At 40.1% G+C, this 72089-nt stretch overlaps 2 protein-coding genes and 1 pseudogene across 14 annotated transcripts; 2 read left to right on the top strand and 1 right to left on the bottom strand.

The window, feature by feature from the left end:
* Positions 1–19325: 19325 nt before the first annotated feature.
* ELF7 (hydroxyproline-rich glycoprotein family protein) lies at positions 19326–45821 on the top strand. Of its 11 annotated transcripts, none has more exons than XM_086811596.1 (15): positions 19328–21287; positions 32649–32717; positions 32930–33037; positions 33241–33421; positions 33515–33594; positions 37053–37172; positions 38754–38859; positions 39112–39198; positions 39785–39853; positions 39934–40044; positions 40177–40344; positions 40430–40597; positions 40783–40849; positions 41083–41130; positions 45649–45821. In XM_086811596.1, the coding sequence occupies exons 1-12, from the start codon at positions 20095–20097 to the stop codon at positions 40571–40573; spliced, it is 2436 nt and encodes an 811-aa protein (XP_086667722.1). In that variant the 5' UTR covers positions 19328–20094; the 3' UTR covers positions 40574–40597; positions 40783–40849; positions 41083–41130; positions 45649–45821. The 11 variants fall into 11 exon arrangements, with proteins under 11 accessions (XP_086667730.1, XP_086667722.1, XP_086667721.1 ...); XM_086811595.1 differs by having other exon boundaries at positions 40798–40849; positions 45649–45820; XM_086811597.1 differs by lacking the exon at positions 45649–45821 and having other exon boundaries at positions 19335–19468; positions 19813–21287; positions 40798–40849; positions 41083–41323.
* Positions 45822–50676: 4855 nt separating this feature from the next.
* On the top strand, positions 50677–53279 carry LOC147630020 (uncharacterized). Of its 3 annotated transcripts, none has more exons than XM_086811593.1 (3): positions 50677–50773; positions 51272–52350; positions 52448–53279. In XM_086811593.1, exons 2-3 carry the CDS (start codon positions 51434–51436, stop codon positions 52833–52835), a joined length of 1305 nt encoding a protein of 434 aa, XP_086667719.1. In that variant the 5' UTR covers positions 50677–50773; positions 51272–51433; the 3' UTR covers positions 52836–53279. The 3 variants fall into 3 exon arrangements, with proteins under 3 accessions (XP_086667719.1, XP_086667717.1, XP_086667718.1); XM_086811591.1 differs by having other exon boundaries at positions 50697–50948; XM_086811592.1 differs by having other exon boundaries at positions 50771–51036.
* Positions 53280–59033: 5754 nt separating this feature from the next.
* LOC147630019 (adenosylhomocysteinase pseudogene) lies at positions 59034–59742 on the bottom strand (annotated as a pseudogene).
* Between the last annotated feature and the right edge of the window lie 12347 nt (positions 59743–72089).

Below are 72089 nucleotides of genomic sequence, written 5' to 3'. Positions count from 1 at the left end.
ATTGCTTAATCCACATCCAATCATATGTATTCCCATCGTCCTTCATCTATTCTCGTCCAATCACATTATATTACATCCCATCGTCCTTCATCTATTCTCATCCAATCACATTATATTACATCCCATCACATCTATCCTCATCACACTCGTCCATTCTCATCTACCCATATTCACATCACATCTATTCACATCACATCTCATCCATTCACATCTACCCCGATCCACATCACATCCATTCACATCACATCTCATCCATTCACATCTATCTCGATTCACATCACATCTCATCCATTCACATCTATCTCGATTCACATCACATCTCACATCTATCCCGATTCACATCTCATTCATTCACATCTACATCCCTTCACATCACATCACATCTCATCCACATCCATTTACATCTTATCACATCCACATCCACATCCATTTACATCACATCACATCTTATCACATCCACATCCACATTCATTTACATCACACCGCATCTTATCACATCCACATCCACATTCGTTTACATCACACCACATCTTATCACATCCACATCCACATCCATTTACATCACACCACGTCTTATCACATCCATATCCACATCCATTTACATCACATCACATCCTTTCACATATCCTCACATCTCATTCTCATCTCTTCATTCACATCCACATCCATTTACATCACCTCACATCCCATCCACATTCATTTACATCACACCACATCTTATCACTTCCACTCACATCTTATCACATCATATTCACATTCATCTAATTCACATCGCATTCACATCTATTCACATTGAGTATTATTTTCTATTTTTGATACCGATGGGACTTTTCTAAATTTTTACTAATTGCTTGGCGGCCTAGTTAAAGGTACTTTTTCTCAACGGATATTTTCATATTCTTTCTTAAATTTCTCAAGTGAAATATATTCAATATTCCTTTTTTGAGTAAAAGATTCATGGGATTTACAAAAATCAATTCTACCAATATTTTCCAATAAAATTAATAATGCTCAAAATTTCACTTTTGATAAATACTCATGATTTGAATTATCCTAAAAATTTCTCTTTTACTATTTAATTTCTTGGATCTCAAATATCATGGAAATTTCTTTTTTTGCATTTAAATGAATGAATTCCAAATGTCATGGGAATTCCTCTTTTATCATAAAATAAATTTATCTGAAATTCCTCTTTTCTTTAATAAAAATATCCATTATTTTAAATATGTCAAGAATTCCAATTTTACCATTTAAATGATTGAACTCCAAATGTCATGGGAATTCCTCTTTTATCATTTAAATTTTCTCATACATAAAATAAATTTATCTAAAATTTCTATTTAAATAAAAATATTCATTATTTTAATATACCAAAATTTATCTTTTTTCATTTAATTACATTGATCTCCATTATCATGGGAATTTCTCTTTTTGCATAAAATAAAATTACCATAAATTTCTCTTTTTTTTAATTAATTATTTATGCATAAACACTAAAAATTAGTTTTTCATGAATGTGATAAAAATGATTTCTTTTAGCATAGGATGAACAATCCTAAAATATGATAGGAATTCCTCTTTTCACATTATGCATAAAAATGAGCTATGTATTAATTTCTAAAAATTTTACCATAACTTCGCTGGCTATTACTGATAATTTTTAATATTTCTAGAAAGAATAAGACTTTGTAATATAATTATGATAGAATAACTATCCTTAGACTTAAATCCATTTTATGGAATTAAATCATAAGTTTACCATAATTTTATTAGCATAAAAACATAAAAAGCTATTTTCTTAACCTCTAGCTTAACAACCTTAGAGATTGATTTTGAATTAAGAATTTATCAACAATGAGAAGCATTCATTTGCTTAAGAATTAGTCATAGGAATGACTATTCTTTTGGGAGAAAGAGATATACATAAAAAGCATCTTAATTAAGCATAAGGATTAACTTTTTTTGTTATTAATCATTAAAACTCTTAGAGAAAGCTTGATTTGCATTAAAAACAACTAAATAGAAACTTCTCAAGCTTGAGAGGGGTTGAGAAGTGAAATCATTGAGAATATTAATGAAAACCATGAAATTACTTCTTACCTCTAGATTTGGCTTGCTTCTTTATCTTAGAAGGAAGCCCCCAACCAATCAATTGGTTTAGTATGTTGAGAAGAAAGCTCCAAGGATTGTTGAAGATAGAGAGAAGCTCCAATCTCTCCAAAAGTAGAGGATTTTTAAGGGATAATAGAAAATATCATTATTTTAATATAATACTGGCATGGTATAGTTCACATATTCTTTTACAAAAGACTAAGGATCTATTTATAGGTGAGAGAGGTCACTAACTGAGTCCAACTAAGTTCTAGAATTTTTCAGCTTCAGTTTGGCTGAATTTGGACAAGATTTAGACCAGTTTAGCTCCCATTTTGATCTAATTTGATCCAGGAGAGAGGAGAGATAAAAATATCCCAATATTTTTTAATTCAAAACTCATCCACGTGTGAATTAGGCACCTACCTCAAGAGTCCCCCTCTCCTTACCAAGGTGTCAAAAATGCATCATTATTCAAAAATATCTCATTTTTTTAGTAATATCTCATAGTTTTTAACTAATAAACCTTGTACTTATTCAACTCTTCATCTTATGTGAGCATTTACTCATTTTTGGGTATTTTCTTTTATTATTTGGATTTATCTCATCCCAACACTTGGATTAATCCGATTGGCCCATTGGAACCTTAATTGGACCATAATTCAAAAATTTCTGAAAATGTAGACCCTTAGGCTAAGGTCCTTTATACAGATTTTCAATTAATTCCAAATGCACATTTGAAAGTTCTTTTTGAATTTCTGTTTCAGGGGAATCCATTTAAGACACTAGGAGAATTTTTATATCCAAAGATATCTTAATTTAGGATTTTTCTCTCTCTAGACTTTTTCTCTCTCTAGGACAAAACGGGTAAAACAAGATCTTTCTTCTATTCAGAGAGGGAAATAATTACAAGATCAGAAGGGGAGGTTATTACACTTTTACACCTCAAAAGCTGGAGGGAGGAATCTTACATCCTACCCCACTTAAAAAACACGAGATGTCCTCATCTCGTAGGTGGAGTATAATCTCTTTCATCTTCTTCCTCTTCAATCACTTCCAGCGCTACTGCCTTGGAAGTGGACGGCCCATTTGGTGGAGTATAATCTCTTTCATCTTCTTCCTCTTCAATCACTTCCAGCATTACTGCCTTGGAAGTGGACGGCTAATTTGGGAACATCTCCCTTTGACTTCCCCTATTCTGAGACGGAGATTCTGAGACGGAGGTCTTGCATTACTTTGGATTGAAACTGAGGGTGGGTTAGAGGGTTAGCTGTTTCTACTATCTTCAGCCTTGCAAGAGCCATTTTACTCTTCTCATTGTACCCGATGACATCGAAGTATTCTTCCATTTCTTTGATCCACTTCTCCACAACCTCGCCCAGGTTTTTCCCTTCACCCTTGAAAGGTCCAGGCTGCGATCTATGAAGAGTTTTACGAACATCCAGGTCGAGCTCTTCCTCATCGAGTTGGGGATTAACATTCCTACCACTATGACCTCAATCCACGATCCTACCAATATAAAAATTCTTGTTAAGTCCCTTTTTCCCAAATTAACCAAGATGCTCAGGTGGAAAGATCACTTTATTTATAATTCAATTTCGATTTTAGATCCAACTGAATCTGGGGTTCCTTATAGTCTGGTCAACCCATGCAGAATCCTGGAATAAAGATCCCTTCTAAAAGAAGAACACACAGAACTCATTATCAGAGATCAATTCATTCAGAACATATCATTCATATCCTTAACACAATAATGGTCCATCATACCGAAAATTTCATCTGAACATTCATCCACGAGAATTTCAGTTATGCAGGTTCTCAATTTGCAATCCCTGAATTGAATTCACTAGGTCAAAGATTAATAGCAACAATCTGTCACAGCACAATCCACTAATCTCATAATGATTTACTGAAGTCATAATCGTCATTCCAGTTACCAATATCATCTCACTAGGATTTGTCCCAATCATCCTCATTGTGGCTTTGTTCAACTTTTCTTCTTTCAACCAGAATTCAAGAATCATTATCTTTCAATCAGAATGCAAATCAACTCATCAATTCTCAACCAGAATTCTAAAATCATATCAACCAGCATTCGAATTCATAATCCGGATAGCATTTTTGCTTATAACTTCAAGGTCTTAGATTTACTCGTATATATTGTCAGTAAAGAGTTGTAGATATACCCATGGTATATACGGGTAGTAATGGTCCTTGGAGTTATAAGGTAAATACCATCATATCTAGGCCTCAAGCAAGTCAGAGATTCCATACAATTGCAGTACTTTCATCTGAAGACCCAATTTTCAATTTATGAATCTTCATTCTGAATATCAATTTGTATGAATTTCATCACACAATTACAATCTTTTATCAGTACTTCATAAATTTTTGACATTTATGGCTTCTCGGTTGTTCCACTTTAGCCAATTTGCTTTGATACCAACTGAAAGATCCCTGCCCCCTCCGTGCAACAAATTCGGCGGTGCTAGCAACGGAAGTAGTACTTCTTGTGCAAGGCAGAGCTTCTCACTCGGGGCCTCACCCATGAATATCCGGACAAGAGACTAATCCCAAAACCGAGAACCCAAAAAAACTTCCCTCGCCCTGATAGCATGAGCGATTTCTCCAGGGTATTTTTATTCTAACATAGTCAAGAGCCTTAACTAACCAAATTAATCCGACCGAACTCGTAAGTTGCATGGTCAGATCAAGGAAAAGACTTGCACTTGGATCATAGAGACCAATGCTTTTTTTCTCATCGTCGAGAGGCACAGCCGTTGATTCTTTTCCATAGAACAAGAACTATCCGGGATTTACTTCATCTATCGTACCATAACAGAATTGAGTCTCATTTTAGGGATCCATCAATCCAGCCTAACCTAGTCCCATGGGTTAGCCAACCGCCCAACCACTGTAGTGATAGGATCCATTTAGGAATTTGGTCATGTTTTGCCCCGGGTACCAGGGAAAAGAGTTCCTAGGCCCCCTAGCCACCGACGCTTCAAGCAAAGTTCAAGATAGTCACACCACTTATACACCCACCAATATGAAATTGCCTTTTTCACAGATTCAGCTGTCTTTAAAACAATCTTTTAATGAAACCATAGTATCACGGATCATAATCCTCCAAAATATCTAGCTTGAATTCTAATTTCCAATCATTCCTTCATCAGTGTACCTATGGCATCATTGGCAACCAGAATGCTCACCACCTGTTCACTCACGGGCCTTTTCAATAGTTCCTAGCTCATAGTACTCGGAAATATATTCACTTATAAAAATCCACATGGACTCTCCTTTGAAGATCAGCAAGATCAACCAACAGATCCATATAAAAGAGACATCGACTCATCCGTTGAGGACCAGCAAGTTCAATCAACCAGATCCATGCCCGAGTTCAGAAATCAACTCTGACACCTTGTTCCATTTTCTTCCTCGATGCAGGCGTAGGTATCTTCGGCGATCCATAGCCCGAGCACCGTATGGTCAGCACCCTCTAGGGTCCTTCGCAGGTCACCTAGGGCTTCACTCATAGGCTGCTTCCTTGGTCCCTCATCCACTGTACCTAAAGCTCACCATTTAAATCGAACCGAGGCTGATCAAGACCTCGGTCGACCTTGCTACATGAGACGTCCTCCGTTGACTCTCCGTCAGCAGCTATTGCAACTTTATTACTTAGGTTTCCACGACCTCATTCACAAGATGGTCAAAATGCTTCCTTAGCATTCTTGACATAAAACAGTCATTTAAAAACAGGTCGTCTAAATACAGTTTCTAATGAACTCTCATCTTTCCACATTGTTCCACATCATTTCTCGTTATTCCACATTCTTCTACATTAATTCACATTGCTTAATCCACATCCAATCATATGTATTCCCATCATCCTTCATTCATTCTCATCCAATCACATTATATTACATCCCATCACATCTATCCTCATCACATCTCATCCATTCTCATCTACCCATATCCACATCACATCACATCACATCCATTCACATCACATCTCATCCATTCACATCTACCCCGATCTACATCACATCCCATCACATCCATTCACATCACATCTCATCCATTCACATCTATCCCGATTCACATCACATCACATTCATTCACATCTATCCTGATTCACATCTCATTAATTCACATCTACATCCCTTTACATCACATCACATCTCATCCACATCCATTTACATCACATCACATCTTATCACATCCACATCCACATCCATTTACATCACATCACATCTTATCACATCCACATCCACATTCATTTACATCACATCACATCTTATCACATCCACATCCACATTCATTTACATCGCATCCACATCCACATCCATTTACATCACACCACATCTTATCACATCTACATCCACATCCATTTACATCACATCACATCTTATCACATCCATTTACATCACATCACATCCTTTCACATATCATCTTACTTCATTCACATCCACATCCATTTACATCACCTCACATCCCATTCACATTCATTTACATCACACCACATCTTATCACATCCACTCACATCTTATCACATCGCATTCACATCTTATTCACATCGCATTCACATCTATTCACATTTAGTAACATTTTTTATTTTTGATACCGATGGGACTTTTCTAAATTTCTACCAATTGCTTGGCCTAGTTAAAGGTACTTTTTCTCGACAGATGTTTTCATATTCTTTCTCAAATTTCTCAAGTGAAATATATTCAATATTCTTCTTTTGAGTAAAACATTCATGGGATTTACAAAAATCAATTCTACCCATATTTCCCAATAAAATTAATAATGCTCAAAATTCCACTTTTTATAAATACTCATAATTTGAATTATGCTAAAAATTCCTCTTTTACTATTAAATTTCTTGGATCTTAAATATCATGGGAATTTCTCTTTTTGCATTTAAATGATTGAATTCCAAATGTCATGGGAATTCCTCTTTTATCATAAAATAAATTTATCTAAAATTCCTCTTTTCTTTAATAAAAATATCCATTATTTCAAATATGTCAAGAATTCCACTTTTACCATTTAAATGATTGCATTCCAAATGTCATCGGAATTCCTCTTTTATCATTTAAATTTTCTCATACATAAAATAAATTTATCTAAAATTTCTCTTTAAATAAAAATATTCATTATTTTAGTATACCAAAATTTCTCTTTTTCCATTTAATTACATGGATATCCATTATCATGGAAATTTCTCTTTTTGCATAAAATAAAATTATCATAAATTTCTCTTTTCTTTAATTAATTATTTATGCATAAACACTAAAAATTAGTTTTCCATTAGCATAGAATGACCAATCCTAAAATATGGTAGGAAGTCCTCTTTTCACATTATGCATAAAAATGAGCTATGTATTAATTTCTAAAATTTTTGCCATAGCTTCGCTGCTATTACTGATAATTTTTAATATTTCTAGAAAGAATAAGACTTTGTAATACAATTATGATAGAATAACTATCCTTAGACTTAAATCCAATTTATGGAATTAAATCATAAGTTTACCATAATTTTATTAGCGTAAAAACATAAAAAGCCATTTTCTTAACCTCTAGCTTAACAACCTTAGAGATTGATTTTGAATTAAGAATTTATCAATGAGAAGCATTCATTTGCTTAAGAATTAGTCATAGGAATGACTATTCTTTTGGGAGAGAGAGATATACATAAAAAGCATCCTAATTAAGCATAAAGATTAACTTTTTTGTGATTAATTAAAACTCTTAGAGAAAGCTTGATTTGCATTAAAAACAACTAAATAGAAATTTCTCAAGCTTGAGAGGGGTTGAGAAGTGAAATCGTTGAGAATATTAATGAAAACCATGAAATTACTTCTTACCTCTAGATTTGGCTTGCTTCTTTATCTAATAAGAAAAGGAAGCCCCCAACTAATTAATTGGTTTAGTATGTTGAGAATTAAGCTCCAAGGATTGTTGAAGAGAGAGAGAAGCTCCAATCTCTCCAAAAGTAGAGGATTTTAAAGGATAATAGAAAATATCATTATTTTAATGTAATACTAGCATGGTATAGTTCACATATTCTTTTATAAAAGACTAAGGATCTATTTATAGGTGAGGAAGGTCACTGACTAAGTCCAACTAAGTTCTAGAAATTTTCAGCTTCAGTTTGGCTGAATTTGGACAAGATTTAGACCAGTTTAGCTGCCATTTTGATCCAATTTGATCCAGGAGAGAGGAGAGATAAAAATATCTCAATATTTTTTAATTAAAAACTCATCCACATGTGTGAATTAGGCGCCTACCTCAAGAGTCCCCCTCTCCTTACCAAGGTGTCAAAAATGCATCATTATTCCAAAATATCTCATTTTTTTTAGTAATATCTCATAGTTTTTAACTACTAAACCATGTGTAAAATTGTCAAAAATGCTAAGTTATAAAGCTGAGCGCTTGAGGCATGGCGGCTTGTTGTATCCACCATTAGAAATCTCTATGAATTTTATGGTTGGATTACCATTGATTGACTCACTAAGATGGTAAGATTTATTCCTACAAAAGAGAAACTCTCAGCTATGCAACTTACTCATTTGTTTGTTAAGAGGTTTAGCCTTTATTTCTTACTAGTTGATATTGTTAGTGATCAAGATCCTAAGTTCACTGGGCATTTCTGACATGAGGTATTCAATGATATAGACACTAAGTTGAGTATAAGTTCATCAGACCATCAGACCATCCTGAGTCTTATGGACATACAAAACATATAAGTTTATTTGACCATCCGGGTATAAAATGTGTGAATCAAGCCATGCAAGACATGACGCTACATGTATGTCCTCCATGCATGTTGTTAATTCATGGGATCGACCCCTACTAGGAAGTACCACCATACCTCATGAGGGTTGTTAGACCACCACCAAACACCAGACCCCAAAAACACAATAGGGCCATGTGCCCACTACTTGTAATATTGTAGATTACATTATTACTTAGCCTCTTGATTGTTACAGCTGAAGGTGGAACATATGAGCATCCGAGCTGATTATCCGAGCTGATTGTAAACAAAGGGAGAGATGGCTTGGGAGCAATAAGACATAGAGTTCACTAGCATTCTTGAGCAATTGGAATTCTTGTATGGAGCACATAGTGGTTCATTCAATATTTGCACATAGTAGTTCATTCAGTTTTGCTGATACATAGTACTTCATTCGATATTTGCATTTCATTCAATATTTGCATATAGTAGTTCATTCAGTTGTGCTACATCCCCACTCTACGGACTAGTAGATATTTTAACTCTACTAGCATAACACAGTTCAGTTGCATCCGCTTAACTGTGTGTTTGAAGAACACATAGTATTTCTCATTCAATATTTGCACATAGTAGTTCATTCAATATTTGCACATATTAGCTTGTTCAACTGCTACATCTGCTATAGACTAGTAGATATTTTAACTCTCTCAACATAACATAGTTCATCTGCATGTGCCTAACTTTGTGTTTAAACCAGTTAGCACTCTATTCTCTCCTCATCCCCCCCCCCCTATGGACTCTAACTTGGCATGTATATGTGCATATGTTGGACTCCATGTCCGATTGGTGATCTTGCATATCTACTTTAGGCATTGATGTATCCGTCTGTCATCTAACATCCACCTTGACCATCTTGTGTGTTGGTATAATCCATCAACATGTGTCTTTTAAGGGAGCTTGATTTTTGGGAAGAGCATCTTCTATTAGTAGAGTTTGCTTACAATAGTGCTAAGCATTTTGCTACCAAGATGAACCCTTTTATGATGATGTATGGTCATTTGAGAGCCTCGTTGGATGATTAGCGTAGAGAATGTCTAAGTTGGTGATGTGGGTTGACTTCTTGAAAAGGCAACAAAAGATGTAGTTTGCAAGTGAGAGCATAATAGATTAAGGGTAGACTGTATCATAAAAGAGGCCAAAGTAGAGGAAGATATGGCCCATCAAGTAGAGATGTATGCTACTACTACAGATGTTTTAAAAAAATTATTGTCCAATCTTCTTAAAGCATCAACAAGAAGCAAGGTCAATAGGGCGAGTTTGGAGAAGCCAGTTAATCCCATCGACCCCCCAGGAGTGGTGAATATGGTGCAGTTGCTAGCACAGCTTGAACAGGAAAAGCCACAAGTGATGCGGTGACACGGCTTGAATAAGAAAAGCCACAAGTGATAGCAGACAGTGAGTGACAAGGTCACAAAAGGTATAACTCATGTTTTGAAAAGAAGTTACCAAATGAGAAAGGAAATCAATTTCATGATAAGACCAAGCTAAAGTTTAGATAGAGGGTGCCACTAGGATGCTGTAGGAAGCCCAAGGCATGGCAACAAGAGCCAGTAGGCTAAGTAGACCCAAAGGAAGGCTACAAATGCATATAGTAGTAGAAGTGTTGATGACTAGTTCTGGAGTGATGCTATTAGCAAGGATAAGGGAAGAACCCAAGTAGCTAAAGTATATCGTAACCGAATCAGTGAAAAGTAGGGTGTTGAAAGTTGGATGGATCTAGAGGATATAGATAATAGCCCAGAATTATCAACACATATGGGGGACATAAAGGATGCCCCAAAAAATTCAAAGGATGCTGCATGAAGATGCACTAAGGGTGCATAAGAATTAGAAGGATATGGTGCCACTGCACAAAGATATAGGGAGGAAGAAGACAAGGCTAAAGTAGAGTATGATCTCTAGAATGATTTGAAGGATTTGAAGTTGAAACATAACCTTGAGCCAAATACTACTAGGCTTGGTCCCCCTAACTATTGGAAGCAGCTACTACTAGACCTAATAGGTTGACCTGAATAAGAAGTCTAGTACTACAAAGCTGATAAGATGACATATGTTAGAAGGCATAAGTGGAAACTATCTAAGAAATGAACAATTTGGTCTCTCAGGTCAAAGTTACCCGAGGATGGTGGAAGGCTAGTACTACAAAGCTGATAAGATGACATGTTAGAAGGCATAAGTGGAAACTATCTAAAAAATGAACAATTTGGTCTCTCAAGTCAAAGTTACCGAGGATGGGAGATACTCAGAGTGTTGTGGATGGTGGTTTTTGAGTGAACATCTCAGAATAGACAGTTAGGTAGTGGGAATAATGTCAAACAATGTCACGAATGGTGGATGACAGAACTATGGAGCCCCTCAAAATCACTGGAAAAATGGGCAGATGATGGTAGTGGGATGATGTAAGTTCCCTCTACTATGACATTTGTAGTACTAAGGATGAAATCTATGTTGTGCTCTTACCTAGTGCTATTAGAAAGGCTATGGTTGTGATGATATGGAAAAATCAAGCAGAATTGGAAAAAAATACAATCTAGCGGATAACACATATAACGAAAAGAAGAACATATCCTTAGGGAGAATCCAAATCTTGTGATGTTGTTTATGGTGGATGTAGGGAAGATAGCATCAATAAAATGCTCTCCCACATCACAAATGTAAAATGAATGGACTAAAATGGATAATCAACAAGGGGCAGACAATTTGACCAAGAGAGCTAGGAAGAATCGAGACCTACACGAGTCGGAAGAAGTAGAACAACCTTCCATTGAAGAGCTAAAAAAGTGGATAGAAAGTGAGTAAAGGAGCCATAATCCTGTCGAAGTACAAGAAAATGAGCTATGAGAAATCAACTTAGGTCCACAAGATGATTCGACGATTGTCTGAGAGTTAGTGCTCAACTGAAGGAGAAATTGAAAGAAAATTTGATCACACTGTTGATAGAATACAAGCATATCTTTGCTTGGGGCTACATAGACATGGAGGATATTGACCCAAGCTTCTACCATCATCGGATCAACCTAAAGGAGGATGTAGTTTTGATTCAATAGCTAAGGTGCAGAATGAACCTTAACTATGTTAAAAATAGCTGAAGGAGGAGATAGACAAACTCCTTCTTAAGGTTAGGTTCATCTACCCTATAGAGAAGGAAACATGGATATCACCCATAATAATAGTTTAAAAGAATAATTTGACGATCCAAGTGTGTGCGGAGGATTACAAAATCTTAATATAGTAGCAATTGCAGATCCTTTTCTACTTCCCTTCTTAGATTCATGGTTGGATGAGGTTATAAGCCATGAAATTTACTCGTTTGTGGATGGTTTCACAATAGCTATAATCAAGTCCAAATGGCACCAAAGTGTGAGGAAAAAATAGCCTTTATTATGGAATGGGGATTGTTTGCCTCAAATTTCATGACATTTGAATCAAAGAATGCATTTGCTACCTTCCAATGGATGGTCCAGCTGACATAATTTATAACGGCTTTTTGTGGATGATTTCATTGTATTTGGCAAGAGAGCAATGCAATGCTCCATTTACGATTATGCCTATAGAGATGCAAAGAAAGAAAACTCAAGCTAAATCTTGCATGTGTTTAGGAAGTGTGTAGAAATCACAAGAATGCAAGTATTAGTCGATGTACTACGCAAGTAGGATGATGCTCTCAAAGGCAGAAATATATTACAATACAACGGATTGCAAAAGCACTAAGACTGTACTATTCAGTAAACAAATTTAGACACTATCTACTTGGCAACAAAATTATGTTTCATATGGATCCTAAGGCCTTGTTCTACCTAGTCAACAAACCAAATATAATACGTAAGCTAGCAAGATGGATGCTATTATTAGAAGAATTCGACTTCACATTGGTTCACACATTGGGAAACAAACATGCAATGGAAAATTTTCAAGCCAACAAATTTGGAGTGCTAGATCACCAATAGATGCAGAACTATATGCATAGCAACATGATGGAAATCGGTATTATGATATGTTGATCTTCCTACAAACATGGCCTTTTCCTAGATGGCATAATAAGGAATCATCAAGAAGTTGGCATTGAGAAGCAAAATGTATACAATCATTGCCAATTAAATGTGCAAAAAGTTGGCAAGTTGAGAAGCAAAATGTATACAATCATGGCCAATCAAATGTGCAAGAAGTTAGCACTGAGAAGCAAAATGTATACAATCATGGCCAATAAAATGTGCAAGCTAGGAGTAGATAAAACACTCTAAAGGTGTTTCCTAGATCATGAACAACATGTCGTACTAATCAAGGCACATAGGGGATAAGTGGAGGTCACTTTAGAGGTGACATCATAGGAAACTATAATGGGAAGCAAGCCTATAGTGGCCAACATAACACTGTGAAGGATACATGGATTTTTCTAAGCAATGTGATGTATATCAACAATTAGGACAACCAAATGCAGTAGATTGAATGCCACATGTAATCCAATTTCACCACTCTAAGCATTCATAAAGTGGAATAGACTTCATCTCAGTAAGATAAATACTGCAACGCATAGTGAACTAGCAATCAGTGTTGGCAATGGATTACTACACCAAATGGGTAGAAGTAAAGGACCTTAAGGATAACCCTACCAAATTAGTAGCCAAGTTTTTGTATGAGAATATAATAACAAGATTTACCTGTCTGATAGAGCTAGCTCAAGTGATCATGGAGGACATTTCCTTAATAATGTGATATCTGAGCTGACAACCAAACACTTGGTCATTCGCAAGAAGTCACAATAGTGTTCTATCCACAATGCAATGGTGGACAAGCAGAATTCACAAACCAGGTGTTGTTGAAAATCCTTAGAAAGATCGTCAATGAGAATCATAACATCCTTAGAAAGATCGTCAAAAATGAGAATCATAAGATCCTTAGAAAGATCGTCAAAAATGAGAATCATACATATTGGGATCAAAAGCTACATTCTACACTTTGGGCATTCAAAACGGCATATAAAGTTGGGATAGGGTGTACAATTTAACTTACCGTATGGTTTAGAAGAAGTAGTCCCCATAGGATTCCTTGTGCCAAGTATGCAAGTAGCAAAAGAGTATGTCACCGGTGGATGAGTCCATGAAACACATATTAAAGTAGCTATTGGCACTAGAGGAAGAAAGATAGAAGAGCATCATATTGGCAGAGGCTGTACAAAGAAGAAGAAAAGCATGGGGGGATAGAAACACCAAGTACAAAATCTTATAGGAAGGAGATTGGGTGATTATGTTCAAGTCTAAGGCGAGTCTGTGTATCTCGACAAGGTGAAGCTCCAATGGACATGTCCATGTAGAGAATAATGATTGTCCAAGGGTAGGGAATGTCTCAGTTGGATTCCCCAAACATAGTTTTGCTCCCAAAACTTATTAGTGGATTTTGGTTGAAGCTTTATTTTGGCAAAGTTAGATCAATGACATCCAATAGATACAAAGTAGTAGAATCCATCGGATACACAAGCACCAATGTGTTCGCCAAAGCAAAATAGCAACAACGACATAACATGCAATAGCCAATGGACAATTAGCACATTCATGATGCTGTGAGTGGATAAAATCTTTAAAAGAGGAGGCAACATGTGACATATATAGAAAAATAAAAAGGGACCAAAATAGTAATCAATGGATACATATTCTTATTGAGATGGAAATGATCTTTCTATTTTCAACATGCATGTTGAGGAGTGCAGATCTATTTTAGTCACATCCGGGCATGATTGTAATCTTGACAACATGCCTCTCAAGCATGTTGACTCCATCAAAAGTGCGGTACTACCCACAACTACTTTAATCCACTCACCAATGCAACCCACCACTCTTGCTATCAAAAGGAACACCACCATCATCTAGAATGTCAAACAAGCTACCAAAAGAGATAGCAATGTATTGTTTGATGCATGAGCCGAACTGTGGCTCCTCCAGGTCAAAGAACCTAACGAAGAGATCAAAATAGTTCAAGTACCATTGGAAATGATATAGGATTGGGGGGGCTTATCATTGAATTCATGATATTTCCTCCTCCCAAATACGAGCCGCTTGCTATCACTTACAAAGAGGGGGATGATGTAGGTGTTGCAGGGTTAGTAGATCCATAAACACCAATCAGGTTCAAGGCATCATCCACACTCTAGACCCATGCAAAATATGAGAAGGAAAGAAGCTCTACAAACAAGGGGGGAAAGGCCCTAGCTAATAAGTAGGAAGAGGAAGTTTAGACCCTATATAATAACTAGAGAGCTTGAGGTGGAAAGAAAGAAGGCACAAGATGCCATCAAATTAAGCAATGCAGTGGTGGTAGATTAGCTCAGGCTACACTTGTACAATATCAAAAGGATAAAATGTTAGAATTATAGAGGACTAGGCAAATTAGCTTAGGCTTCCCCTATTCAATATCAAAAAGCAACATGAGATAGACCCGAATGAGGCAATAGTAGTAGCCTTAAAACATAAGTGGAAGATTTAGAAACATAAAACAAGCAAAGCATCATGAGCACATCACACAAATGATGAAATCATCATTAAAAACATGGTATTGATAGGGGAAATACAATAAAATTAGGACATATTCTCCTTGATAACATGATCAAGGAATGCCATGAGCACATCACACAAATCGATAAACTCACCATTAAAAACATGGTGTTGATAGAGGAACTACAATAAAAGCAGGACATCTTCTCGTTGATAACATGATTAAAATCAAGGAGAGGGCAGCAATGCTACAGAGACAAAAGAATTGATAATTCTCAGAAAACGAAATGAAGAATTGAAAACAAAAATAAAAACAACATTGAATCTTGAAATAACATAAGAATTAGAGACGAAAAATGAGAAGCTAAGAGAAAAACTAAAGGTGATATACGCAAATCAACCAAAAGGAGCAAGAGGTGGAGTAGGCCAGGAAGTGGGAAAAATAATAAGAGAAAATGGCCAAAGCAACATGACAAGAGATCTAAAGGCTTAGAGCAACAAACATGCATCTTCACAATAAATAACAATCCATGCCAGGTACCTCCTTAGAGGAGAAGGAAAAATAACAAAAATGACAACAACATTGTACAAGGATGTGCACATTAGTCCCAACAAACACATAAGTTGAGGAGATGCAACATAAAATCAAGTAAATGAACAAAGAATTCAACAAGGATCAAATTGCGCAGAGCCAACAACTCCAAACCCACAATGCAAATCTTAACTATGCTTCAACACTTACACTACATAGACTTTTGAATGATTACAAGGCACACAATGCAAGGTGGCCAACAAATCCAAAAAAGAAAGATAAATTTAGAAATATACATTTGCCTCTAAATGTAGAACAACAAGCACGGACATCAGATAAGACACACACCAACAGAGCAGTACAATCTCATAGCTAGTCGCATCTTGTGACTAGCTTTGGATGCAAAATATGGGAGTATCCAACTACCTCTGTAGAACAAAGTCCACATGTCTTTATGGATGAATATCTTCAAAAAGGCATTGGGTATAGAGAAGCTTTGCAAGTTTAGGAGCTTGCTTAGAGTGCAGTGTGTGGAGTTGAGCTCAAGGGGGAGTGTTGAGATATCGAGCTCAACTAGTGCTGCAGACATTGATGACCCACTTGGGTGATAGCTTTCGCACTTAAACCATAAGTTGGGTTGGTGATTACAGGCTATGTGATAGCCACTTTGGTGTACTAGAGTTATGGCATGGTTATAGCACCATCTCATGTAAGTGGATTCTTACTTGGGGTGTTTCAAAGGAAGGCAAAATCAATAGGTTTAATGTGATTTTGGTGCATCTCTCTAAGAAAGTAAGTAAAATTATTATAATTCTTTAGCTAGTTCAATAATATTATATTTTGTGATTGTACTTTAGGGAGCCAATGTTGATTGAGATAATAATGTTGATGACGTATGTCATTTATTAATGCATGCTCCCATGGTAGAAACTTTTAGATTAATACTATTTTGGAATGTCACAATTATTATTTAAAAGAAAACCCCTCTCAATATATAGCTTAAGAATATAAGGCATGCTTTGAATTTGTGAGTTCATGTTTAAGTATTATTTATGATTTTTTTAAATGGATATAGTTAATTTTTTTATTAGGGATCTTGTGGAAAAACCACTACTTATCCTACAAGCATGATGGATATAATCAATATTTACATTAGGGATCTTGTGGAAAAACCATTGTTTATCCTACAAGCATGATGTATACAGTCAATATTTACATTAGGGCTCTTGTGGAAAAACCATTGTTTATCCTACAAGCATGATGGATATAATCAATATTTACATTCGTACTCTTGTGGAAAAACCACTATTTATCCTACAAGCATGATGGATATAGTCAAAATTTACATTAGGGCTCTTGTGGAAAAACCACTCTTTTCCCATTTAAGCATTATTAGGGCTCTCCTTGAAAAAAAACCACTCTTTGTCCATTCAAACATCTATCCAATCTAAGTGTATGATGGTAGGAAACATCTATCTTATCTAAGTGCATGGTAAGAAACATCTTTGCCAAGCATGATAGATATAGTCAACATCTACATTATTAGGGATCTCCTTGAAAAAAAACCACTGTTTGTCCATTCAAACATCTATCCAATCTAAGCGTATGGTAGGAAACATCTATCCAATCTAAGTGCATGGTAAGAAACATCTTTGCATAGTAAAACATGTATCCTATCTAAGTGCATGGTAGGAAACATCTATCCAATCTTTGCATAGTAAAACATGTATCCTATCTAAGTGTATGATAAGTAAAGGTAGCTCCTCCTCGTAGCCTTGAATCTTCAACTTGAGTTGAGAAACTATTCTTTCTAGCAGCATTGGGTCACACCATGCACCATATTTACAATGTGGCGGTGGGGTCACTCGACACCATTAGGATATGTAATCTTTGGACAAGAGAAGCATCAATGAAATTGTGACTTCCATCATCAAATAAAACACGCATAGGCGCCCCCCTAACTTCACCCATCACTCAGATTAAGTCATGTGGACCAAACACTCCTGTGTTTAAAAAAATAGTTCTCACAATTAGCATTGAATGAATAAACATCAATAAAGGAAATAAGTGGATTACCTAAAATTGATCCAAATTGTACCAAATGTGCATGGGTCTGTGGTTCCATCACTGCTTGACCACCATCACCCCACCACCACCAGAAGGTTCTTGAAAGAATAGTTGTAGGTAAAATGGCTAAGTCTATGGCACTTGAAACACTCCCCTTTACAGGCCTTAGGGGTTGTAGAAGCAGGATCTAATAATCGAGGTTTCTTTCTAGGAGGCCTTGATTTAGGTTGCTTAGAAATAGAGACGTGCCCGAAGTAGGTCTCATGGTTACATCTGCTACCTTAACAATTTCTCTTCCCTTTTTTATTCTTTTTCTTCCATCACTTCGTTGATCAGTACCTCAATGGTTTCTCTTTGCTTTTTTATTCTTTTTCTTCCATCCACTTCACTCATAAGGACTCATAGTGTCCTTTCGAGTGGCCGCCACTGTATTATCATAGATATGTGTGAAATGTAATGCATCCTCAGAGGACTTTATCATATTTTGCCACACTACATTTTGATAACCATGAGGAAGTGCTTGAAGAAAGAATAGGCAGATATAACCATATAGAAGATCTACAAATTTAGAGATGAGCTCTATAAATTCCTAGCATCAAAAGACCTCCCAACTCAATAACCTACTCTTAGCGAAAGTCTATAGTGCTCTCTAACAAAATACTCAACAAATATTTGTTTAAAGGCTTTCCAAGTTCTTCGCACATTGGGCTTACACTTTAGGTCTTGTGAACAAGAGAAAGCACAAACTTTTAAAAACATTTTCTGCCAGTATTTTGTGCTCCTTTTTCTCCTTTGAATAGTGCACATGGAGAAATGTGAATCCAATCTACTCAACTAGGCTCTAAGAAATGCTAAACCCCAAGTGCCTCTCCTTTTCTCTAGAAATACTTTTGAAGTGAAAGGGGTAGGAAACTAAGGAGCCAAATGGCCTTGGCTGGGAGAGGTAGCCCATCGTTACTCCCCAAGAGCTACTCTAGTCTACAAATCTTGCAAGATCCACGAGAACCATTTGTGGTTGTGGTTGTGGTTGGCACCCATGGTGGCCTATAAGACTGTTGGGATACGACCACTCACGTCCTGTCTTGTGGTAGTGGGGGGTCTATGACTAGTTTTGTCCCTAGATGTAGCTTCCATTTTTTTAATCAATTACAGGTGACAAAGTTTAGTGTTGGTTAGATTAAAAACATCCTATTATTAAATCCAATATTTCAAATGAAATTAAGGTTTAACCCTTACTTTAAATATGCATATGAATGAAGGGAAACTTTGCAACTTCTCCACTCCACCATGCCCCAAAAATCTTAAAATTTACCTACATTCTATGTGGTGCTAGCTCCATAGCCCAAGCGTACTAGCCGGACATTGTGTAACGACGCTCCGTCCGGACACCTTATGCCGAAGAGTTTTGAATGGCAGTAGAGGCGGTTGGTAGTATTTTGCTCGACTCTCAGCCTTCAGGTACACTCTCAGGTATTCAAGATACTCTTGGAACAGGTATGCTTAATTTTCCCTTAAGCTCCCAGTTTTCTGAGGGTTCAGGTTGCACAACACATTGGAATTCTCGCAGTAGGTCTAGCTCTTTCATCTTGCTTTTCTCTCAAGTGGGCTGTGTGTTTTACGGTTTAAGGTTGCACTCAAGTGCTTGTCACCAGAATAAATTGGGCTCTTTGCTTTAGAAGGTTTAGGGTTGGGCTCTCTGAAGGTTGTTTGGGCTCTGTTTCTGAGGGTTGAAAGTTGCAACACAAGGAGAATTGTTGCATCCCATTGAACTGGTCTGTGGCAAGTTGCAACACTGAATCTTTTTGAATTGGGCGCTGTTTTTGAGGGTTAAATTGCAGAAAACAGAGAATTACTGCGTCAGATTGAATTGGGTCTTGAGTTTATGATTGCGAAGCTCTAAAGTTGCCACACATTCAAACAAGGACGGATTGTTGCACCGGATTGAACTGGGTTCTTCTTTCTTAGGGTTTAAGCTTGCAACACATGCAAACAACGTTCTTGCTTCAGAATAAATTGGACTCTACCTTTCTAGGGATAAAGCTTGCAACACCGTGTGCTGAATTGAATTGAAAAGCACCGTAAGACAGGAAAAGAGACTGCAAACGAGAGCAAATTGGAGAATGGCTTCTTCTCTTTATCATAGTTCAGGGCCTGGAAGGCACACACTACTGCCACAAGGGACACAGCCGCAGCAATATGGAGCAACCCCTTCTTACAATTACACAGGTTCTCTACCTCCTGGTCAGATGGCGTACAATCCCACATACAGTTATGGCTTTTCTGTTGCCCCGGATGGCTATACACATACCCAAAACCAGTATTATCCTTCCCCTAACCTTCCCTTTCCTCCGCCCCCTCAGCATCCAATGCAACCACCCCATAGCATCTCATATACTTCCGATGGCAATACTCTTCGCCAATCTCATCAGCCTGTAAATCATGCTGGGTTTTATTCTACTCAATTGCCATCACCTCTGCCTCCACCCCCACCTCATCCTACTCAGTTGCCACCGCCGCTGCCGCCGCCGCCGCCGCCGCCGCCTCCTCCTACTCAGTTGCCTCCACCTGCCCCATTACCTATACCTCATTCCTCACTTTCTCAGACCCCATCTTATGGCAATTTTCCTTCTACCTATCAATCCCTTCCACTGCCACCACCACCGCCACCACCATTGCCGGTGTCATATTACTTGCCTTCGAATTCTTACTTTCCTTCAACTCTTCCGAACCGGCCTTCTTTACAACCTGCCCATAGTGAGAATGCAGCCGAAGTAGTCATTCAGAACACTCAGGCTGGTGGGGCTAGCACCATGGCGGCGGCTACACAAGCTAAGTGGAGCTCTCATAGTGACATGAATATCACGGGCTCTGCTCAGGCAGCTTGGAACTTACTGTTGTCCCAACCCTCTGCTCTTACCGCATTAACACAACAAACAGCTAGTTCGAAATCAATGACATCAAGAGCATTGTTACCAACCAATACCCTGGCTATGACAAGAAATGCAGAGAGTCTTGATACTTTGAAGCCAATTCAACAAGGTACTGCACTCAAGATAGACAGCAAATCTAAGAGAGAACCAGAGCATCGAGAAAAGCGAAAGCGAGGCCATGAGAGAAAGTTGGAAGATAAAAGGCAGAAAGAGATGCAATCGCGGTCCCGGGTACCCAAAGTTTGGCCAGCTGTGGCACCCCTGGCAAAATACACCTCAGAGGCCGGTTCAAAGGATGGCCGTACTAGTCAAAAATTGGGATCATCTTCAGACAAGATGGACAATAGACTGAAGCGTCCTTCAACCTTTGTTTGTAAGATAAAGTGAGCACTGAGTACGCAACTCTTTTAAACTCTGCTGTGCATGCCTTTTAATATCCAGTGTCTATGATTACATTTCTTGCTGCTTTGACCAGGATTGCCTAATCTATTTATCATTGAAGCACTATCATTGGGTTTGTTAGTAAAAGAGAATCATGTGCCATAGCAACAAACCAACTTCTAATTGCTGACCTATCTATCTTATTGCTGATTGGATAGTTGTGAGTTAATTATGGAGTATGGAAAATGGAGATACCGGCTGTCATACGTGGCCTGTTGGATAAGGAGGCTACATAGTGATATGGGCACAGCTGTTTGCTGGGCGCCCGGAGTATATGAAGTCAAGTGTCTGGTCCTGAGGGAATGGCATGGGGAAGCCTTTCTTGACTGTGATACAAAAAGAAGGGACTTAATAGTGAAGTGGATCAACTACTTGCAAAGGAAGGAGCCATTGCATCCCTTCTTCCGATGATTGATGTAATAAATAAAAAGCTCACAGAATAGTTTAGAAGGAGAAGGAGATTGGAGTAAGGATTGCGAGAGAATTTATGAGTACTGTCTTCTGCATCTTCTTGCTATAGGTGTTCAATTGCTGAAGGTGTATTGCCTTTTCTAATCCAGACAGAGAGCTGATTTAGCTTTCATCAGAGTGAGAGTGCATTCTTCAAGCTTGCAGAGGGGCCACTTTTGATGGCACAGACTGGCCACTGTTGCCCAATGCAGAAGGCTTTTGATTAGGTTTAGTTACAAGCCTTAACAAGAGCTCACATGGAGACTTAGCCATGCAAGATGAGCGGCTCACATTTAGAAGAAGGCAAAGGCATAGAGCAAAGGAAGTTGGAAGTTAGCAGATCAACCCCAAGGCATTTTTGTGCGCAGACTCATAGTCAAGGCTGTAAAAAAGGAGAGTCAAAAGCTTAAAAATGAAAGAGGCTGTAGCTCAAGGTCTTAAAGAGTCTGTTTACATAGGGATTTAGTATTTTTAAGGTAAAAATGGATGGACAAATGAGGAATAAAATAAAAAGCTCCATTTGGCAAGTGAGCCTGAAGTTGATTGGGCAGCTTATTTTATTGGTAAAATCCATGGGGACATCATCCCGGATTACATACAGTTCAGCGTCATGAATGTCATGAATAAGACCGATAATCCAACATCATCGTTTTGCTCTTATCCAAAAACTAGGACATTCCTAAGATCATGTCCACCCTGTCAAGGTTCATGATGATGTGGAAGTCCAAAGCCTCCCGGTAGTCTTAAATCTGGACTTCTAGCCTAGGCACCGTTCGATCCCACACTTCTACGTCTGTACCCTAGGCAAGATTGACCACATAACCATGATCACTTGCCATCGGGGGTAGCCGGAGTGTTTGCACCAAACGTGAAGAAATAAAATTGTTAGTAGAGTCATTGTCAAATAGAATTCGCATCCGATGGCCACCTATAGATCCCTCAGCTCGGAAGAGATCATGTAGACCAAGGCAAACTCACTAATCTGACGCCCCTAGCTACTACTATCGAGATGATGAATTTCAACATAAGAGATTAAAGAGTTACCTTGTAGTTCCGTAATGTGTAGTATGTACCGAGGTCTTACCCCCCGAAGATGACTTCTTTGGACAATCCTTGTAGTGGGATCGTATGTGGAATATTGTTATTCTCAAAGCATGTTGTCGGGGTCGGGTCCCCCGCCGCCTGGGTCCTGAAGTAACACTCTTTATACCTTGACCGATACTAGCGTGCTATTGTGACGAAAGGCAGCCCAACATATACTTATGGGCGCTCATGGGTATGAATACCCAGGAGTCAAACAACCATCTTCATGGTTACAATAACATCTAGCTGTTATTGCAAGGTCAGCTTGTCTAGGCCTGGATCTTGCCCAGGGAAAGGATCTTAGTGATATTCCAAGGATGGGAGCGAGTGACCAAGAGCGGGTCGTTTGCAGGGACCGACGAGCGTAGCGAAAGGCTATTGGAGGGAGTCCAAAGAAAGTTGGAAGAGCTTGTCGACCCACATTCGCGGCTTCTACCGTTCAATTCTGCCAACAAATCAACTTTGGACTCTTTCACGGAAAGGTCAAACTTGCATGTTCGGCAAGCTTGCCTTTGAAGAACCTTTGACATGCATGCCGGCTTTCTTTTGAGTCAATGAAACATGCCATTGAATCTGCTTGAACATTCATTTTCGGGGTCTTTAAGGGAGCGATCACCGGCAAGCGAAAGGCTTCCCCGAAGGAAGCTTGAGCGATCACCCTTTCACCAACAATTTAGTTTCATTGGAGCTTTGGCTTCTTGTGCAAATCCGATGGTAAGGTAAGGTCTTGTTAGGCCGGATAATTTATTTGTGATCGCCCCTAAAATGAATGTCTTTTTTTTAGTCCTTTTTCTAGAGATAGTCTTCTTATTTCCAGTCTTCTTCTTGGAAGAAAATCTCTCGATCTCATTTCTAGTGGATTCCATGATTGTCTTAGCTTCTTCCTTTGATTTTTCTTTCAAATGTAGTATCTTTTCCCTCTCCTTGTCTTTTGGCTAACTCGTCATGCTCATGATCTGAAGACTGCGGGTTCGAACCCTGCCCCTGTACGTAATGCAGTCTTTGTCCTTCTTCACTATTATTTCTTTCTCAAATCTCTCAATTCGTAAGTTTAGATTTTTCTGACCTTATGAAGGTATATAGTGATGGCCAGGTTAAAACCGACTTGATTACAAATTCATGCCTTTTTCCTATAAATAGGATCACTAGGCATTCATTAGAATGATCATTCAAAGATCAAGAGGATCCATTTGTCAAAGTCTGCAAGGCAACAAGGACACAGTGGTGGATCAGTGTCACCAATTTGGTTCCTTCACCAGTCTTGACCGGTGTTTCACACACTGATTGGAACCAAGGTGTGAACGGGGATTTAGGAAAATCCCTTCACTAGTCAGTGTTTCACACACTGATTGAAACCAAGGTGTGAACGGGGATTTTCCACAGAAGAAAGCTGGAGCATTTCTTGGCAAAGTTTGGCATGAAAGATGGCTTCTGAGCGAAAGCAGCATGGGATTTTTAGCATATAAAGTGACTTATAACGTCTATAAGTTGGTGTGTTCACATATCATTAAACACGAGCTGGACTTATTATTATTATTTTGGGCATGTATGTTACAAGTAGGAGACCCTGTACGAAAATAACAATAGACCAACACTTCAAGTACACCAGAGACATAGTATGATAACACAGCAGAAGAACCATACAATAATACAATAACACCGCACTAAGCCGGTTTGATAGAGAAGCTTTTACAAGATACCAATGTGCGGGTGTGATCAACACCGGATCTTTCCACAAAGCATTAGCACAAATCTCTTGCCCGGATATCTATCCCGAGCCAAGACAAAACTGTAATATGACTACTATGCGGAAGCGTGCTTAAATGATGATTAATGCAAAGCAATAAAGATTAACGCTAATCACATGCTCATGACATAGAGTAGAGAGAAGGAGAAGAGAGAGACTCTTTACCTAACCTACTCCTACTATATATTACTGAATGAATGAGTAATTACAATGATTGTCATAGATCCAATGTAGATCTAGACTATGAATGCTATGAATGAACGTATGCTTACTGTTGTCCACTGTGCGTTAATGGAAAACACTGATTTGGAGGTGTACTTGGCTGATCCAAATTGTTAGACTGCATGTCCTTGGTCTTGGCTCCGCAATCTTTGTCTCTGAATGATTAGGAATGATCCATGACTTGCCTTTATATAGGAAAGTGATAGCAAGTCGTAATTAGGTCGGTTTTCACTTTTCAGGCCATAAAAAGTCATAAAAAATGTCATAAAATGTGTTTGTATTGTGCCCATAATATGTCCCAACCATTGGTACATGTCTACCGGGCACCTATAGGGCCACCAAATTGGCTCCAAACTGCCCATATACGACCTCTAACTTTGCCCTTAAGGCAGCTGTAAGGAATAGTCATGTCTACGTGGCACCGGATTAACGTGTGCACGTGACATTCCCTCCTGCTGAACTTGGAGCACAGCACATGATGCGCCTTTGCTCTACTCCCGTATGGGTCCTCGAAAATGCGGGAACTTTGTTGTTGTGGAGGCACCCACACAATCTTCGAAACTGACTTAGGTAGCACGGCTACCAACTCTGCTTTCTTCTTGGATGTCTTTGCCATTGCCTCCTTGGAAACTGTAGGCGCTGGAACTGGCCCCTCTTAACTTAGGATGCTCCGCTGGCACGGTAGACTCCATGGAAATTGTGGGGTTGACCTCATCCTCCTCCGAATAGGATTTGGAGAGATCGACCTCCCCTGGAACTACTGAAACACTTAACTCATTCTCCTTCTCAGTGGGTTTGGAGAGAATTGCTGGAACTTCCTCCTCTTTCTCAATGCATTCGGAGAGAACTGCTGAAATCTTATCCTTCTCCTCAATGGATTTGGAGAGACATGCTTGAGACTCGGAAACTATGATGACTTCTGGTACTGGATCTTCGAAAATTGATTTAGACTTAGAGAGAAATGTTGGAACTTTGGAGATTGTGATGACCTCGAAGATTGGCTCGGGGACTGTTGGTGGCTCTGCATAACTAGACAATTGTGGTTCTTGGTTGACCTCGACCTGTGGATCCAACACTGTTTCTTGTGTCTCTATGGTATCCCTTTGTCTTTGGTCCTTGTACTTCACCACACCTGCTTCCTCTATTTGAGCTTCCTCCATGGGTGGACTCACCGCGGTACTTGCTGCCTTTCTTGCTTGAATCTCCTGTTGGCATTCTATCAACTGGTTCTCCAAATAATGATCTTTGAATTCGATTCCGTACTTCTTTCCCACTTCGTGCAAACAAAAAATTTCATTCTTGCAATACTCCACCTCAGACTGAAGATACTCCATGCTCACTTTGCTAAGGTCGTCGTATTGATAGGAATCCATGAAGAGCTGCTTGCTGTTTTTATGCAGAAATCAATGCAAAAACCCTAATTCTAGGCTTCTACATGCATGCTAGACTCCCTAGAATCATACTAGGCTGAAATCTAGACTTTCTAGCACTATGCTATGCTGATATTGGGCAAAAAACTGATGCTCGTATTGGAGGATCCTGTCACACAAATGTTCACACCGTCTACTGTATCCTGAGTTTCGTGAGTTTAGCAATCCACTTTAATACTTCAAACTTTAGAGAGATATGAGAGAGAAAGATGAGAACTGTACACCAGATTGGGTCCCAAATTACCCACTGAAGGGCCCCCTATCCCGTTACCGAGATAGTATTTGCTTTATGACTTTAGAGAGAATGACTGTGGACTGTAGATAAGCCAAACACAAGATCTTGGAGGATCAGAAGCCTCTCTCCCGGCTGTCCAAATGAGTGAAAATCAGACCTTGACAGTCCCCACCACTGCATACAACAGTCCCGGACAGAAATTGAGCAAAAGCCCCTTGACTACAAGTGGATTTCTGAGTGTTCAAGGCATAAAAGTCTTCCCTGCTGCTTTGCCAAGCTCAACAAGCACAAAATCTTGAAAAGCCCCTTGATTCAAGATCAATTTCTGATCATGAATGGTACATTAATGCACATAAAGGCATCCAGAGTCTTCACAATGCTTCCCCCTGGCCACATATACATCCAATACATAAAAGCCCCTTGATTTACTGGCACATTGAGTTCTTGACAGGCATCAACACATTGCCCAAAGCATCAAATGCCAGTGCCTGCATGCAAATCAACCCAATTGGCACAAAAGTCCTTTGATTTGCACTCCAATTTCCTGCAATTTTGCCCCAAATGTGAGATTGCTCACATCATACAGCATGTATGAATGCCCAATGGCGCAATTACATCAAAAGCCCCAAATTTTGACACCCAATTTTCTGCAAATTGACCCGGAATGTGACCAATGTCACCCAATTGTTGCCAATTGTGCTCAGATCTGAGCAATTTGGACCTGTACCTGCTCAATTGATGATAATTGACATGCAAATCCCAAAAAATTGAAGCAAATACCTCTGAAAAATATCTAATTTCTTGCGATTTGCAGGTACGGATGCTGTATTCGTGCAGGTGGACGGTAGCGGAGGATCTGTGCAGTGATCACGCCATGGCGGACCTCACACAACACCTTGACTTATGCCTGGTCGCTTCTGGCCAATGCACACACAGGCTGCGCCCAGCACACGAGACCCAGCACACACCTGGTCGTATGCCTGGTCGCTTCTTCTCCAGGCTCGAAACTCCCGTAGAAGCTCGCGGGTGAATCTCCCGAGAAGCAGGCGTATGCGTGCGATGTTGGCGTTGGTGCGTAGCTCTCCTCGTGGGCGACAGGACCTCCACAAGTGCAGAAGACGTCGGGTCCAGAGGCTTACGGCACGCTGGTGGGTCACCAGCCTTCGCTCCGCACTTCTCCGGCCTCACCACATTGCTGCTATTCAGCGCGCTTCTGTGGCTGCCTCCTTCGGCCTCAAGCCCTGCTCTGCAGCCAAGGTCTCCTGCTCTTATTCAGGATGATCTGAAGAACCTGGCCTCCAAATGCAGCGAGGCGGGCAAGCTTGCCGCTGTGAGCTTGATGACCTCGGCGCTGCCCTGGAAACGACCCCTACCGCCTGCGTTGCTTTTGGTTTAAGCTGCAAGTGGGCGTGAAAGCACCGGAGACGCGGACGACGATGACTTTCTTGCCGGCCGCGTTGGAGTGGATGGAGACCTGCTGTAGCTTGTCCTCTGCGATGAGGTCGCGCACGGAGTCGAAGTCACACCGGCGCCAGTTGTGCATACCCGCCTGCCTGCATGCGCATAAGCGCCCACCTGCCTGCGAGGACTGGTTCAATGCAGGGACACACAGTCGCTGCCAACTGCACACGCAACCTTTCTCATTGTCTTGCAGCGCACGTGCTCCTTGCTGAGCACCAGAAAGCTCCAAGCAATCTCCTCTGCTTGTGCCAAGCTCAAGGCTCCATAGCCGAGCTTCTTCTTCGCGATGAAGACGACTCCGCACACCCGCACACACACGGACACAACCGTGGCTCTGATACCAGTTGAAGGGAGAGAGTTAGGATTTCATGTGGGAGACATACACAGAGAAGAAGGGAGAGAGAGAGAGAGAGAGGTGTGGGGATAAGTCAACTCACCAAGTGTATGAGTGTGTGACTCCCCTATCACACATGTATATTTGCTCAAGTACACATAGTGTACTTAGTACATTAAAAGTACTAAGTGTACTATGTACTATAAAACACATGGGCTTGTACACACTATAAGGGTGGGCATAGTGCCTTTACCCCAACACTACCAAGCAATTGGAACTCAAGTTGAGCCGATCCAATAAGGCTAAACCCTCATTCCAAGGCAAAGAGAGGGTTGCCCAAAACTTGCACAGCCACCTAAAAAGGACCAAAACCAAGATAAAAATGGTCCAAAGCTGAAAATAAGTCTACCAAGAAGCACCCCTTCCAAGTGAAAAACTATGGTCTTAGTTCGGAGGAGAAAAAGAAGTATATGAGTGAGGGGAAATGCTTTACTTGTGGTAGCACTGAGCATATTGCAAACGCATGCCGAAACAAGAAAAAGCGTGATAATGCAAATGCATCAAAGCCCAATGTGCATATGGTTCTAGAAGTGTAGGGCAACACTTCACATGATAGCAAAGATAGGGTTGTATGTAAAGCTTGGGGACAGCTTAAGGATCAGCCCGCTTTGTTCTTGTTTGATGATTGTGCAACTGAGTACTTCATATCTACACAGATGGTAGCTGGTTTGGGTATTGAAGTGGGGGACATGGGTCCTCAAATTGAAGTAGGGGCTGCCTTTTTTGGTAGAGAAGTGCAGGTTATGATTGCTTGGAAGGCCTTGGCATAAGGTGGCTTTTTAAACATTAGCTCACCCCCTCTTTCTTACACTACATCACCTGCATTTTTGAGAAAAGAGAGCAATCTCTCTTGGGTTCACACCCGTGCGATGTTACAGTTTCCAAAGTATCATCCATAAAAGCAGTTTGCCTTTGTGCATCCAAAACTTGGTTGACACCTGGATCTTCATGCAAACTCTTCAATTGAGCATCTCTTTCTTGAATCCGTCTCTTGAGATTCTCAATTTCAGTATGCATTCTCTCTTGCTCATTAGTGTCTTGCACTCTTTCTTTGCCACGGAACGGCTGTCCCTCATGTACATTGACATCATAGTCTTGTCCTTCACCAAGAGATAGCTGTCCCTCTTGTGCATAACCAGCAGGGAATACATGGATTACATTTTCAGCATGATGTTCTTCACTAGCATGTGTTCCATGATGTACATTATTACCCATCTATTCATCACGAGCTTGTCTTCTTGCATAACATGCACACCACTACATGTATGGCTGGCCATAATGCTTCAAAACACTAACAGTTAGTGTATGCAAGATAGGATCGTCTTCCCCATAGGAAGAAGGAAGATCCTAGGCTCTAATACCAATGTAATTCCCTCGGTCGGGGTCGTGCACAATCTTGAAAGTTAACACACATTTAAACTATTAATGCTTGTAATTGGCACAACACAAAACAAGACAGTAATGCTGAAAATTGAAATGACATTGGAATAGGGCCGACCCCCCTTGTAATATGATTTGTATTATCAAGGAATTTTATATGCAAGCTCCATGGGCATTGCTTGCCAGATTCCCAACAACATTCATGCATATGAAATCAATTTCAAACATGTTGTGTTGGTGTAGAGGTTGAACCCATAGCTTTCCTTGCGAAGGCCCTCAATTCCCAATATCTTGCCAGAAGCAGCTGTGCTTCATTGGCATCCATACACATTCAACTGTGTGCCAAGCTGAGACATAGGAGACTTTAAATGGCCAATAATGCGGATGTAGAGTAGGTTTGGAGAATACAAGAGGCTCTTACCTAAGATTTGGTTGCCATTCACAGACACCTTCCAGCTTTAGGTCGAAGTAATGTTGAAGAATACTCCATAGCACTCCCGGTTGAAATCAGGGTTTTTTGAAAATTACGATTGTTGTTGAATTAGGGTTTTTGCCATAGTAACAAGAAATAGCTGTTTCCTAGCTTGGAAATGCGGAAACTCTGTTTTTGTTTCCATTTCCGTTTCCGTTTATTTGTTTCCTAATCTGCGATCAAAATATCACCCATTGATTTGTCTCATCTAGTGCTTGTTTAGTGATTTTCTATAAATTTTGTTCACTATTTATTTCAAATTATGATGGTGTACTCAAACTTTTCCCAAGTTATTAATATTCTCATTATTTTTATATTATGTATTAGACATCCACTGTTTCCTAGCTGTTTTTGTATCTTAGTTTTCAGCCGTTGCCGTTTCTAGAGGCCGGCTATTGCCATTGTAGTTTTCATTTCATGCAACTATGGAACATTCTGCAAAATATGGTTTTTATAGAACTAGGGTTATAACAAAATTAGGGTTTCAACATTTGGAAAAATTATCGACAACAAAATTGCTCAAAAATCTTGCCATCATGTAGAAATCTATAAAAGAGTGGAGAATCAGGTCAACTCAGGGTTAGAGACCTGTTATTTGACCATAAACAAGCTCCTCCATGCATGAAAAGCAAGCAAGAGAGTGTATGGACTGGTTTTTGTGAGAAAAACTCTTCCATTATGGCTCCTTGAAGTAGGCGCTTCATTCAACAGGGAGGGGGAGAGGGAGATAAGGTTTCCATATGCATAAAGGCTGGCTATTTGTCCATCTCAGCATAGGCCACACCTCTCCCATAAGTGGGACAAGTGCCTAGATTATAGCCTCGCTGATCGGAAGGGTAAATGCCCAAAAAATGTCTGCCCACTCATTAATGAACTGTGGAAGCCCAAACTCATTTATAAGTTGTTCGACCGTACTTTAATGAAGTGTGGATCTGCAAAACAACAAATTGAACTATAAGTCTAGTAAGCTCAAACAAAGAGTTTAGGGTCACACTGACCACCTATCTACAGCCCACAAGCAAGGTCAGAATACAGACTCACAAGCACGGTTCACGAGAGGGCGTCCCCTGCCCGTAAACTAGACACACAAATCTTGCAGGCAGTAAAACAGTTCACACAAAAACAGTTTGAGGCATGTAAGTATGCCATGCATAAGAATGTATTGGACAATCTTCCTTTTATTTAGCTTGCAATGGGTGGCTGTTTCAGGCATAGACATCACGTCCGTAGGCCAACTAGAATACCGTACTCTGAATATGTGCGCGGAGTGAAATCCCCAGCCTCACATATGCAGCCTACTGGCCCTTGGCTTAGACATAAGTCCCTTGCCATGTGGTACGAGTCCACATGACCTTTGGCATAGACATAAGTCCCTTTCTATAAGGCGTATGTCCACTATGGAGCTCGTCCATAGGTCGAAAGCGTAGAGAATACCCAAATGGTGACAAGGGATGTGCCAAAACGGCAGGGAGGGTGGATGGTGTGGACTCTGGAGGTGGCCAGGTGTGAGGAGGGCAAGTAGTTGGTGCTCATGGGTGCACGCTTGCCCAGATGGAGGAGGCGTAGACTATGAAGAGTGTGGGGTTGAAGTATGTAAAACGGGGTGAGTAGGACAAGCGGCGGCATGTAGCGGTGTGTCCAGTGCAAGCGGAAGGGCGAGTACGTTGGCGGGCCAGATGAAGGGTGCTGAGTGTGGACCGGAGGGTGAGTGTAGTGGCGAAGGTGCCCATCAGCGACTGGCGAGCCAACATAGAAAAGGTGCCGAGTAGTGTATGGAAGCCAAGGGGCAGCACCAACTTAAGCATGACGATGAGAGAGAAAAAAAGGCGAGGCAATTGTGATCAGAAAGAGTAAAAGCCAATGAAAGAGGAGGAGAAAAAGCCGGTCTGAGAGAGTTAAGGAGAGGCAAGAGAAGGAGAAGAGGAGGTGATGAGAGAAGGGCGAAAGAGGTGACGAGAGAGGAGGAGATTGGGGTGATCAGAGAAGGTGAGAAATAAGCGAGAGAAGCAAAAGTGGTGATCGGAGAGAAGTAGAAGAAGGCGATGTGAAGAAAAAGTGGTGATCAGAGGGATAAGTAGGGGATGAGAGAAAAGGTTAAGAAGGCGATGAGAGAGAAGTAGTGGCAATGAAAGAGAAGGTTAAGAAGGTGGTGAGAGAGAAGTAGGAGAATGTGTGAAAGATCATTTAGACCACCTTGACTTGTTAATAGACATTCTGTGAGAGCTGATTCTGTTGTTGCACTCTGTTTTTACGTTACATGTTAAGTTTGGGCACCTTGCCTAGGGTATATGTGTGCATGTATCTTAAGATGTCCTCTAGGCAGAGATTGGATTTTGAGGTTTCTCGGTAGCAATGGCCATAGAAAAGGTGAGCTATTTTCATACTATAACAAAGGTTGATGGTGCAAATAAGTTTTCTCCCCTGTACAGGTTCAGAAATGGGCTTCCGGATCCTGTATCACAGCCCAAGTTACTTCAAGTCAACAATGATAAAGAACGGTGGGATTTCTTCTGCTTTGAGAGTTTGTTTTAGGAAAGAGTCTCATGTAGATGCAGAGATGAGTCGAAATATGGGTTCTCATTTTCTGATCAGTATTTTACTTGCAAAGATCATACCGATATTTACATGAATGCTTACTTAATGATGCTTGCATTGTGTTTATGCATCCATGTGTGCCTTGTGACTTACAAGTGTGTTGAGGTGCCTGCAGATATTGCAAGCACGCTATCACATCCTTGGACAAAGTTCAAAAACACAAGTTTCTTACAGATTTTGACTTGGGAATCCCCTTGGACCTGCTTGATTTAAGAATATACAAGTAAGAAAATCTGTTTTGTAGTAGTCTACTTGCCTATGTTTAAGAAAAGATACAATCAAGGGCGATTGCAGTGCTATTCAAAGGGCTACTGCACTGTTATTTAAGAGAAGATACAATCAAGGGCGATTGCCGTGTTACTTATTTAAACTTTTAACTTTTAGTCATAAGTAGAGCTTGTTAAAAAAATTAAGTATTGAATGCAGCCCTCCTATTATAAAGCTGCCCATGGATCCTGAAGATGAAGATTTGCTACGTGATGATGAGAATATTCAGTCCACAACGGTTGATAGTGTTCGGAAGAAAGACAGGCCCACAGACAAGGGAGTAGCGTGGCTTGTAAAGACTCAGTATATATCTACCGTAAATATTGACGTCGCAAAGCAGGTACACCTGCTTGCTTGTCATTTTTCTGCTTTATTAGTTTTGTAGCTTTCGGTGGTTTAAATGCGGTATTAAGACAGCTCTCTGTAAATGTAGTCACTGACTGCAAAGCAGGCCAAAGAGTTGAAGGAGATGAGGGAGGGGAAGAGAGAGTTTTTGGAGTCTCTCAATGACAGGTATCATGTTTCAAAAACACACATCCTTATCGTTTTTTTTCTCAAAGAAAGATCCTTCTATTAGTTATAGAGAATAAACTAGCTGTAGGGTAAATACAACACTGCTAGAAAGCAATCCAGAGATATATATATATATATATATATATATATATATATATATATATATATATATATATATATATATATATATATATATTATATATATCTGAGATAAGGAAGGGGGGGGGGCTCCCTCCTCGGCTGGTCTATCAGGGTATGGACTAATTGACTCCTCTTACAGTTGAGGACAATTGCTTCGAAGAGAGGGTTGATGTCACCATTTTCGAAATTAATGGGATCTACATGCACTTATCAGTATTTTACACACTTATAAGGATTTATGGACTTTTTAAAAGTGTGGGCACTCAAGAAGTGATGGCAAGTATTACTGGGGGGAAACATTATTATTGAGCCCTAATGCATACAAGTTGTGGGAAAACAAACTATTAGAAACTCACAAGAGTTTTCGGGAAAAAGTAGAAAAAACAGGTTTTAAAGTAAAAATAAGTGGGCAAGCCCACTGTTGACACAGAGAAGGAAGCGAATTCTCTCTCTCTCTCTATCTCTCTCTCTCTCTCTCTCTCACTCACACACACACACACACACACACACACACACTATGCATGGGGAGATGTACAAGAAAGCTAAAAATAGTAGAAAAAGACTTCAAACTGTGGGATATCAATAACCTCCAGCTGTTGACAGTCATGTAGGGACTAGCGAAGATTGGCACGAAAGAAAGCATAAGCATCCAGAGAAGGCTGTGGAAACATAATATGGTTCCTAGCCTTCCAAATAGAAAAAACCACACTAAAAAGAAGAAGTAAAAACCAGTTTTCTATTACCAAGAAACAATATATATGGGGAGGATGTACTTCAGAGAGAAGTCATCTAAGGAAGAAAGCTGAAAACAGTAAAAAAAGACTTCAAATTGTGGGATATCAATAACCTCTAGTTGTCAACAGTCATGTAGGGACTGGCGTAGATTGGCACGAAAGAAAGCATAAGCATCTAGAGAAGGCTGTCGAAACATAATATGGTTCCTATCCTTCCAAAAGTCCAGAGTGCCCAGTATCTCATCCAAATGATGAAATTGTCAAATCCAGCCATGCAAGATGGCAAAACACCAAAAATCCAAAATGTCCTCGGAGGTTGTGAGTCAGTGCTTGCAAGAAATAATTAGACTCCGTGCAATGCCAAAGAAGATGGGGAATGGACATCTATCAATTGAGATATGTCGTTTTGCCAGAAAAGTAGAAACTGGAAGTATTCCCACAAGGCCTCTCCATAAGAATAGATGCTGTTTGAGAGACAACTTACAACCCCAAATTATTCGAAGCCTTTGTTTCCACCATTTAGTATTCTTATGCAAGCCCCATAAAATATCGGCATGAAATCACCTTACATATTGGGGTGATTCTATTCTCTTCCGGCTTATAGCTGTGATTGTTGTATCTTTTTCTCATACTTAATAGAAGTCTCTTTCTGAAAAAAAAAAAAATCGGCATGAGGCTGAATCCATGGTGAAGGAAGCAACAATTTGTACACATTACTTGCCGAAAGTGCATTCAATCGAAGAGAGCTTGTATGACCAACAATTTGCCAATCATGAAGTCTGTCCTGATCATCCAAAGGTGGGATGGGTTCAAAAGGACGCAACAACATAGTAATAATTTTCCACACTTGTGTGTGATGCAAACCCAAGTTGTGAACAGACTTGTGGGAAAGTCATCTCAAATCCCTCATCTGCGACCGACATCCGCCACAGTGGTAACTCCAATAGAGGCCAAAAAGTATGCCTTTCGTGGTTCTCGTACTGCAACTTGCAAGTGGTTGAGGAAACATCGAAGACCGATGGATGCTTTCCAATCGAAAAGAATTCCCAGTTAGCGCATCTCTACCATGCCAGCGAATAGAAGACAAAGCTAATTTCCAATCACGAAGAAGGGAAGATGCATAAGGGCATCCCGGATTTCATTCAAATTTACCTAGCACTTCTTCCCAGCGAGAAATGTGCCAATTGCCATAAGCTCTAGTCTTGATGGAAGCACACATGCCTGCAAGCATTATGGCCCATGGTTGCCAAAGTTGAAAAAAAGTGGGAATCATGGTGGCCTTTCTTGCCAAGAGATGATAATGCAGATCAAGTATATTTACTCCACCATGCGTTTTAGGAGTGCAGACCAAAGATCGTCTCAAAAGACGTAGTGCTTTCGTATGATGCTTGGTTTTCTTGCATGGACAAAACTGCACTTGGGAGGATTTTCCTGCCTGAAAATCAGCAAACACTAAATCTGTTTTATGGCTAAAAGCATCCATCCTGTGGTTTTCCTCATTGTCATGACCATGTGGGGAGTGGTGGCTATCATCTAGGGCATTGGATCTCATGAAGAAAGTTTCCCAGGCTGCCAATACACTTGTGGGTGTGGTATTCTTGTGAAGACTCCACTTTTGACGTGGAGGTTCGATTCTTGGACTCTTACGCAAGACGGAAGAAGTGCCTTTGGGAATTCTTCTGTAGGGCGGGATGATTTTAAGAGGTGATGCTTGTGGGATAGGAAACTGATAGGCTGAGTGATTGGGTATCACTGATGGATTTGTATTCATTTGTTGTACTTGGAGTAATCAGGTGCAGACTGGTGAGGAATCTCGGGCACTCGTGATCTTGTATTTGTAGCCTGGTACTTGGAGTGATCTTGTATTTGGAGCCTTGTACTTGGAGCATACTTCTTTTGGGAAAATTTCCTTAAGAGGAGGGGGGGGGGGGGGGGGGGTTTGTTTTCAGTCCATCTTTCTGGCCCTTAGTGGGGTGTCCAATATTTAAGTGTGCATGTAACTCTGCCTTTATTTTAAGTGTTTAATTGCATAAATAGTCATGTGTGAACCCCCGACATCAAACTTCTAGTTTTTTTTTGTCTAAGTAGTAAGTGTGTAAGTGTGTGTGTGTGTGTGTGTGTGTGTGTGTGTGAGAGAGAGAGAGAGAGAGAGAGAGAGAGAGAGAGGTTATTAACGTCTTTGAAAGACCCGAAGGATCTCTGAGACCAAAAAGCTGTTGCATGTGATCCATGAGTAAACTGAGTGTCAAGACAACATGAGAGAGAGAGAGAGAGAGAGAGAGAGAGAGAGAGTTGGGAAGAAAAAAGGACCATGCAAGGAGTAAAATTAATAGATCATTTCTATTAATTTCTATAATTTCATGGTGCTATTTAAAGGACCATGCAAGGAGTAAAATTAATAAATCATTAAGTACATTTAAGTGGGGTGTAATAAAACCAACAGCTCTGTTGTGGTTAAGAGAGTTTTAGTTTGAGGATCCGTATCCAAATCGAGCCTTTATTTTGAAGTTTTTTGAGCAATTTAACCACTTTGGCTTTCAAAAGGACAAGGTTTCTCATGAATTAGAATTCGTGATCTTTCAGGGAGCAACAGATTCGTTCCATTGAGGAGTCATTCAGAGCTGCCCAACAACGACCGGCACATCAAACCAAGCCTGGCCTTGAGCCAGTTGAAATTCTACCTTTGCTTCCTGATTTTGAGCGGTAAATAAAACCCTCAACTTCCCCCACCCCCCCTCCCTTGCGGGTCTAGCAGGCTTTCCTTCATTCCCTTTCTTTCTTTTCTTATTTTCCACCTAGTCTACTTGAGAAGAGTTTGCTTGGTTGGAATGAATATATTGAAACAGTTTACTTGAGAAGAGTTTGCCTGGTTGGAATGAATATATTGAAACAGTTTACTTGAGAAGAGTTTTCTTGGTTGGAATGAATATATTGAAACAGTTTGAAAGAGGTAGGTAACAAACTACAAAGTGTCAACTGCACGCTTGAACAAATACCCTGCAACTCCACTATATAATAATGATATGCTTTTGTTCATGATCAAACTCATTTTCAACTTATGAATTTGCTTTGTATTGTGACTGTGCTGCTTTAAGCTTGGATAATGCAAATAAGATGGGCTTTATAAGGTTAACATTGAGTTTCTTCGGACATCTGCCAATTCTACATGACCTGTGGTATCCAGGATTGTAAGATGCTGGCAGCACGTGGGCAGGACAGAGCTGGCATTGTGTTGTGTTGCCAAAGATCATAGTTGGGATGGCATTCAGTGATGAAGTTAAGTAATGCCTATGGCCCTTAATTAGGACACTTTGGGCTAGATGCGTCTTAAGATTCATCAAAGATGGGGTAAGGACATCCTCATCTAAAGTCTTTATAAGTGAGGGCAGGCATAGGCTCATCAATGGGGTTTCTATGGGAGATGACTCAATGCTGGATCAGGTCTTAATGTTGCTAAAGCCTTACATTCAGATGATGGGCTCTGCTGGTATGTGACACTAGGGCATGGGTGTCGTCGGTCGAGCATATGTCGGTGTCAGTATAACCTCAAGCCTGGGGGTGCTCCTTGGGAGAGTTATGGCTGGGAGGCGAGCTTGGGACTGTAACCCTAGTCCATTATGTCCCTGTTTCAACTTTGCATGGCTAGTGTGGTGCGATATCCCAAATGGGGTTTTTGGTTGACCAAGGTTGACACTGAGAGCGCATTAAGCTGGGCTCTCCTTCCATCCTCATGGAATTCCCTAGATCAGCTTTGCGCTGTAGCAGTTGGTGCAGCTTGTGTTGACCCCTGCTCTCCCACTGTAGCATGCATGGCTTCTTGTTCCCAGCCAGCCCTTTGCTTCCTTGTATGTTGCAGGTTGTAGTATCTTTAGTCAAGTTGTATTTTATTGTAGAGCCATAGCTGCGTCAAAACGTGTTTGGTATTGAAATTGTTATGAAACTTGAAAGGCATTTTTATATGCGTGGGCAACTATAACAACATTTAGACACCCCCGTCTATGATAAGAAGCCAAACTTTTCAAGACCTCTTTGTCGTTTCCAAACATCCACTCAATTAGCGAATCGCGGATCAGCATGCCGCGGTGAATATGTACCCGGGCCCCGTACACACCGCCCCATTGGGGATCAAGATTCTTCCATACTAGTTCGTCCAGGTATCTGTTGCCTTTTACCTGCTTGTACAGGGTGTTCCACCGTAATCGAGGCTTTGCTTCGTATTCTCGAAGTTTTTTTTTCTTTGACTACAGGAGTTCTTGTCTGACTGAATGAAGTTCTCTTTTCTAGGTGGAGTGACAAGTATATGCATGTTGGGTTTGATGGTGAACCTACTGCTGACTCTAAACTTCATAGCAAACTGGATCGCACTATTCGTGACAAGCTTGAAGCGCAAGTAAGTGCATTTAAGGGGCAAAGAGGAATTATTGCTGTTTCATGCTCTCTACTTTTTTTTGACATGACTCTTTCAAATATTCAATGAAGCCGTTACATATTAATTAACCTTCCTAGTTGTTGCTATTATACCTCTGTCTGGTTTGCCCTAACAATAATGATGTCTATGTGAGCATGTATGGGAAAGCCTGTGCGTGGTAATTTATGCTTTCAATGTACTGAATCCATGCTGACATTGACAACTTTTTCTCAGGCAATTCTGAAAAGTTATCGATTACCTAACCCAGGTGATGTGGCACATGAAAGATTTTTGGCATACCTGGTGCCTCAAGTGGAAGAGGTAAAATGCTATTTTGAGAATTATTCTGCATGAATCTGAATTCTTTATGCTATCATGTGTCCACATGTGTCCAGAAGAAACACGAGGAGGGGGGGGGGTGGGATGTGTTCCCATGCGCACTATTCAAAATCTCACATGGGTAGTCTACGCCAGTCATGGTAAGAATTAGCGTAAACAAACACAAAGCTCCTTCGATTATTTAAGCTTGCTGTTTTGTGATGAGAAATCAAACGAGTTATCAAGAAAAAGTGGGTGGACAAGCCAATGAGGTGATAGCTCAAGTGGTAGAGATGTTTGACATGGACTAGGAGGTCCTGGGTTCAAAACCCCACATGGTGCTTCCTCGGTGGCATCGCCTATGGGCGGATAAAAAAGCGCCCTACGGGCGGTGGAAAAATGGTAACTATGGGAGGATCTTGGGCCCAAGGCCAATCGGGAAAAAAAGGAAAAAAAGAAAAAGGGAAAAAAAAGTGGGTGGACAAGGCCAAGTACCATTCATATGGTATCAAATATAGGTATTTTGATAACTTTCTGTACTCTATCTTCATTTGTACGACTTTTTGTTTTTGCTCGTGTTGATCTGCAGTTATGTAAGGATTCAATTGATGAAAGTACGGAGGTGTCCTATGCTTGGACGAGGGAATATCATTTTGAAGTGAGTTCTTTACTCTTTTTGTCCAAACCATCATTGTGGCACTGTAAGGTACTCTTTCAAGTACATGTCTGAACCGACAGCTCAAAGAAAGCTTGCAATGTTTGTCATCAACTTCTCAGACGAGGTCAGAAGATTTGCAAACTACATCCAATTACATTTTCTCGTTTGGAGACCAGTCGGTACAATACTTGGTAATGCATCTCTAAAAGCACCTCCAAATAACAGACACATGATTATGTGTTAGTTCGGCCAAACGTAGTAGGACTTGCCTTTGATTAATTAGAGACTATGGTTGAGGTTCATGTTAAGTTTATTATGGGCAGCCGCTGCAAGGCAAGATTGCTCTCCGAAAGAAAAGGGAAAAGGAGATCCGTTCTAACGAGGAGACAGATGTCTCTTTCACAATTCCATCAAGTGTGATGGTATGCCAGAGAGAGTTTACTCAAGAGGAAGATAAGCAATGGGAAGCTAGCAGACTAGCACTTACAGAGGTGAGATTTGTATATTGATGTATGCTGTTGTTGGTGCCATTTATTATCATTTTGTATTAAGTGCTATGTCTTGTTATCCTTTTAGGGGGTTGTCCTGTCCACAGGCTTAACATCTTCTGTTCACGCCAAGAGGAGAAAGTCTGTTGAGGCAGTGGCGTCGTCATCTCCCAAACAAAGAGAGGAAACTGATAACACTACACATGAGAATGCGGAAGAGGTCGATATGTAATGACTCATGTTTTTTTAACAGCAGGTATTTAAGTGCAATATGCAACTCACATGTCTTTAGTTCTTTCTCATGTTTGATCCCTGAGTGATACCACTACTTTGCATCTAATTATCCCTCTTGTGAAACCATGTTTGCATCTCAGGGGCAGCTCCTTTTCTTCATTACTTTTATAGGATTACTTTTGGGATTTTGGACTAATACTCGAGCAGCTTTGACTTGTTTAGGAGAATTGAAGCTTGGCATTGGAAAATTTATTGTCTTACAAGTTTTCATATGGTTGGCAACATAAACCTCTTGTACCACAACCTTTTGATATGTCATGTGTTTATTGGTAGAGTCGAGTTCAGGATATTCTGAACTTGTGTTTTTGATCTTTATCACGTGCAGTTCAGCATGTGCACACACACAAACACCCCCCCACCCCAAAAAAGAAAAGAAAAAACCGCATTTTGAGGACATGTTGCTTTTGGGTTTTAGTGGACTAATAACTTTGATTGTTGAACATGCAGTAGGATCTTGCTTTGCGGTTGGAAACTTACAAGAGATTCCAAGCTTGAGTGAGTGTAAACAGCTACCCTTTTTTCTTTGTAAAAGGAGATGTTACCTTGTCTCCTTATCAACTGTTTTACAAAAAAGAAAATAGTCAGAATGATGCTTTTTATCTTTTAGGCTCTAAGATGGCCTTTGTTTTGGTACCTTTTGTTTTCATTATCCTTTCTTGTAAGAAAGGGATGTGGCTTTCGCTCATAACACACACACACACACACACACACACACCCCCCTCCCCCCCTTCTTTCCCCTCTCTCTCTTTGTCTGTGTGTGCTCTTTTCTTGTTGCCTTCCCTTTCATTCCTCTCTATCCCTCTCTGTGCTCTTTTCTTGTTGCCTTCCCTTTCATTCCTCTCTTTCCCTCTCTGTGCTCTTCTTCATTAACTCATCCTCTACCTTCTATTTCTATTTCTTTTGTTCTCAAGCTCTGCCCAAAACATTTGTTTCCTTGTTCTTCTCAAACCTAGCTTCACTTAATGACATTAGTTTTAGGGATGATGCAAAACAATGAATGGAGTTATGAAGTCACACAACTCAAAATAGTATAGCAAGTGTGCAAGCAGTTTTAGGGTTTCCATTCAAAAACTCGAGAAAGGATCGACATGAGATGCAAGTAGTTTTAGGGTTGGCATTATGATCATTTGAGTAAGATCCACAAAAAATTAACAAACAAGGAGAGTTCTGCTTAGTGCTTGGGTTAAAAAAATTGTGCAAAAGATGTTTGGGAGAGCACTAAGATGTTGCTTTTGCAAAAGGAAGACAAAAATAACAAGTATTCAAGAATCCAAAAAGAGTTACTTGCAAACTAAAACTAAGCTGGAACTTAGCATGTTGTTATGAGAAAAAAAAGGTCACGTTGACAACAACTTAACAATGTTCACTATTTTTTAATCATGCTACTTTGCAATGCTACCTAAATATTGTTGCATGTTGAGTATGTCAATAGGTACATCTATCATAAAAAACGAAGAGACAAAGGCATCAGCTCATTATGCTTGAAAAATAATAGCACTAATGAAGAATTGTATTAAAAAAAAGGAATTAAGATCAAAAGGTAAAGAAATATATGCAAGGACAAGCAAAAAAGAAATGATTTGTAGCATCTATAAGAAAATCACGAGCTATCCTCCATTTAATTCACCATGGTTGTAGTATTGAGATAATTTTTACAATTATGATGCGATCCATGTATTTGGAAAGCTTAAGGCTCGTGCTTTCGTTGGAATCTCTATTCCCACATGTAATAGGCCTCCTAGGCTTGTCAACCAAGATCTCCTAAACACAGTCCAACACAAGATTAGAGAAAACCAAATAAATGGGGTGTAGGCAAGCTCACCACCCAACCGTAGGATCAGTACTTCGATCCACCCCTAAACTAGGGGGCTAAGGTTCTACTCCACAGTATATGCTAGTCAGCACACTTGCGTCGCATACCACCAGTGCCTATCCACGGGTCCTCAGAAAGACTATCTGTAATCCACCATGACCACGGTAGGAGTAGAAACTCTAGTCCATGCACAGACCCATCGAAAGTGCACCGCACAATTGTCTACCAAATAATAACCCAAGGCATCACTGATATAGTGATAATTGCCGCTATAAATAGCCAACTTGCCAAGGATAGCCAGTAGCCTAGTTTATTAATTCTAAATCTTAGCCCTCTGTATCTTGTATCTGCTTGCTATCTCCTAATTCCAAGGTCCCCTAACCTTGTTGGATTAGGCTTGCTAGCTCTAGGTACATAACATACTTCCCCTCCTCGGACGTTTTCACTCTTGAAAACAAAATTTGTCTAAGAAAGAAAACTAGGGAACCTATGCTCTATACTAGCAACTGTCTAAGTTGAGTCCTTATCCATCCTATCTTTCCACTTAATTTTATACTCAAGAATCTACTTATTTTTTAGATTCCTCTCCCTGAACTCAATAGGTGACTAGAGGATATGGTACAATAGGAGATTTATATATGGGGCGTTTTGGTTTGGACATGCTCTTGAGAGAGGAACACTTTCAGAGGTCATTTAGGGCGACGAGAGTGTTCAGATATTTGATAGTTCTCTGGTTCTCAAAGAGGAAAGGTATTTTTTTATACCCCCTAGGTACGAGGAATTAACCAATTATGATAGGGTAGGTAATTTGATTGGCTAGGAAAATTCTCTATAATGTCAAACTATTTGATTCCTCGAGATTTGGATTGAGGGATTGTTGTGTTCCTCTCATGACTCTAGTTCAAGTTGGTATGTCTTTAGTGAGTTGATTGGCACCATTCCTTTACATTAAGGGATTGTTGTGTTCCTCACGACTTTGGTTCGAGTTGGTATGCCAGATTACGTGATTCCTCGAGATTCAGATTGAGGGATTGTTGTGTTCGTCACAACTCTGGTTCGAGTTGCTATGTCTTTAGTTCCACTGAGATAGTTGTAGGAACAATGGCTGCATATTTAGTTAGTTCCTATGATAGAGTTATGAGTGAAAAGAACAAACATGGTGAACCAGTTTATGGAGTGAGTTAGATGTAGTTTGAGTTTCCCTGTTTATTTCCAAGAGTGGGGATGTCTTAGCATTGTGAATCCTCAAGATCTTGTTGAGGTTGAGGACTTGTCTTATGTTCCACATGAACCGAAAATGATGATTGATTTCAAGGAAACGCAACTTAGAAATAAGTTCAACACTAAGTATAAAATCAAGGGGAAAGATAGGACAGAGGAGGACTCAACTTAGGAGATAGTTGTAGTTTATAGCATGGGTTTCCTGGTTTTCTTTCTTAGATAGATTTTGTTCCAAGGGTGGAAACGTATGAGGAGGGGAAGTATGCCCAGTACTAATTCTCGGAATTACTAACCTAGCTCGATAGAGTTAGGGGAGTCCTAGGATTAAGAGAATGCAGGCTAAGGTTATTATTAATAAATCCATGTGTATAGACTATTTAACAAGATGGTTATCTAAAACAGTAGTGGGCACTATATAAAAGAAACATGGGTTATTATTTCACTATTGGTTAGAGTTCGACCAAGACTCCAGCCATGCATGTGGTAGAGCATGGATTGGCATGCTGAAGGGATGTATTGGGCATACTGGCATAGATTTGTGGGAGTCAAACCTTAGCCCCTGGCTCGAGGTTGGTTCGAAGCATAGAACCAATTGTTATTTTAGGAGGTGAGCTAGCTTGCACCCCTTTTATACATATTGTTCCTTGTATGTATGGATGTGAATGTGTATATATATCTATTTTTTTACCACCCTTTGAAATGTAAATGTCTCTAAATGCAGGTAATATATAGGTTTTCTTAAGAACGAGGCTCCCGAGAGCCAACCCAAAGAAAATTAACCATCATGGTGGTGGTCAAATGGACCTTAAAATATTTTTGAGATCCATTAAATGTCAATCACAATGGCTGAGAACACAAATTATTGTTAAGAAAAATGTCTTTGCATACCAAACAAAAATTAAGGCAATGTTAAAAGTAACCAAGATTGTACAAAATAGATAAAATATCAAGATTATAACTAACATGTATGATTTTTGTTCCCTCAAAATAAAGCCAATTCCAAATTTCTACCATGAATATCATTTTCGATACTACAATCCCACTTTTTAGAGCACTGATTGAAACGAGCATTTTTAAGATTTGAAACAACCTACAATCCTATGTGGCAAGTGTGGAGTATTCTATCACCTATGTTGTATGCTTAAAGTATCCCATCACCTCCTTTGAACGTTATCATGTGTGACTAGAAAATTGAGGTATTCTCTTGTGTAAGTTTTCAAGCTTGACAATGTGAGCCAAATGAATTTCCACCAATTCGCAAATCAAAATTACAAGGCAAAAACAACAACCTAAGGAGCTCCAAAACTTTAGTAGGTGAGCATAGAACGTTGTGTGGCAACCTCATTTAGGACACTTATTGATTTTTCTAGTACAAATGTGACATGATAATTGGATGAGAGAGAGAGAGAGAGAGAGAGAGAGAGAGAGAGAGAGAGTTGTTATAAAGACAATATATGCAATGCATCTTAAACATTGTCCACATGGTGAGAAGTTCTCATGTGATGATAATTTTGTAAACAAGTCTTTTTGTTTAATACTAAGAATATTGATTAGTTCAATGGCTCATAATTAATAACCCTTCATGAATTAGGAACGTCGTAACTATTTTTATTTGATTAAAGACTTTTTTAGAGTTTCCAAATGAATCATGTGCCCTTGTAAAGGTGCCAAAGCATCATCCTTTAAACGGAGAAATTTGATACACACACATGAAGAGTGGATGTTAGTCATGAACTCTGTGGTCAAGTGGGGACGCCCATTTGATCATTGCTTTCACATAGGAATGTGGGTGATGCCATTATTTTAATTCCATATGTAAAGTATGTAGATCAGGTCAGTATTTGTGTAGGGGATGCGCCTTTTATTTATTACATTTTCCAGCATTAATATGTTTAATCAGTTGTGTGCGTTGGTATGATATAGTCAAGATTAATGTGTTTAATCGGTTGTGTGCGTAGACTAATATTCCTTTGGTGTAGGCAATGATTGAGTGGCGGACTATGTGTTAGTCTCATGGGTGGAACATGTGTCAGCGGACCACAATGAGATATCTTGGAAGACATGTGCTCACCTTTTAGGTTTTCATATTTGGCATTTATATTTTTTGAAGGCCTTAGCGTCAAACCTTTGTACATACCAATTAGCATTTTATGCTTTTGGTAGGCCCAAGACTCTATAATTAGGCTTACTATATTTTTGGAAGGACCTTGTACTCAATGACTCAAAAAGCTATTTGGCTTTATTTTTTTGGATGATCTTTTTTGTAAATAGAAAGCATCAATATATTTAAATATGGGTGAGCAGTATGATGGGCCACACTCACCGAATAGAAACCACCCTTCTTCTTCCCAAAGCCACCTTCATGAATCTTAATACTCTCCATAATCCATCAGTATGGATGGAATCAACACTTTGAGGAGACCACGGGCCTATTCTCACAATTGCTAAGCTTTGCCTCTTCTCAAAAGCGATAATGGAGGGCTCCCAATCTCCTGCAAATCCATGCTTTCGAAAATTAGCATCACGGGCAGTTTTGCGCTTACATTTATGCTTAAGTTTTAAGCTTAACTAAGCTTAATTAAGCCTAGCTTATAGCTTGCCTACCTACCAAACCTATAAGCTATTAAAAATAGCTTCTTTAATGAGCTATACTCTAAGCTTTCAACTATCTAACCCTTCAAATATCAAGCTTCAAAACCCTTGCCTTCTCAAGTGAATTAAAGGCTACAAACACCCCTTTTTGCTAGAATTTCAAAGTCTACACCAATAAATAGAGAGTTCCAAAAATTCAAATTTTGCTTTGCTCAAAAGATGGAGATAGAGGGAGTTTCCATGGCACAAAAATTTCTTCATCCTCGACTCTCCTATTTCAGAAATTCAGGACAAAAACAAGTGTTCGGGGCTTCCACTTGCATACATCAAAGTTTGCCATCTTGACGAACCAATTGAAGGGGCTTATTAACAACTTTTTTGAGATTCCTCCAAGCTCGAAAAGCCACTTACGGATTTATTTGACACTTGGAGGTTGATTGTCGCTCGCTCAAGAATTGGTTCAACACTCGACTTCCAACAAGTTGAAGTAAGGCCGTAAGTATTATTCTGCACATATATTGTTTGCTTTGCTTATTGTCACTCGCTCAAGAATTGGTTCAACACTCGACTTTCAACAAATTGAAGCAAGGCTGTAAGTATTATTCCGCACATATATTGTTTGCTTTGCTTATTTTTATTTTTTATTCTTCTTCTCAATTTCGCATCATGACTAACCCCCAACAATTATGGAACAACTTCAATCTGTTCAAGCTCAACTTAACCAAGAAAGAGCTAAAAGAATAGAATTGGAAAAAATTGTAGCAAGAAATGTGGACGAAGTGTTGAGCCCCAACTTGACATTCGTCGTACCATCCGAGAGACTTTTCGTAAGCAAGAAGATTAATTGAAAAGCATTCACCTTTCAAAATTTTGATGGTATGAAGGAACCAAAGATTATATTGTCATGGCTTAGTCAACTTGATGACTACTTTTCCGAGGAAGAATTTTCTAAGAAAGATAAAGTCAAATGTGCTGCCAACCATTTGGTTGAAAGTGCATCTCTATGGTGGAATGCCATCAAGCAAGGACGAGATAGACCAAGGACTTGGAAGGAATTTCAAAAGCTTATCAAACAAAATTTCCTTCCACCTCAATATAATGCTAGGGCACATCAACAATGGGATATGCTACACGGAATTGATAAAGAAAACGAAAGTGTTGACGTACGTGGATAAATTTTGGTAAACACTTATCCAACTTCAAGCCATAGAGAGAGTGCGATGTGAAAATTCATTATCGGATTAAAGCCTACACTTAGGACATAGATCAACATGTTTCAGCCACACTCTCTATCCACGGTTATCTCTCTGGCCCACAATTGCGAGCGAAAGAATGGAGCAACAAGGGAGAACAAACCACCACAGGAGTCTCATACTATTAAAAAAGCCAATAACAATAATAAGAAGAGTGAAAATGTGAAGCCAAAGTAGGTTTCCGTACCTAAAATTACAAGATACTATAATTGCAAACAATGAGGACACATTGCAATTAATTGCCCGGAGAATAAGAAGCAACCCACCACTTGAGTCAACATGATCGATGGTGACGATGATGAGGACGATGACGACTTTTCTCTCGAGCAAGAGGGTAATTCTGAACAAGAAGATGAATACGATGATCCAGGTATGCCTAAACTCATCGAAAAGAAAATCTCTCCTCACATGCTTCTTAAAATGAAAGGTACAATATTAAGGGCAAGGAAGTAAGTATATTGCATGATGATTGGTAGCACATTTATTTCCAAAAAGCTTGTGCATGATTTTAAATTAGATGTAATTCCTTCTAAGTACAAGATTAAAACTACATTCCAAGGCACTAAATACAAATTGCACTAGGGAAGTGAAAGATGTTATATTATCCATTGCACCTTATGAGAAACCTTGCACATTTTTTTGTTACACCCCTGCATTCATATGATGTTATCCTTGGTATGCCATGGAGACATGAGCATAATGGATGTGCAATGTTTATGTAAGGTTTTGATGTTCAATTTGTGCAAAGTCTATGTTCTATTAATTTTTGTTATTGAGTTTGAGTAGTTCTTCTCCAAGTGTCATAAAGATCGTGAGACAGAGAGAGAGAGAGAGAGAGAGAGAGAGAGAGAGAGAGAGAGTTCACAAATACTAGGTTACTAGGTTAGTGACTTCCTAAAACTAAACGTGATGCCATGCAGAGGTGTCATGGCTTTCCGAGGCTCTAGAATCTAGATTCAGTGGGTCCTCATGCACGATGCCCAAGTTATTGGTTATGCCTCCTTGGCTATAGCTATAGCCACCACCAATAGTAGTGCACAAGCCCTCTCTACCAAGAGATACTGGGTTCGAATCTACCCTAGTGGCATCTAAATTTCAATCCCATCCCTCGCTAATAAATTCGTTTTAAACAAAAGTTATTTGTTTGAGTGTCCTTGTGTTGGGAAGGTGGAATAATCCATCGGCTCACACAAGCAGCCACCGCTGTGTAGCTAACAAACATCGAACCTGGACCCCCATAATGAGACCCAACCATTCTACTAGCTCGACTAACGCCCATTTGTTTGAGTGTTCTATGGTCAGGGGTAATTCGGCCTGTTACACATAACCATCCTTCTCTTTTTTGGTTGCATTCTATGGACATGTGTTGCCAACCAAGTTTTAAATAAATTTGTAACTTGGTCAGTCATTCCTTTATACACAAGAAAAAATGGGACCCCTTTTAGAAATGGACCTTTGTGTTGATTGGTCTTTTTTATCCATGTCCAGCCACTTTTGGCTGCCCAAGATTGCCTTTTCGATGACCTCTAGGTGGCATCCTCGTCAGCATGGGGACCATAGGACACTTTTTTCTATGTGGAAAGGTGAGTGCCCAAAATATGAATTGGAGTCTTTTGATTGGCTATGTAAACCAAAAAGGGAGGCAGTCCTGACTCCTGGTGTGTAAAGGGCCTTACAAGTTGGATGGATAAGAACGGAAGGCGTAGATTTAAAGGTTTGGAAAAATGCGCGATTTTTTTTCAAAGAATTGAATGTTTTTACTTGAGGTGACATGTTGGCCGGCGGGACCCGCAAGAACAGACGTGGCGTAATCAGAAAGTAGCGTGGCGCCGCCATGGCGGTCGCACTTTTGCTACGATATTATGTGAGAGGTGACATCATCGATGACGCTGTTTGGTGTTAGTAACTTAGAAGTTACATGTAAATTGTCTACTGAGAAAGCGGTAGTCGTGTTGACACGTGTACATTATGGGCCAATGACGTGTCCTTGTCTCGGACTCTGTCCGGACTCCAGAATCAAAGGCCTTTAACCTTTTCACTTTCGACAAATTTTATCCATAGGTGGCATAACTACGTGGCATGTCTTGACATGCAGTAAATGGGTGGGCATAGTAATGTAGTGAGTAATGAGATTGTGATGTCGCATGAACGAGGAGTGATTTTTTTTTGTGAAATTGGAAAGAACCACACACACACAAGTGCCATCGCTTCCACAAGGAGGACTCGTATCGAGTACCTTAACCTAACACGCGATCGGCAACAATAAGGAGGGATTTTAAATAAGATGGCATCTTACATATACGTAACCAACGGGTTCGTAATGTAGCAGTGTGGGTTTGTGACTTGGGGGAAGCCCTGAGTTCAAACCCTATAGCCACGTGGCACCCACAACCTTGGCTCTCCTCATTGCCAAAAGCGTGTCGTTCCACCCCTCACCTTGTTGAGTCTGACCCTTCTTTGGCCCGGCTCCATGGCCGTGGTAAGCTCGGCTCGTTCCATCCATCTCTGATTGTTGATCCCAGTGGTGCAGTGGCCAGCCTTGTTGGCTCATCAACTCGTCTGCTCAGCATAGCTTGTCGACACATAGCGGCTCCATTTTCCCCAGCATAATACCGCCGGCACAGTGGGGGGGTGGGCATACCACGTTAGGCACATGGCATCGAGAATACCACTAATCACGTAGGAGGCCTCACGTGCCTACATGGTGCGTGAGTCTGTTTCGTGATGTGCCTAGGTATGGGTCCATGTTATGCCTCGCACATCGCTTATTACAGATAGGAAGACCAATTTGGTACCCTTTGTAGCATTTCTTCCGGTCTTCCCCTGAGGTAGGAAGACCAAGCCGCCGAGGGGTGGGTGCCAAATGGTCCGATGTCAATTGTTAGAATGAGTCGACCCACTGATGAACAGGTAGGGAATTGCATCAAAGTTTTTGAAAGCAATCGAATAACCTCTTATGAATGCCACGTTGCCAGGTGAAGCGAACAGCGTGGCATACATATTTTTGTTTGCCTGTGCATTTTTTCTGTCTAAAAAACTGACGTCGAGAAAATGACGTGGCACACACGGGAACAGGATCACACCGGAGTACGTGGCTTTTCCAGGTAGTATTTGACAATTTCTAATTATCTGGATAATGACAAAAGGCGATCGTTTTTTTTTTTTTTGGGGGGGGGGGGGGAGGGGGTGGGGGGCATCGACAAGTTCATCTTTATCGTCCGCATCATTATCTTCTTGGGCGCAAGAAAAGGCTTGTATGGTATGTGTCTCCCCGCCATAGCCACAGAAGCTGTGCAGGAAATATAATTCCCTTTCATTACAGCGAACTCCAGCCTCTTTGTTCTCCTTCACCATTGCCAATCCTTCAGCCTTTTCCCCTTCCGGATGATCTACCCTTCTCATGTTAGGTCTCGCCTTCGGGTCCGCGCCCGCAGGTGCTCTCTCCTTATCTCGTCTATTTTGGTCTACCTGATAAGGAAGGCCAGTCTATGTCGGTTTGATCGCTTCTGCCATGTTTCTAAGGTTTTGTCATATAGCGTTTCAGCATCTAGGACTTCATTGTGTAGGTTTAGTTCTATGGAAGTGTTTCAGCTTAAATGTGTTCGATTGTGAATGACCAGGGTTTCAATATCTAGTTCAGCTTTGCTTTAGATGCTAAAGTTTGTACCCTTAGGGTTTTATTCATCTTTTAGGGTATTTCTTGTCCTTAAGGTTTCATTTTATAGGGTTTCTTACAGGGATCTCCATGTATGTGCAGATACACAGCAGTGAGTTCCATTGCAAAGCTTGTGATGTGGAGACGGTTGAAGCTGCAACGGTATAGAAAGCTTGAACTCAGACTGCAAGGAAATGCGTCACATCCAGGGAGAAGCGTGTGAGTTCTGTTGATCTGTAACTGTTTCAATTGGTCAGACTCACCATGTCAGTGAGCTGGGAGGTGGCCTCAGGCCCTACTGTAGGGTACAACATGGCAGCCCAGGGCAACAGTTGTGGTGTTGCAGAGGGTTCTAAGGTCCCTAATTTCCCTAATTACAGAGGTTTATCAGGTGGTGCAGAGAGTTCTACGGATCCTAATTACAGGGTACTTTCCCCACAGGATAATGTAGTCTGGGGGCTTTCAGCTCTCTCTTTGTATGTGCAGCCTCACAGGGAGGCAGAAGTCTCCCCACCGGAAGAGAACAGATGTATGCCTCTTGGCAAAGTACGATGTGCATCCCCAGAATTGAACAGATGCGTGTCTTTGAGAAGTAATGATAGCACATCTCTTGTCTTCACATCTCCCCCAGAGGGATCGCCGATGTGCAGAAAGGCTTTTGGATCACATAGTTCTACCTGCGATGTAGCTCTTGTACCACACAATGTGGTCCACAAACCATCACTGGTTTCATGTATTCATGACAGTTGTAATAGTGATGCGGGAAGCGATGTAGAATCCACGCCTCACAGTGCTGCTCTTAATACGGCATTTGTATCTCATAGTAACATCAGATCCAGAATGAGCTGCTCCCCCATGAACTATAATTCCCCTGATGAACACTATTGGCGAAGTAGACTCTATGGCTTTCCCAATACTCTCCGGAGCCCCAACTCAACACTGGATGTAGTTGCAGAGGACAAACCATGGGAGGATTTCCCAGTGCCAATGCCCGATGTAGTGGAGCCTGATACCATATCAACAGCATCATCATCATCATCATTTTCGTCTGTGGACGACATGCCACTTGATAGTTCTTGCACTTCTGGTGAGGGCTCTCAGGTCTCAGGGAACACAGAAGCACAAAGTGCCTACAAAGTATCATCAGACCACTTCAGCTCCTTAGGAGGGTCTCCTCCTAGGTAATTATCCCAAAGCTGCAACAAAGATTTGTTTATATTCTATTTTCAATGCACTGAGTGTGCTAATTTTGATATTTGTTTTCCCTTGACTCTGCAGGAAAGGTTTATCTCGATTCTATGCGGGCAAGTCCCGATCATTTAGCTGCCTGGGAGATGTAGTTTCCCTGAAAGATCTTGCCAAACCTGAGAGTCCATATGCAAGGAAACGCAAGCATAATCTAGGCAGCAATGGTATTCTTGATCGTCCTCGACTCCCCCCCTTACAAAAGGGTGCTGCCAGTATATCGAAGAAGTCACTTCACAGTGGCAAATCTTCACTAGCATTGGCTGTGGCCATGAGTACAAAGCAGGGTTTACTTGATATAGAGGAGCAAGATTCAAAAAGTTCTCTAGTAGCGCAAAGGTGGCCAAGAAGTCCAGTACCCTCTAGATCTTATTCTCTCTCTGATCTGCAGGGGGGTGGCAGGGATTCATTTTTCTCCTAGCTGAATCATTGTCTTCAAGCAGCTCTTATGAGAAGCTGCTGGCTGCATAGGCTAGTGTTTCTTAAACGTGTACATGTAGGTGGCCTTTCAAAGTATAGTAATTGGTAGTGGGTTTCTAGAAAGCAAAATAGGCGAACATTTCAAAGTAAATTAATTGGTAGTGGGTTTCTAGAAAGCAAAATGGACTTTGTTCGCTTTAGTTGCCGGATTTGATGCCTGGTAATGACATGTAGTTGCTTAGAGTGTCTGTTTCACGTTGGATATATGTCTTATCAGGATTGCAAACTGCTCGAGCTGGCTGTGGTGGTCTTGACCGCCTCTGCAAGGTTGAGTTTCTGCAAAAACTAGAAACAGGTGATGTGTGCTGTGCTCGTCTTTGCAAGCAATAGATTAATGTACAAACTATCATACTTTGTCTAAAGTGATCATTTTCGTTTCTTGTTTGATGCATGTGCAAACTGAGTTGTGGATCATACCTGTTATTGTCTGTGATCAGTTCATCATTATCTAATTCAATGCATGTGAAATGACACTGTTTGGGCGTGGTGATTGGGTTTACAGGATTGTAGTGACTTCAGGCGGTGGTATCGAGTCATTTCTATTTTAGAGAAAATATTTTTGTACTTAAATAGATTTTTTAACGTCAAAAGCTCATATGCTTAAGGCAAGGCCTACTTCCCTCTGTAAGTGGGGGTTCGTCAACAATATTTTTCCCCCCCTTTTTTGTTTTTATCTTAGCTTTTTTTTCAGCATGCAATGGAAATCCCATAGAAGAAGAAGCAAGCCCCATATTCCTTTCAACTGAGAGAGCATGGCCATCATTCCCACGCTTGGGTAATGGCATGTCTCATGTGTCTCAAACTCAATTTTGTGGTCCTGAAAGTTACCTTGTATATACATACATATACGTACATGAATGTACTTATATATACGTGTGCGGGTCTATGTGTGTGCATGTTTTTACATCTGTATAATTAATATATACACGTCTAAATATGTATGTATGTTTAAAAGGTTTATTACACAAATGCAAATATATATATATATATATATATATATATATGTAAGAGTGTGTATGTACGAATGTATTCACATGTGTATATGTATAAGTATGTTACACATGTATATATACGTATATAATTGGGTTTTGAGACACATGGATACCAAAAAATGCCATTCCACAAGGGTGAGTTATGGAAAATCTATGATTATGTTTTGTTGAAAGATATTTAGGGCTTGCTTCATCATATGGCTTAGGGTTTATATATATATATACATACACATTTTGAGTTCCTAGATGATATAATCTGGGAAAATATGTCCACTTTACTTGAGGCCCAAAGTCTTCTATAGTTTCCTTGCTCCTTGGTGATGTGGTGATGTAAATACTCTCAATGTACATGCATTTTGATATGTTCTCATCATGTATCTTATTATTTGTAGATCATGCTCTCATTGCCAATATATACAATGAAGAGGAACTTGTTTTCTTTGATGAAGCACAAGAAATGATCATTGGATGCATAAAAGCCATTGTTAGGAAGTGGGTTTATAAAGCTTAGGCGTAAAGCTGATGGTAGTATTTACTGCTACAAGACAAGACTTTTATCAAAGGATTATGGTAAAAAGCCCATTAGTCCGAAGTGGGTTTATAAGCTTACGTGTAAAGTTGATGGTAGCGTTGAGACCACTACAAGACAAGACTTGTTGTAAATGATTATGCTTAAGAGAAGGGTATAGATTATGATAGCGTTGAGACCGTTACAAGACAAGGCTTGTTGTGAAGGATTATGCTTAAGAGAAGATCATAGATTATAATTATAGCTTTGCACCGACGTCTTGTATAACTAAGATTAGATGTTTTATTACATTGGTAGCGCATCATGGTTGGAATGTATATCAGTTGGATATCAAGAATGCCTTCTTGAATGGTGATTTACATGGGGAGGTTCATGTATCTCAATCTCGTGGTTTTGTGGAGAAAGGATAGGAGTCTAAAGTATGCAGGTTAAAAAAAAGTTTTATATGGTCTAACGCAAGCTCTTAGAGTACGGTATGAGAAGATAAACACATACTTAGTTATAAATGGTTTCTACAAACAATCCAACTGAGAGTACCTTCTATGTAAGAGGAGTAAATATATATTTTTAGTTATCCTATACGGTGATGAAACCTAATGAGGAGTTAATCTTAGTAGTGAAGTATTTGTTTTTTTCTTAGTAAGCAATTGATGTGCTACTATAAAAGGAAACCCAAGCAATATTTTCAACCTTAAAGGTTGAATTACATGTCATTTGACATGAGAGATTTGGGCTCATTATATTATTTTTTGGGACTTATAGTTTATGCAGCGTGATGGTGGTATTATAATGTTGTAGTCAAAGTACATACAGAGACTGTTTACATGGTTTGGTGTTGAAGATTGTAAGCTCGTTGTTACACTAGTAGAGATAAGTGCTAGACTTAGTCTCTAGGATACAGGACAAGAATCCCCCATGTCCGTCTTCACTAATAGCCAGAGAATTAGCCGCTGTTGCGAGAAACCTAATGCTCCATGCAGGTTTATTTTGTCAAGGAGAGGTTCATTGCAGGAGAGATTAGCTTGGCTTATGTCTCTACACATAACAAAGTGGTAGATATGTTGAATAATGTGCTCTCACAAGAGAAGTTTTAAGTTTTTCGTAAACCTTTGGACTTATTGCCATTTGGGGATTAACGAGATCCATAGGATCCATGTACAGGTTCACATCATCACTATAGGGAGGATTTGTAGCCATTTATATGATACTGATGTGTGGTCATAGGCTAATATTGGGTCGGGATACTTTTTTCCTCTTTAGGAGGTTTTTTTTCCCAAGCGTATATAAGCACTCTCATGAGTGTGTAAGTAACCTTATCATGTCACTTCACTTATACTTCACTCATTCTCATCAATCTACTTTGAGTGTTGTGCTTTCATCTATGTCTTCTTGCTTGCTTCTATAACTATGTGTGTGTTGCTACTTTGATCTCCACTCTAACCATATTTATAGCCATTTATATTGTAATGATGAGGGGACGTAGGGTAATAATGGGCTGAGACACTTTTTCCACTTTGGGAGGTTTTTTTTCCGAGCGTATGTACGCACTCTTATGAGTGTGTTTAAGTAATCTTACTTCACTCATTCTCATCAATCTACTTTTAGCGTTGTGCTTCCATCTCTCTCTTCTTGCTTGTTGCATCTATGTGTATGTTGCTACTTTGTCTCCACTCCAATAATAAGTACTTGCAATTAGTCAGGCCTCTATTACTAGTGTTAAGCAACTATGTACACCGAATTTGTAGACTTGTCCTATTTGACATAAAGCACGGAGTAAGGTCGCTTTATATGTTCCAATGTCGTTTACCAAAGTCAAGTGCTCATTTGCATGGGTAAGATAGCAAAACGCCTTATAATAGGTTTGGCGAGTGAAACCTTGTTAACCTACGAAGTGGTTAACATACCCAATTTCCTAATGGTGACAGTGTCCTTGCATCACTCAAGTCAGTGGGGTGAAGTTGCACTACCGAGAAGTGGATGGCCGAGGGTACACCATGGAAGATAGTTGGTAGAATTGGTCCACACTCTATGATGGGCGGAATGAGTGCCAGGACTCCATGAAGGTTCAAAATGAGTGCCAAGACCCCATGGTAGATGGAGATCCGCGAGATATCATGGTGCGATAGGGTAAGATGCTCGGATCTCATTACCTGATGTTGAGAGATTGGGCTGGTGCTTCATGAATACCTCGACTAGGGTGATGTTTTTTTGGGGTTGAATTAGAGTCGAAGTAGAGTAAATAGACATGGAAGCTCGAGGGAGGTACCTACAAGGTCGAGGGTTCTGCACAGGCAGTGATGGGTCGTACCATGGGCCAGGCTTGTGCCCCCGCCATGGTCCCTCTATCTAGAGATGTACCAGGAGGGTTGGCATTGACGAGGGTAGTTGCAGGTGCATGAGTGCGTGTGTGCCATGAGTTATGAGAAGTGCGAAAATATGTAGGTGACATGTATGGAAAATTTGTGTATTAATAGTGATGATGTGGCTATAACATGCAGATCTCGTGTATATATTGTTGGTGGAGTGCATGTGCATTGGGCAAAAGGTGGGCTCATGTAGAAGCGTCATGTGGTGAAAACTTCAACACAATGCTTTCTTTGACTCTTACATATGGTTTGAGATAGGGAATTGGTGGTTGATGTGTAACCAGGTTAGCCAGTTGGGAATGAGATTAGGTTGTCTATGAGAATGGAAGAATTTAGAACACCCAGGTTGGCATGAACATGGGTAAAGCGTGCACGCGGACATGGGCGAATGTATTTAGGCACTTTTTAGCCTTTTTTTGAGCTATTGGTGGCTATTCGGTCTACTTGCTTGAAGCATGATGATGTCGACAAAGGTGCCGTGGCTTTGGAGGTGAAATTTTGCATTGCCGAGCAATGCCGACCTTGCGCATGTGATGTTGCTTTGATGTTTTGAGCATCTCTTCCTCACTTGAGTAGCACAAATGTATGCCCGTTGTGTGACTTGGAAGGAGATGTAGAGTGGGGTTGCTTGAAGCCCCGCATTACGTGAAAAAAGTTTATGAAATGTCAAAGGAAGCTTAACATCTTGTAGATTTAGAGCCAGCTCAAAGAACAAGGGTCTTTAAATGTGTATGAGATTCCCATTTGGGTGCATGGATCAGATGGCTCCACAAACCGCAATTGGGATGTCCTTTTGATTGGGCAAGATGCAGGATTCTCCAGAGAACATCTCCATGAATTCCCAACGTACGGAAGACTAGAAACCTTGTGAGTGTGCAGATGCCAGAATTGTTAGCCATGGATGCAAAGAGGGCTGTACTATGAGCAAGAACGAGACTCGATGATTAAGACAAGATTAAGCAAGACAACTAGATCGAAGGCAAGCATGCAAAGTGTTGACATGAGGCATAAATGTTGTGTGCAAAAATGAGATCTAATGTCAACGTGTCTTAATAAGGTGTAGTGTAGACCATTGGGTGCGATTAGCTAAAGGCATGAGTGCATGAATGGGTGCCAGGTGGACCACAAGGTAGGAAGGACAGTTCAGTCCTATGTGCTTAAGTATCGGTGGCAAAAGGATGTGGTGTCATCCACCATGAGGTGTGCATAAAGATTCCTTTGTGCGTAATGGATTAAGTCCTTCAGTTTTTGGTAAGTGCACGGTTCGTTATGTGGTGAGTGCATGTTCGGAAAGGATTTTGGACTATTCAAGAAGATGTACTTGGACTTTCCGGGAGAGTACCTATAAACAACTAGCTATACTAGCTCTACCCTTGGTGGCGAGCACTCTACCCATGCCCTACGGGAACGCTCTACTCACTCTGTGGGGAGCACTCTACCCATGCTCTACTCACTCAGTGGTGGGGAGCCAATATAAGTAGTAAAAGGAGGGTGAAGTGGTTTACCTGAAGTGGTTTACCTGAAGTGGTTTACCTACACTTATTGGTTGCTTAGGTAGATGTGGATATCGGTGGTGCATGCTGAAAGCGGTCGAATAAGAGTGTTGTCTCACCACCGATAGCTTCTTGTCGGAATGTTGAAAGCATGGATGAGAGCATCATCTCGTCGGGTAGCTTCTTCTTAGTGGAGATGTTGATCTTCGCTTACGATTTGCAGTTGCATTGGCTTCGAGGTTGGTATACAAGTGTCACACGTGTGTTGATGCCTTGAAGTTACCTACTAGATTGCTTGCTTTGGGTCCATCTTTGGGGTGATGAGCTGGCGTCTCAGTCTCTTTATCACACTAGTAGCTTTGCCGGCGGCATTATAAGGAAGACAGTTGGTGAGGTTTTCGATCATGCACGGTTGGCTGGCGTGTGGTGGTGTTGAAGAACCAGGTTGGCTAGGGTGGGTGTGCTACGAAGGTTTTGGTGAGGCTGGTTCTTGATCGTGAATGGTCAAAGGTTTTGTTGTTGGAGAGGTGGTGTGGCCGGTGGCTTGTGTTGTGGTAGAGAAGCCTTGCTGGCCCTCTCTCCCACTCACTCTCTCAAAATCACACACACACACACACACACACTCGTTCCATTCACTCAGGAGCTCTCACATCAAACTCTGGCAAACTTGCAACCCTTGCTTTCAACCTTTGCATCCAAGTGCTTGGGAAGAACATTGGCATAACTGTGAGACTTTTGTTCCTTCCACCACAGCTCCAACTAGCTGATTCGTAAAGAGCAAGACATCACAAAACAAGGGGTGTCCAGTGGGATAACCCAAGTTCATCAACAACCTTCCATCGGCTAAGACAATGATGCGAGTCTTGGTTTTACGGAACACCTAATCAAATTGAGGCTTTATGGTTATTGTCTTTACTCCAAGGTCTCCAACACATGCATATTGATCTCTTTGTCAAAGTGGCCAATATTATAGACAAAGGCATTGTTTTTTATCTTCTTCATGTGGCTTACCATGATAATGGTCTTGTTACTAGTAGTAGTGACAACGATGTCAGGGTCTTGATAACATCTTCGTCGAGAGTCAAGACACAAGAAGTCCTTCCAAGGCTTATAAAGCACATATGGGATCAATCTGAGTAAAAACCACTCATGCCCCATCTTTCGTAGCAAGAGCTTAACACCAACATAACCATAGCCACAAATAACAACCACTTTACCAGTTACCATGGCATCAGTGGCCCTCATGAGTCCATCAGGCAAAGAGTGATCGCGTAGAACTCGCACTTTGTCACTAATTCATTCACATTAATGGTAGGAAAGAGCGAAGATCCATTGGCCTGCATTTGGCGCAGAGGCGGTGCACCCTAGTAGTTGTCTCCTCTGACACACCAACAAGTCTGTCCTTCATTTTGCGATACTTCTTGGGGTCCTACTTGATGCCCTCCAAGATGATGGAAAGAACAATTTAAAACTCGGTTGTCACTGGAAGCAGGATCCAGGAGGGTATCATCCTTGGCAAAAGCATCTTCCACCTTCACACCCTCATGGATGGAGAGTGGCATCACCACCCTCATCAACAATCAAATTTGGGCCACCACCTGGACCTGAAGAGAGACAAACAGATAGGTGTTTGATCTGAGTAGTGCTAGATCTGAATTGCACGGAGTAGATAAAGCACGCATGGTGGCCTCCACCACCATTCTAGCAATGGCTTGGGTCATGGTGCTTACGAATTCATTCTCTGAAGTCTAGCAAACAAAGCTATCTCACTGGTTTTCCTTGGATCAATCAAAGTGCAAATTACCCTTATATGCCTTGCCTTTGTGTTCTTGTATATATCATCCATGCCATGGTTGTATGATTCTCTTTCCCGAAAAAAGAACATTTTCTTTGACATGAACTTGTACTCTCTCATGCTCAACACTTCTTTCTGAAACTCAACATCTAGCTCCTTCCATAAAGGAGACCATGAATTTCTCACTTCATCCTAATTCATCTCCTCCATCACACTTACAAAATGGAAACAATAAAAGCTCCCTTCTCTGGCAAGCCCCCCTCATATTGCAAGGCACTCTTTAATGAAGCAACCTCGCACATATGGAATCAACCTACAAGATCGGGCCAAGAGTTGAGACAAGTGACGTAGGCAGGTGTTGGAGGCAGGGCGTAGCGGGCTAGAGGTTAGGTGGAACTCCAGAATAACCACTAATACCCGGGGGTGGGGGCTAGTTTAATAAAGTAATTAAAAAAAGTAAAAGGGAGGATTTTAAAAATAAATGTTTGTTTTTTTGTGTGTTTTGTGTGTGTGTGTGTGTGGTGTGAGTGTGTGTTTTGAATAAATTAAATTAAATTAAATTAAAGGCAACTAAATTAAATTATTATTATTAATAATAAAGTAAAAAAGAAAAAAATACAAGGGAGGGGGAACTTTTTTTAATATTAATTATAAAGAAAAATCAGGGTTATTTTTGTAATGTTTTTTTAATTAAAATAAGGAAGAGATGAACAAATAAAAAAGAAAAGCTTTTGAATGGAAAATACAAATTAAAAAAGAGAAGGAGGGGAGGAAGAAGGAAAAGAGGGGGTTACTTTTTTTTTAAATGAGAGAAAAATAAAAAAATAAAAAAGAAAGGGGATTTTTTTTAAAAGTCAAATAAAGTAAAAAAGAAGGAAAATAAGGAAAAAGAATATGCTTTTTTCTCTTAATATTAATTATAAAGAAAAAATGGGAGAGTGAGTGAAATCAAAATTTTAAAAAATAAACAAAAACAAGAATGAAAAAAGCAAAAAAGAGGGGGTGTTTGTAATAATTAGAAAAACACAAAAGCAAGGGTTTTTTAAAATTAAGAAAAATAAAATAAAAAGAAGGATAAAAAAGTAAAAAACAAGAGAAATTATAAAGAAGAAGAAGAATAAAAAAAGTAAAAAAAAGAGGAAGAAGAAAAAAAAGGATAAAAGGTACAAAAGAAGAAGGAATAAAAAGAACAAAATGGTAAAAAAGAATAAATAAAATAGAATAAAAAAGAAGAGAAAAATAAAAGCAGGGGCGTTTTGATTTTTTTGAGAGGGAGCGGGGACGCATGTGTGAGTGTACGCCAGGTGCATGAGTGTAAGAGAATGCGTGTGCCAAGGACGCAAAATGCATGAGGGGCACGTGTGTGTGAGATGCAAAGGGGCGAATGTGTATGCACACACGCATGTGTATGACGTGCAAGTGTATACACGTGTGAATGTGTAAAGGTGAAGTACACGTGTGAATGCATGAATGCAAGTGCATGCACACACGTGCATGTGTGTGTAGGTGAGAGTGTATGTGTAAATGTGTGAATGCATGAATGCAAGTGCATGCACACACGTGCATGTGTGTGTAGGTGAGAGTGAATGTGGAGAATGGGTGGTGTGCACACATGGTTGTAAAGGTGAGTGCATGTGTAAAGAAACTGGGAGTGAGATGCATAGTGAACCAAAGTGGATGTCACGTAGGTAGCTAGAAGTCAAGAGTAGCCGGTAGGCACAACAATAAGATGCACTCTCACATCTTGATCTGCCCTTTACAATGAAGCAAAGGGGTGATATATTATGTGAAACATGTCCGCAAGACCTTAGTGATTTCGGAATTTCGATTTGAGATTATTTTAGGCTTTGTTTTGTCTCGACAAGTTTTTCTCATGCAATCTATGAAAGTGTCAATTTTGATTGTATATGTCCAATGTCTTGCTTGGTGCATAGTTCTGTGAGACATAAATTTGGTTGCAAGACAACCTATGCGGAGAATCTAAGATTTATACGTTATTGGTGGATGTATGTTTTTGTGGATTGGTTTATATACATAAAAGGTTTATAATACCATTGGAGGTGACTATGTTGGAGATTACAAATTTGGAAAAGGTTATGCCTGACAGTCTTTCCCAAATTTGGAAAAGGTTATGCCTGACAGTCTTTCCCAAATTGTGGACAAGAAGTTGACAAGAACAACTTCCAAGCATGCAAGTTCAGGATGAGAAAATTTATGATGGAAAAGAATACTAGGAGTTTGTTTCAAGTGACAAGGAGCCAAAGCTTCCCTAGAATAAAATGTCACTCCTCAATAGGTGTAAGCCTTTAAGACTTAGAATGAGAAAGTCAACAAAGTGATGCATTGATTGTCTGTTAGTGTATTGAATGCTATGATCGGCCACATATAGGATGTAGTGACACCTAAGGATGTATGGGATACCTTGGTTAATTTATATAGCACAAGTAATAAGGCAAGAAAGATGCTTGAAGCAAGAGCTGCATATTGTGGAGAGGCATACAATGGATACCAATGATTACTCATCATTGAAAGTGAAAGGGTTTGCAGATACCCTTGAAGTGATGACTTGTTGTTGGTCACATTATTGAATGAGCTTGACAAATACTATGATTATTTTTGGACATCTATCTGAACTCAAAAAAACTTCCCAAATCTTGAAGAATTTATAGCCCTCTTGATTATGAGGAGATGAATGAGCTTGACAAAGACTATGATTAATTTTGGACATCTATCTGAACTCGAAAAAACTTCCCAAATCTTGAAGAATTTATAGCCCTCTTGATTATGAGGAGATGAATGTCGGAAGTAAATCATCTTTTGAAAAAATCCAAGAGCAGGCCTTCTACATAAACACAGGTAGAGGTAAAGGCAAATCTTCATCTTGAGGTAGAGGTAGAGGTGCATGCTATTTTTTAGAAATAGAAATCATGGGAAGCAACAATAGGAATCTAATGTACAAACATGTGGAAGGGGAGCCAAAGAGGCAGAGGTGGATGATGGCAAAGAAATCAAAGTTAAAATAACATGGAGTGCTATTATTATAGAAAATTAGGTCATATAGCAAAGGATTTCTATAAAAAGAAAAATGACATTAAAAGTGGGAAGCTGGAAAAGGGAACTATATAACTTCAAGCAACTGAAAAGCAGCAAGGGAACTACATATCTTAAAGAGCAAGTAAGCTGAGATAAAAGTGAGCTGATTTTCTTTTATCCAAATGTGCCAGGCTACGGTACTAGTAATAATCTCCCCAAAGTGATCTCCAACATCATGAAGACTCAACTTCAAACCTGTCTCCATTGGAGTAGCAATAGGCTTGCAGTCTTCAAGGCCAAATCTCCGCAACAATGTCTCAATATACTTTGTCTGACACAAAGCAATACCTCCATCACACTGCTTAAATTGTATCCCCAAATAATGATGCAAATGCCCCAAATCTGACATCTCAAAAGAGGCATTCAAATCAGCCTTAAAATCAGCAATATGACTCTCATTTGGTCCTGTGAGCAGCATGTCATCGACATAGAGAGCAATGATTAGATGTACATCATCCACATGTTTAACATACAAAGTGCTTTCTGTTGGACTATTCTGATAACCATGTGCAGTCAAATATGCATGTATCTTTTCATACCAAGCTCGTGGAGCTTGCTTTAAACCATATAAAGCCTTTTTCAACCTGCACACTTTGTTTTCCTGCCCTCTTTGAACAAAACCACGAGGCTGCGATACATACACCTCCTCATGCAAATCTCCATTCAAGAACGTAGTCTTTATGTCCAACTGATGTACATTCCAACCATTATGAGCTGCCAATGCACAAATGCTACGAATGGTAGTCATACGACAAGTGGGAGCAAAGGTCTCATTAAAATCAATGCCCTTTTCTTGAGCATAACCCTTTGCAACAAGTCTAGCCTTATAGCGATTAACACTGCCATCTGGCTTTCGTTTCAATTTAAAAACCCACTTACATCCAATGGCCTTTTTACCAATAGGCAAATCACACAAAGACCATGTACCATTCTTCATTATAGCATCATATTCACTTTGCATTGCAGCCAACCAATTTTCTGAATTTTGTGCCTCATCAAATGAAAGAGGTTCTTCCTCTTCACACATACTAGACATAGCCAAAGCATAACAATCTGATGCATAAGAGGCATGCTGAAAACCTGAACGAGTACGACTAGTCATAGGTGCATCAATCTTACTATCACGCAAGGTTTGCACCAGCCATTTAGGCATACCTCTAGCCTGCTCATTTTCAGCCCTATCCTCATGAATTACATCCTGTAAATCTGCATCAGAAATAGGCTGATCTATGATGTCATTTGAAATCTGCATAGGCTGAATATTTGCCTCATTAGGACTTACATTTGAATTCCCACCTGTAAAGAGAGGCAACAACGTATCAAATACATCCCGTGAGCTCACACTTGTCTCTTTGGTACATGATAACAAGGGCTGCACATCATCTTCCACAAAAACAACATCTCGACTAATCAAGATACGCTTTGACTGCGGATGATACAATCTGTAACCCTTGCTTTCAGCACTGTAACCATGCATTTGACAGCCTTATCATCCAATTTTCTGCGTTGTTGCATAGGCACTAAAGCATAGGCCAAGCAACCAAAGACACGCAAGTGACCAATAGAAGGCTTCCTGCCATGCCAAGCTTCGTATGGAGTAATAGACTGCAAGGCCTTAGTGGGACACCTGTTGAGTACATATGCAGCACACATGACAGCCTCAAGCCAAAATGCATGTGGTAAAGCTTGGCTCTTAACCATACATCGTGCCATCTCCATAAGTGACATGTTCTTCCTCTCAACAACACCATTTTGCTGAGGGGTATACGGCACTGTACATTGGTGTTTTATCCCACGACTAGCCAGAAATGCATCAAACTCTTTAGACATGTACTCCCCCCCTCGATCAGAACGGAGGGTGCCCACAGTACAATTGGATATATTTTCAACCATAAGGAAAAATTGTTTGAAGCACAAAAACACTTCCGACTTTGCCTTCAGTGGATATACCCATGCATGCCTTGAGTAATCATCAATGAAAGTCACGAAGTACAAGTGTTTACCAAATGACGGAGTTTGCATAGGCCCACATACATCACTATGTACAAGCTGCAATTTGCGAGTGGCTCGCACAGAACCATCCTTTGGAAACGCAGAACGCTGCATTTTGCCCAAAATACAGCCTTCACAAACATGTTTCAATGGTGCCTCAAGAGGGGGCAATGAAGCAACCATATCAAATTTCTGCAAACGCAGCAAACTAGCAAAGTTCAGATGACCAAAACAAGCATGCCATAGTTTTGCATCTGAAACTGCCTTTTCATCAAAAACTGCATTTGCTGAATCTTCCACACACTTGTCATAAGAATTGAGCCTATACAGCCCATGAAACAAGGTTCCAGATACAATAATCGTATCACCAGAAGTCAAATCATGAACAGTACATCTGTCATCCACAAATTTGACTACAAGTCCAAGTCTAGCAAGCGCAGAGACAGACAATAGATTCTTCTTTATCCCTAGCACATACAAAGCATCTGAAAGTGTGAAAGCGCTGCCATTTGCAGCAGTAAGCATAATTTTACCAATGCCCTTCACTGAGTAAGAAGCATTATTGGCACATGTGACAGTATTCCCATTAGGGACAGCCTCAAGAGAAGTGAACATATCACGATGCGAGGTAATGTGCTTTGTAGCACCACTGTCAAAATACCATAGATGAGAGTCAACAGAAACTGCCAAACATGCATCATGTACAGATGGGTCATACTGGCAATACACGCTAAATGCCCATTCTGTATCCTGCACAACATTTGCAGAATCTGCATTTGTAGAAGCATCCGCTATTGTGGCTGCATTTGACTCTTTCTTCTTTGCCTCTTTAGCCTTTAGCTTAGGGCAATTCTTAATGACATGATCATTTGGCTTACAATAGTTGCACCTGGTCTTTTTCTTGCCTTTATCAAGAGCCTTCTCAGACTTATTGTTGCTACCTGTGGAAGGAGAAGAAGTTGCAGACCTACTAATAGGAGAAGAAACAGTGGAAGGGGCTGCCTTACCACTTCTTCTCTGCTGGGCAGCAATAAATGCTTGATCAACTGCACATTGCCTGGCCCTGTTTTGCCTGGACTGCGCTTCTTGCAAGAGCTTGTTGACTAAAGTATCATACTTGATAGCATCAGGTCTGTCCTCATTAAGAAGGCTCCACGTGGAAGCAAAAGTCTGATATGTCTCAGGTAAAGCATCAAGAACAGTCTGCACAAGAGAATGATCAGGAATAATCTCACCTACAGAAATCAACTGTTCTTTGAGATCTTTAATCTCAGTAAGAAAAACGTTCATGTCATCATCTTCTAGCATAATCTTCAATTCTAGCTCTTTACGCAGGTAAGCGATTTTTGCCTCGTTACGACCTGCATACAAATCAGCTAGAATATCCCAAGCTTGTTTTGCTGTTTTAGCTGAACGAATATGTGGGGTGATGTTACGTTTGACAGAAAGTGCAATTAAGGCATGAGCCTGCGCATCTTTACCATCCCAATGAGCTTGTTCAGCAGTGGATAAAACAGCAGCAACAGTAGAGCTGCTAGAACCTGCAACATCCTCAACAGATCCTACATCCACAGAACCTGGACGTACATCCATACCCTGCACAATGTTCCACACTCCTTTTGTAACCAAAACATGCTGCATCATGTATACCCAAAGTGGGTAGTTGCTGTCTCCATCCAATTTGTCATCAGCAGAGATAACATGCGAAATACATCATTGTTGTTATCAGCCACCCATGGCCATTGACTGAAACTAATGCAAAAGCTACCTGTAATGAAGCAAAGATTGAACAGAAAACAACTCGTGCTATGTAGCACGGTCCACAATAGATTACATATGCCTGTTTTGCAAAAAACTGCACTGTTATAATTTCTGCAGAAAATGACAAAAATACCTGTGCAGAACTTGAAATGCAAAAACGGAGCCCGAAACGACCTCAGATGCGTATTTTAAGAACGCTAAGCCCAACGGGCTTATTTGCAAGGTATAGGGACCTGGAAGCACTCGTGAAAGCTCACCTCAATCGAAGAACATGAGTCGAAGGGTGTTAGCGGCGTAGCCCTGGGAGCCGATGCGCCTGCTCTGATACCAATTGTTGGAATTAGGGTTGCAGGAAAGCACACAAAGCTTGGAGAAGAAGAAGCAAGAATGCACACAAAACAAAGTGTTAGATTGTGTCAATGTACAAAAGATAAGTTAGCCCTAGTATGATGGGTGTATATACAAGCCGGGGGAAAAAACCTCCTAAAGAGGGAAAAAGTGCCCGGCGGTCCTAAGTGTGTTCACACGCATCACTGCCTATGTATATGGCAACAACTCTCGTGACATATATATGTAGTGAAGGTGATTGACATAATGCCCATATATAAGCCGCTCTATCGGATACTTGATCCCTATACTCCTTTGTGCAATTATGGTGACTCCCTTGGTGAACTCACATTCTTAGGCATCTCTGCACTTTCCACATCTTCTGTATGTGTTTGCATCCCGTTCTTACCACTTTTTGATGGAGAAGACTCCTCAAGTCTATGTAGATCACTACCTCTTGAGGGTGGTGACATCAGTAACCCCCTCATCCGTCTATAGGCCCCATTCAAAATGGTTATGGCTATGCATAAATGGACCTCTTAGTCATGTTTTGAACTTCATTTGAATCCCCAAATATATGTACAACATCACACTCCCCTTCAATGCAAATTGGAGTGCATGTGCCTAGCCAATCTAGACACGAAGTCCATTTTGAGCCGACTCGCTCACAGCGGAACCACTGAGTCCAATTTGAACATAGAAGTTCGGGTGGGAACCAACCCATGCGCATGCACCTGACACGTGCATCGCCTATGCACACATCACGGCAACCGTTTTGAGCTTCTCGGTGAGCTCGGGCAGGGGAACCCTCATACCAATGGGTGATTACAAAAAAAATCGTTTTAAGCACGCAGGCTCGGGCATGGTTACCCATCTCATAATCATGGGTGAAAAAATACAATCATTTTGGCCGAGTGGGGTAGGACACCCATTACGTGCATGTTCTTAAAGATGCGAAAGAATATCCGAGCAATGTGTGTGTGAATAGTCTTTTACAAATTTAAGTGAACTTCGTCCAGACAAGGTCTATACCATGTGAATGGCCCCTTACCTGCATTAAGGGTGACATTTTAATTTATTTCAATTGAATCATTTCAACTTGCTCACAAGTCACAACACGTCACAAAGTTCACAGTTCTGGTACTGTGCGTCGAACGCTCTTTAGAGCTACATGCCAAAAACTGGGCCCTCTCTACGCGCCACACGACTTGCAGGGTAGCTGGCGCCTGCAACGTGCGTTGCAATGGTTTCTGACATCGTCTTCTCCAAAGTCTCTTCTCCATGCTACTTTTGCTTTGGGTGCGCTCTCTGGTGCTGTTCACTTCTCCAGTAGCTTCGCTCCTCTTTGCCTTGTGCTCTACAAACGAGCGACTGCTTACCTAGCTGCGCCTCTAGTGTTCTCAGTTTGCACAAGCTTTAGTTATGCCATGTTGGAAAAAAACTAGGTCTCCCCATCCTTTCCTGCGGAGTGGCTTCCCTCACTGCGTCTAGGATATCGTTTGCGCTAGTACACACGACGATTGGTCCGGACGTGTCTAGCAGTACTTTCTCCCCTCGCTGGACGAGTATGTCTCTGCCTCCACCCATCCTCTCTAGGGCTGAGTCCACGAGCCCTTGCTACTTCAGCTTCTTGTTTTAAGCTACTACTACATTGCTTTGCTCTACAAGTCAACACTTTGCGCACTGCTTGGTGCTTGGTGATGCTACTACATTGCATGCTTGTTGTAGGCATTTGCTTATTGCAAATGCTTCTATGCTACGCATGCTTATACTGCTTGCACTACTAGTTGTAGGTGCTACACTTGTTGCACTTGATGGGTCAACATTTTTTCAGCCTTTTCTTCTTGCGCTTCCCTTGTGCTGGCTGATTCTGATGGTGAATTTACACCCAATGTCCATGTCGCCACTTCATCAATTCCTTAGAGATGCTCACTCTTCTCTTTGTACAATTTTCCCAACTACCTTCTACCTTGAGGTTTACACAGCCAACAACGTGGCTATAGTGAGCTTCCCATTGTGCTAACAATTTTCATGCTTTCCTCTTGCATGTCAAAACTACTACAAGGTTCCCACAAAAAACCAAGGTCCATAAATCATTGTGAAATTTCCCATAGCTTTCACAACTTTACTCATCTCCTTGAGCAACATCCACAAGTGCATGCTCTTCTTGATGCACACACACATGTGAACTCCATTGAGTCCACCATCTCACTTGCCATCATCTTGACAAGCATGCACCTCCACAAGAGCATTCTCCCATGCTCAACAACCAAAAACATTAAGGTAAAACTTCACAAATTACCTGCACAAACTTCTTGGCAGCTTCCTTGTTAACACCGAAGACTCTATAACCTTCATACTTGCTGAAATCTCCATTTTCAGCTTCTTTGATGATGATGAGCATGCTCTCCATGTTGCAAAACTCCCATTTGCAACTCTCTTGGGCAGCTTCTATGCAACCTTCTTGTTGCAAATCTCCTCTCAAACTTGAGAATGGCATTTCCAAATATCTCTCAAATCCTCACACAAATGCAAATCCAAATGATAATATGAGTGTGCATAATTTCTTTTTCATAATAACTGAAAATAATGCTTAATGAAAGAACTCATAACCATGAAAACTATACATAAATATTTACCCATGACCAAGAGCCCACCCAAGCTCTAATACCATGTTAACAATCCAAAAATGGGATTGATCATGGTGATAGACATAGATTAAGTAACATAATTAGGGTGGATTATACCACAGTAAGAACTCTTTATCGAATAATTACTTTTTTAGTTATTCATAAATTAATTTTAAATTCTCTATTTCTCTTAACCTTTTCATTTCGTAGCCAACAATACATCAAGGTAAGACTCTCTTACTTTTGGATTTTTATTTTACGTCATCGAGTTTTATTTAATATTTGTTATTTCACTTAGACTCCATGATGATGAAGAACAAGACTACCACGACGACTAGTCTGACTCTTAGGGTAATATATTCATTTTTTAATCTTTACAATAAATTTATTTAAGACTTTTTACAAATTTCAAAGAGAGTTTTTATGCATCAAAAGTATAACTTCTCGGAAGAACTGGCCCTTCCATCTGGAACTTATGAATTTTTCAATATGAATTAGTCTTGTGGTATGGGACATGAGATTAATCCTATGTGAAGTATTTCGATGCATACTTATCTCTAGATTTGTGTGGGATAATATCTGGTGGTATGGGACACTAGAATTTATTACACATAGAAGTCCTTGATAATACAACATCTCTTTTGCATGTATATGATGAATACTTAGTGATAGATAACTTATCACAGATTAAGTGTTGGTTGTGAGTGAATTTAATCAACTGCTGATGTGACATGTGTGACACATGTAAGGGATGTGTGAGTTTGATTGTGAGTGAATCCGATCAACTCTTGTGAATTAATTTTTGATGAGGGTAACCCAGTGTGGTATAAGAATCGAGAGTGAATCTGATTCTTTAGAGGGTGACCCTAGTTGGTTGTGAGTGAATCCAATGTAAGAATTTGATTGTGATTGAATTCTATCAACTCTAACACATATGTGACACATGCAAAGATTCTGTGAGTTTAATTGTAAGTGAATCCAATTAACTCTAAGACATGTGCGATGCGTGTGAGGACATTGGGAGTGAATTGAATTAATTATTGAGAGTGAATCCAATTAATTATTGAGAGTGAGGACTGTCACAGGAAATATTTTATTATCCATTTTTTTGTAAAAAGAAAGCTTGTAGAGCAAGCTTGGGGTAAAAATAACCATGTAATCTATTTTTGATGGAATAAAATACTATAAAAATACTCAAGCAGGGATGCTTTTGGCACACACTTAGGGGGGGCAGTTGGGACCCAATATGGTGTTCTCTTCAGTTTTCAGTATTTTTAGTTGCACGCTTCTCGATTGCTACGTATTCCTGTTTTAATATATGGCAAAGGTGAATGAATGCATTGAAAGAAGGTGTGTTAAAGATGCAAACAAGAGCAAGGAGTGGCAAAAATCTATGAAGGAAGAAATGGATGTATTGTATAAAAATCAGACATGAAGCTTGTCCCGCTTCCTATGGATAAGCCGGTCATAGGATGCAAATAGATATATCACATCAAACATAGTGCAGATGGAAGCATAAGTTGTTTCAAAGGTAGATTGGGGGCTATGCACAAATATATGGCATAGATTAGAATGAGATGTTTGCTCTAGTAGTAGCCAAGATGGGTGTGGCTGCCAGAACATCGAGTTAGAGACGGACTCTATACCACTTGGATGTCAAGAATGCTTTCTTGATTGGATACTTGCAAGAAAAAGTATATATGGTTTTTAGCCATAGGGTTTTGTGGGGATAGTTTAAAGAAGATGCACGTATGCAAGTTGAGGAAAGCACTATATGGATTAAAGCAAGCTCCAAGAGCTTGGTTTGAGTGATTGGCTATGTATTTGCAACAAATAGGGTTTCATATCATCCCCCCCGCTTATCACTCTTTGTTTGTAAAAGAGAAGTGAATGGGAGATTTAAACTTATATTATATATATGTAAACGATCTCATAGTGATCGGAAATAATGCAAGAGAAATAGAAATAGTGAAGAGACAATTGTATGATGGGTTTGAAATGAAACATCTTGGTGAGTTGAAGTTCTTTTTGGGAATAGAGATTGTCAAGAGGGTATGTGTATAAGCTATAGAGGCAATATGGGTTTGAAATGAAACATCTTGGTGAGTTGAAGTTCTTTTTGGGAATAGAGATTGTCAAGACTGAAGATGGTATGTGTATAAGCTATAGAGGCAATATGTGTTGGATTTTCTTGAAGAGTCTGGTATGCAAGATTGC

The sequence above is a fragment of the Cibotium barometz genome, chromosome 17 (assembly GCF_041138505.1).
Source record: "Cibotium barometz isolate CiBa-2024 chromosome 17, ASM4113850v1, whole genome shotgun sequence".
Lineage (NCBI taxonomy): Eukaryota > Viridiplantae > Streptophyta > Polypodiopsida > Cyatheales > Cibotiaceae > Cibotium > Cibotium barometz.
Note: the sequence above shows the minus strand (reverse complement) of the source record. Positions and strands in the feature narration are given on the sequence as shown.

Excerpts from the sequence above, each read along its gene's own strand:
- ELF7 (XM_086811596.1), top strand. The coding sequence starts at position 20,095 with ATGGCTTCTTCTCTTTATCATAGTTCAGGGCCTGGAAGGCACACACTA. Across the intron at positions 21,288-32,648 it reads ACCTTTGTTTGTAAGATAAA|GTTCAGAAATGGGCTTCCGG; the intron begins GTGAGCACTGAG and ends TCCCCTGTACAG. Across the intron at positions 40,345-40,429 it reads GCAGACTAGCACTTACAGAG|GGGGTTGTCCTGTCCACAGG; the intron begins GTGAGATTTGTA and ends TTATCCTTTTAG.
- LOC147630020 (XM_086811593.1), top strand. The coding sequence starts at position 51,434 with ATGTCAGTGAGCTGGGAGGTGGCCTCAGGCCCTACTGTAGGGTACAAC. Across the intron at positions 52,351-52,447 it reads TTAGGAGGGTCTCCTCCTAG|GAAAGGTTTATCTCGATTCT; the intron begins GTAATTATCCCA and ends TTGACTCTGCAG.